Source organism: Vombatus ursinus, unplaced genomic scaffold, assembly GCF_900497805.2.
Source record: "Vombatus ursinus unplaced genomic scaffold, bare-nosed wombat genome assembly UNPS02014786.1, whole genome shotgun sequence".
Lineage (NCBI taxonomy): Eukaryota > Metazoa > Chordata > Mammalia > Diprotodontia > Vombatidae > Vombatus > Vombatus ursinus.
Window position 1 is genome coordinate 26,985,596 of NW_020954564.1, and position 72,089 is coordinate 27,057,684.

Consider the following 72,089-nt stretch of genomic DNA (forward strand, 5'->3'; position numbering starts at 1 on the left):
GGGATGGGGGGAGGGGAGGGAGAGAGGGAGAAAAATTTGGAACTCAAAATCTTATAAAAAATGAATGTTGAAAACTATCTTTACATGAAATTGGAAAAAATAAAATACTATTTACAAAAAAAAAACAAAACACCATTACCTGGTTCAGTCAAACTACGTTCAAGTGTACTGAATAACTATTGGATGTGATTGTGAGCCACAGTGATCATTAAAAGACTGTGGATATCAAGAGAGATATCACAGTAGAGGAGAAGGGTAAATGTTATCCTGATTCTCAAAAAAAAGAGAAGAGAATGGATTCTGCAAACTATAGGTTAGTGAGGTTACTTTGATTCCTGGCAACATTCTTGATCATATCATTAAAGCAATAGTTCACAACAATTTAGAAAAGACATCAATGATCACGAAGAGCCAGCATGACTTTAGTCATGCCAACACATTTTCTTTTATGAAGGGGTTAATAAAACATGTCAACTAAGGGAAATGTAGACATAGGAGAGGGAATAAGTCTTTATATAGTGCCTACTTTGTGCTAGGCTAAGCACTTTTTACAAATATTATCTCATTTGACACATAGGGCGTCTCAAAAATCTTAGCGTAGTTTTAAACTTTAAAACCTAAATAGCTATTAGCTGCTATAGCTTAAGGCTGCACCAAAACTTTAGGGACATTTTCCCATGCTATTCTTGTGGAAAAGACAGAGAGATAAGGGTTATACAATATTATAATTATATAAATGTAGAACTAGATGGATGATCTGACCCCAAGAGTAGTCATTAGTTGTTTAATGTCAACATGGAAGGAGGTCTCTAGTGGAGTACCTTCAGTGATATGTCCTGTCTCATATTTTCATCAATGAATTAGACCAAGGCATAAGTGACATCTTTATCAAATTTGCAAATGACACAAAGCTGAGGGTGGGGGAGACCTTAGATAGTTAACACTTGACGACAGTCAAGCTCAATATGAGTGAATAAAGTGGCTCATGTTATGAAAACCAAAACATCTAATGCTATCTAAGTTTTCAGTAAGATAAAGATGGTTTGCTGGTCTGAATTTAGAGCAATTTTCTTATCAACATCTCTCAATCTATTTTTCAGTTAAGAAAATGAGTTGTTGTTTTCATTTTTGTCTGACTCTTCGTGACTCCATTTGGGGTTTTCTTGGCAAAGACACTGGAGTGGTTTGCCATTTCCTTCCCCAGCTCATTTTATAGATGAGGAAACTGAGGCAAACAGGGTTAAGTGACTTGCCCAGGGTAACACAGCTAGTAAGTGTCTGAGGCCAGATTTGAACTCCCTAAGATGAGTCTTCCTAATTCCAAGCCCTGTGCTCTATCCACTGACTTAAATAAATCCTTTTGCAGAAGGTTTATCTCATAAAGAGGGTTTGCTGAATCCTAAAATGGGCTTCTCACCCTAAGGTGACAGGTGAGTAACTTAGATATTCAAGAGAGGAAAGGACTCTTCATTACAGAGATGAAAAGAGGTAAGAAGAGCTAAAGGGAGTTCAAATGAAGAGAAGCAAGTAACAGAAAAATGATAAAAAAGAGTCTGAATGGAAGACCTGCTCTCAATACATGCTTCTGTACTAAGGGCCTCTGTTAAGAAGATTAGAAAGATTCCTAGCTATTGGCTGTGAAGGCTGATTGTGGAGAACATGCTTTGAGATGTTGACTAGGGGCAGCATCTTCAGAAGATGCTAGTCCAAGCTGCAGGTGGCATTAAAGATAGCATTGAGAATTGTAGCTGAGGCATAGAAGAAGGTTGGAGCCCACTGAGAGACAAGACAGAAAGAGGTTTATTAACCACAGCACCACCCAGTGGAAGATGGAGGTAAATAAAAAAGCTGCTAAAAGCTGTAACCAAAAGCATTCCTGGTGGTTATTGTACAGGATTATTAGGTTGCTCTGAAAACAGTCAGGGGTCAACAGCAGGAATAAAGAGCAAGACCTTGTGGAGAATAGTGAAGAGCAAGGCTTGGAAAGGAACATGTTGAGCAGAAAGCGTTATGAGGACATCAGAAGATAGATTCTTGTCCCCTTGTCCTTGCATATATACTGCTTCCTGTGTCCCCCATTTGTGGATACCCTTCATTTATTTTCTATAAAAGTCCACTCTCCCTACTTCATGTATACAGTCATGATTTAGTGAGCTAAAGGTTTATTGAGGAAATGTTACATTATTATTTTATTATGTAGTTGAATAAATGAATTATTCCCAAATTATCTTTTATACCATTTCTTTAGCTCACAATTTTATCTTTGTTCACAGGCCATTAGTGGTGACTAATAAATTTTAAATGACATTTGGAATTTTACAAGTATGTTTGAAGAGGTAGCTACAGTGAAAAGAAAGCCAGGAATCAGGAGACTGGAATTTAATTCTTTTTTTTTTTATTTTTATTTTTTGGAGGCAAGCAGGCTTGAGTGATTTGCCCAAGGTAGCACAGGTAGTGTCTGAGGTCAGATTTGAACTCAGGTCCTCCTGACTCCAAAGCTGGTGCTCTACACACTATGCCATCTAGCCCCCCCCCTTTTTTCAGAGTTTAATTCTTGACACTGCCAGTAATTATCTGTGGGACAATTCTGCTCCTGAATGTCAGTTTCCTTATCTGTGAAATGGGAAGATTAGACTAGGTGATAACTATGGTTCCTTCCAATTCCCACAAAATATGAATCAATAAATTTCATACTAAGGAGGTAATAATTATAGTTCCTACTTCTATAGGTCAGTTTACAAAATAATCATAAAAACTCTGAGGCAGACAGTACAAACCTATTGCTGCCTTTTATAAATAAGTTAATAAATGATGATTAATCACTATAAAGAAAAAGAAAAAAAGTTAATTGAGGCTTAGAGAGTTTAAACATCTTGCTTAATCACACAGCTGATGTGTCAAATACAATCCTCTGACTACAAATATGATGTTCTTTCCACTACGGCAGTCTTCTTCTACTAAGTACTTAATAAATGTTTGTTGAATTGCAATGAATTGAATTTCCATTTGTATTAATGAAACCACTGAGGCCCAGAGGTAAAGTGATTTGCCTAAGGTAACACTGATAATAGGTATAACAACCAGCCCAGGTCTTCTAACAAGACCAATAGTTTTTCCACTATAATACTAGATGCTTAGGTTTATAATAAATTATTATAGAATGAATTCCCATTTTATAGGTGAGAAAATTTCTCTGGGCCTCCTCTAACTTTTTTAGGGTAAAATGACTATTGTCAGAATCAGACTTCTTAATTGAAGTCTAGTCTTCTTTTTACTGAACCAGAGTTTCTTCATGTGGGGTCCATGAACTTGTGGATGTGTGTTTAAAAAAATTATAACTATACGCAAGGAGACAGCGAGCCCCACATATACTAAGGGGCCAACTAATGGTGAGGGGCTACCATTTTGTGGCTCAAAGGCAGGCAGAATAGACATCTCTAGCCTCTTCTCTCCCCACCTTTCTCCAAGGGAGACTTTAATCCCTGCCAGGAGGGGAAGCAGGAGTTTAGAGACAGAAGCTGCTCTGCTATCCTCAGAGAGATGGGATATTGGACTAGAAGTCTATCTACCTGTTCTTTTAAATATTGCTAATCTAGGAAGCATGATCAAGTTCATTCTAATTTCTAATCATTTTGTTATTTCAGTGGTGGCTAGGGAGAGGAGAGGGGCTCTATGATCTATATCCAAGGCTTCACCCCTTTCCCACCAAATACCAGTTTTATAATGAACACCCATACCAAATAGCAAAGAAACTCATTTACTCAAATCATAGCAGAACAGAAATTGGAGAAGGTATATATAGGAGAATGTCTACCAGACACTGCAGAGTGAAGGAGCTGTCCCATTGGGAGTGAGATAACTCAGTTAGACAAGAGATAGTGTCCTAGATCTCATCCAAAGGGAAACTCCCTGAAGCCTCTAGTCCTCAGAAAGCTAGGAGTAAGGACATAACAGAGATAGCCAGCTCCTCTTAGGTTTTCCCCAAATCTTTTCCTTCAGGAACCTGAAGTGGGATTGGCCTTTTCCTTCTTTCTCTCTCAAATGCTGGAATACTAATACTAATACTAATAATAACTAACATTAACTAATACTAATTAACTAATACTAATACTAATAATAACTAACATAACTAGCACTTATTACATGCTGGTTACTGCATTATACCTAATAAGTTCATAATAAGTTACTGTAGAATTTTTTTTTACAATTATTATCTCATCTGATTTTCACAACAACCTGGGGAGGTATATTATCCCCATTTTACAGATGAGGAAACTGAGTCAAACAGAAATTAAGTGACTTGCCCAAGGATACACAGCTAGTAAGTATCTGAGGTCACATCTGAACTCAGGTCTTCCTGACTCCAGGCCTAGAACTTTATCTACTGTGCTTACCGTAGCTGCCTCAAAGCTCGAAAGCCAGAAGCAATTGAAACAACTTGAAGAGTTGAATCAAGAAGGGGATTGCTTAAGGCTGGGGCTCTCTCACCTCTCACTAACTCTGCCCTGCCTCTCATGAGAGTCCCATACCAATGGGCTCTGGTACAGAGGTTACATGTATTTCACTATAACTGGTAGTTTTATGTATTTTATGCAATTAAAATATTATATAGAAATGGAGTCCATAGGCTTCACCAGATTGCCACAGAAAGAGGTCCATACCATACAAAAGGTTAAGAACTCCTACGCAAGACAAGGTTCAGTTAATACATCATAAAACTCAATATGTATTTGTTGATTAATCAATCATCTAGAAAAAAAATTGTCCACTATCTTTGCCTCCATTTCTCCTCCTCTCACTTAGATGCTCACCCCTTTTCAGTCTGACTTTCAACTTTATCCCTCAACTCAAACTAGCCTCTTAAAATTACCAGTGATTTTTTAATTGCTCAATCCAATGTGCTTTTCTCACTTTTCATCCCCTATTTATAGCATTTGACATAAAGGACCTCCTGGATATTCTAGGGTTTTACATTACACTGTCTGGGTTCTTGCCCAGTCAGTCTGGCCACTTCTTCTCAATCTCCTTTGCTGTGATCATCATCAATATCCATCCCCCAACTGCTTTTGTACTACCCTGGGTTGGGGGGGGTACTTTTCCTCTCCCCTTACTCCTTAGTGATCTCATCAGGGTCCATGTGCTCAATCACCATTTCTATGCAAGTGAGTTTTAGATCTAGAGATCCAGATGTTGTTTGGCCTTCTTTCTGTTCCATGTACACAATATTACATCCTCAAACTCTGGCCCTAAAATGCCTTATCCCTACCTCTTAGAATCCCTTACTTCCATCAAGACTTATCTTGAGCACTACCATCACAAAACCTTTCCTCATCTCCCCTGCTATTAAATCTCTCTCCTTAAACTACTTTGCCTTTATTTTGCATTTATTCTGTATATACATATACACAGTGCACATATGCATGTATACATATACATATACATATACATACACGTCTCTTCTGATAGTGGAGCCTACATTGCCTTACATTGACATGCTATGTGGGTAAAGGCTGGGTCATCTGTGCCTCCTCTTGTCTCAGCCATGCCTACAGGGTCATAGGTTCATATAATTTTCTCCCTTCCTTTACTGAGGTCTTACCTGAACAGTATCACTAGATTGAAGTCTGAGGGTGTATTAACTTCTACCCCCTAAAGGGAATGGCCTTGGGTAGGAGAAGAGTTAGAGACAGAGGACTTAACTTCACATCCAATTCATGCCAAGTGCTGCCCATGTGACCTTGGTGAAGTGAAAGGGTTGAACTAGATGACTATTTTGCATTCTTTTGCTCCTAAATATCCAGGACTCCAAAAAGAGAAGGAGTAGAGAAGGAAGTTATCACATGCAACATTATTCTATGAGATTGCTATTATAGCAGATTCTTGCTGCCATCAACAATTATATAAACTAATTATATAAATATAAATATATGTAATTCTGTGAATGTAATTATATAATTATATAAACTAATAAAAAGCAGGAACCACTTTCTTCCATATTTATTTTGATGCTTGGCACCTAGCTCTATCTAAACGCATTTCTTCCCCCAGAAAGCCCTGGAAAAACCTTTATGCCGATGTTCTCTGATTTCCTCCAAGACACCCCCTTCCATTAAAAGTTGTTACTGCCATTCTGGCTGTTTTAATAAATATGTGTGCTAGCAAGCAGCAAAAGGGTGGAGTAGTGGGAAAAGAGGGGGAGGTGCTTTGGCTTCCAAAGGATAGTGATTTAAAATTATTGACCTGATTCCCACGTTGAAGGGAGCTGCTGTCTGCTAAATTTGAAGTCCAATTTGAAAGACTGAAGTGCTCTTAAAAATGTGAAGCACTCCTAATAATTTCCAGTCATGTTCAACTCCACTCCTCAGGCCCACATCCTTTTTCCCAACAGGCCAGCACATTTATATATATACAGTGGCATGATGAAGGCAGTCTAATGACTTCTGGGTGCTGAGGGTAAAGAGTACAGGGTGAAGACAGGGGTCATTCAATGTCATGGTAAAGCAGAAACGAATTACCGTTGGTCTCCAAGCCTAAGAAAAATCATCCCCACAGCCTGCCTTCCAAAGTCTTCAGTCTGCAGGGAGAAAACATCAGGATCCCTAAAATGCAGAATGCTGTGAAAAGCAACTGCTCCTGACTCATCAAACTGTGGATTGCTCTGAAGCAGATTTTAGTTTATGGGTCCCAGATGTTTACCTTTTGTGTTGAGTCTTACAGGACTTGGAACTGGAACTCTTTAATGCCTAACATACATGGATGGCATAAGTGGTGAGGATAAACTCACACCTGGGTCATCCCAGTTTGGTCCCCCAGCAGCTCTGCATGCAGAAATTGTACCAGCCCATTTACGGACGTGATTGGGATTTCCTTCAACCACTTTCTTTCCAGCAATGACTACTGATGATGAATTGAAAGGTTATCCCATTTAAATCTATTCTTTCTCTACCTTCGCATACTGTAATTTCACTGTAAGAAAATCAGAACTTATTTTCAATTCAGATTAAATTTATACAAAAACATGAAAAACTGGAATTTAGGAAAAGGGCAATCAACCCATCAAGGCTCATCCATTTTTAATGCTGAGTTCTACTTGACCCCATTTTGAGTTTTCTTCAACAATCCCTCTGTCTTTATCATAACAGCTACCTCTCTCCCCCTTCAAGCAAGTTGAAACATTTACTATTCTTTTCCTAAAATAAAAATTCTGACCATCTGTCCTAAGCACATATTCCCTTTCTTCCCCTTGAAGGATTCTTCCTTCCTTCCTTTCTTTTCCTTGCTTCCTTTCTTTCCTTCCTTCTTTTCTTTCCTTCCTTCCTTCCTTCCTTCTTTCTTTCTTTCTTTCTTTCTTTCTTTCTTTCTTTCTTTCCTTCTTTCTTTCTTTCTTTCTTTCTTTCTTTCTTTCTTTCTTTCCTTCTTTCTTTCTTTCTTCCTTCCTTCCTCTCTTCCTTTCTTTCTCACTCATTGATGCAAGAAACTATTTGTTTCCTGATATAAAAATAAGGTCTTTCTTCCTCCTTTACTGAAGAGGAAGCAATGTAGTTCAGATCTCAGGATAGGGAAGCTTACTATCATGAATATACTGTTCCCCTTCATGAAGTGGTAAGCAATGTCCAAACAACTAAAGAAAAACAATGTGGGAGTATTTGCTACCTATGCCACCAGGTGGCACATTGAATAGAGCACTAGAACTGATTCAAACCTGATCTAAGACATCTAGTAGCTGTGTGACCCTGGGCAAGTCATTTAACATCTGTCTGCCTCTGGTTCCTCAAATATAAAAGAGCCAGAATAAGAATACCTACTTCCCAGGGTTGTTGTGAGAATAATATGAGATAATATTTGTACAATGATTTGCAAACCTTAAAGCACTATAAAAATTATAATTTTTATTATTATCTTATCTTGTCATTCAAGACTCTTTAGAATGAGAGGTTGGACTAGATGACCTCGAGGATCTCTTTTTTTTCCTTCTAGTGTTAACATTTTTCCATTTGAAAACCCTCTTTTTCTAGGATCCATCCCAAGTCCCATTTCCTCCAAGAGGACTTCCTAGCTCACTCTGGTCCATGCTGGTCTTTCCATTTTCTCAATTTCATATTAGTATCTATTCAGTCATTTTGATGCTAAATCATATACTATCTTACATCATTTTCCAAAAGATTTGTTGTATGTTAGCTTGATCTCCCAAAGCTGACCATAAAACCTACAAAGAAGGTGATTGTATCTTTTCTCTAGATGCAATTTTCTTCCTCTCTAAAATAAAAGGGTTATAGGAGATAATTGTTAAGATCCCATCCAGCTCTGACATTCTGGGCTCCCATATGAAATATAGGGACAATATATGAGGGGTTAGCTCTTCCCAGAGCAGGGGTTCTTGATCTCTTTTGTGCCACGCACCCCTCTGGTAGTCTAGTGAAGCTTAGGGAGCCCTTTTCACAACTGTTTTTTAAATGCATAAAATAAAACATATAGAATTATAAAGGAAGCCAATTATAAGAAATAATTCTCAAAAACAAGTTCTTGGACGCCTGAGAACTTTAGCCCTAGAATGAATATCTAAAATCATTACTAGAGCATTTGTAAAAACATGACTGTTGTTAGCCATTCCTGCTTGGTACTCTTAGGCACATTCCTAACTCAATGACTTTGTAACCCAATAACCAGAAAATGATTTCCATTAAAACATATTTTGTGATATAGTCAGAGTGGGTTATCTGTTATCTTAATTATGGTATAGGAAACTTAAACTAACCCAATGCAAAATCTGTCTTTTGTTTAAAAAATAAAGTGTTGGTGTTTTTTTTTTTTGAGGCAATTGAAGTTAAGTGACTTGCCTAGGATCACACACCTAGTAAATATCTGATGCTGAATTTGAGCTCAGATCCTTCTGATTTCATAGCCAGTGATCTATCCACTGCTCCACATAGCTGCCCCTGAACAATAAAGTTTTAAAAATTAATGACTAGGCTATCAATTAGAGAATGGCTAAAGAAATTGTGGCATCTGAAGATAATAGGATATTTCTGTTCCATAAGAAATCACAAGTAGAGTTAAATAAACATGGGAAGACTTCTATGAACTGATGCAGAACAAAATAAATAGAACCAGGAATGGTATAAGCGCCTTTAGGGCAGTGACTGTCTTTTGCCTCGTTTTGTGTCCCTAGTGCTTAGCACAATATCTAGCACATGGTAGGTGCTTAATAAATGCTTATTGATTGATTGTAACTGCAATGCAACAATATAAATATAAAAAATCAAAAAACATAACCTGAACACTTTGAAATAATTATGATCAAGCCTAGTCTCAGACAAAAGTTTAGAAAACAGATGTTCTTCCCTTCATTGCAGAAGTAAAGTAACTGGGACTAGATAGTTCGAATATTGCACCCAGACACCGTTTTTTCGTACTGTTTTTATTTTCTCTCTTTTTTGGTCTTTATTACAAAGGATAACTCACTGGGTATGGAAATGAGAAGAAATATATTCAGAAATGAATATGATGTTAAAAACAAAAGGTATCAATTAAAAATGTTAACATATTTAAAAAGCATTAAGGGGCAGAATTCTTGTTGGCAAACGTGTTCTATATGTGGGCAGAGGAGACATAGCATGATTTTAAGGAAATTTCCACAAATCTACTATGGTGTCTGAAATTCTAGCATTAGAAAATCTATTTTTATGAGAATCATAGAGTAATAGGATGTCAGAAATGGAAGGGAGGTTAGAGATGACCTCCCTTATTTTAAATATGGGTAAATTGAGAACTTAAAAGAAAAAAAGACTTTGCCCAAAATCATATAGAATGGTATAAATATCTCTATCCTCTAAAATGGGATACAAAGGAAAATTACTAGGAATAGCCAATAAACTCAGATGACTATAAGCAGATCTCAAATATAAATTTCTTTTAGAAATATGACCGAAGATATATCTAAATTTCTATTCCTGAAACTTTGAGTACTACACATTTAAATATGGCAGTGAGTATCTGTAATAACATGAATGTTCAATGGTTTCATGGCCTCTTGAACTATCTCTTTAAAGTTCTTTTCAACTTTCCCTTATGGTACTGTTGACTATCAGTCTTGTGCTGGTATTTACTTAGATGGAGTTTACCACCTGCTTTGGGTTGTATTCCCAAGCAATCCCACTCTGAAAAGACCTAGTCAGTGTAGGATGTTCAGGAAAAATTAATACCTCTGCTGTAAGGGCTGCTGAGGCCTTTTCAGGACTGCTTTCCACCTCTGGTGTCCACCTGATTCACCTAACTCTCACCTGTAGCTCCAAGTAGCTGTAGTATACACAATGGCCAGGCCCCAGGAAACCATTTCAGTAGATGGGTTAAACCAGGTTGAGGATAACCAAGGGGTCTCAAACTGATAGGTGAGTTAGAGAGGTGTCTACCACTAGCATGTGAAGACTTTCCTGGGCAGAATGGGCAGATTAGAACACTTTGTTCTAATGGTCATGAAGGCAACTGAAGCAGGTGCTGTGGAGCACTTAGAGTTTGGCTAGACATCAAAGATGCCAAGGTCATCCACTGCACCCTGAGCCACTCATTTTGACTTGACTTGTCATCATGCCAGTCATTTTGACTTGTCTTGCCATTGGACTCTAATGACTGTGGAAGAGGAAATGAGGTTGACAACTTCATGCAATTCTGCCTCACTTAAATCCAACTTACTGTGAGTCAAAAGATATCACCCATAACATTTTACCATTTTTACTTACCTCAAAGTTCTGTGGCAACAGGCAAATGATGAAACAGCAGGTAAGGTACACTGGAAACTGTAGTCACAACCCTACACACCTAAGCCCCAGGCCATAGGGTCATCTTCTCTCTGGACTGAAGCAACAGTGTAATTCAGCAGCCCCCTAGGTATCTAAGCAGCCTTTTTAAAGGACTACACTGCTCACCTGGCTCAAGGAAGGGGCTACAAAGGTTCCTTAAAATTGTCTGCTTAACCTAACCGTGTTCTGCATGCTTTGACAGGCAGGGATCCTACCCTATGGTCAAAACATAAGAAAATGTACAAAACCTTTTGCAAAGATGATTCCACTCACCATTGGTACATGAAATGTGTACACTCACAGACAACATGAAATCCAGTAGATTTGAAAGATGAACAGCTCTTGTTGCAAGACAATTCAGCAGGTATCACATCCAAATAGCCACCCTGAGTGAAATGAGGCTGGCAAATGAAGGCCAGCTTACTGAAGTCAGAGATGAATACATATTTTTCTGGAATGGCTGCAGTGAAAGGGGGTGCTGTGAAGCTGATGTAGGTTTTGCAATCAAAACTAATCTAGTCAACAAATGTACGCCTACCAAAAGTAATGAACAATGAATTCATGACAATGTGATGGCCATTTGCAGGAAAACTCCATGCCATCATCATCAATACATATGCTCCCACTATGACAAACTCCGATGAGGTCAAAGAAAAATTTTATGAAGACTTGGAGACCCAATGTGCTCAAAAGAGGACAAGCTTATAATTCTGGATGGCTTTAATTATAGAGAAGACTTAGACTAGCAGACATGGTAGGAAGTCCTTGGGAGGAGTGGAGGTGGAAACAGCAACAGCAATGGTCCCTTACTACTGAAGACTTGTGTATCTCATGACCTGCTCATCACCAACCCTGTCTTCCATTTACCTAAACACAATAAAACTTTGTGGATGCACCCTCATAGCAAACATTACTGTTTAATACACCTTGTCATTGTAAGGAGAAGAGACAGACAGAATGTGAGAGTGATAAAGGCAACATGTGGTGCAGAGGGCTGGATAGATCATAGACTTATCCTCTCCAAGATAAACATTCACATTTAACAAAAGTGGTGGTCCCAAGGCAAGATGACTACCAGAAGACTTAATGTCAACAGGTTAGAGTGTTTTTCCCATTGTGAACAGTTCATTGCTAACTTGGAGGGAAAGCTGAGACAGCACATGGTTGGCAAGAGTGAAGCAGAAAAGGAGTGGGCAGCTTTCAGAGATTTGGTATACAGTGCTGCATTTACTTATCTGGGCCAGAATACTTGCAAACATCAAGACTGGTTTGACAAAAATGTTGGGGAAATTCGGAAGCTGCTAACTGAAAAATGAGATCTCAACAGGGCTTACTAGCAAGATAGTTCACCTGTCTGTAAGAAGGGAGCATTTAACTCCATCAAAAGTAAAATGCAAGGGGCAGCTAGGTGGTGCAGTGGATAGAGCACTGGCCTTGAAGTCAGGAGGACCTGAGTTCAAATCCAGCCTCAGACCAAACACTTGACACTTACTAGCTGTTTGTCCCTGGGCAAGTAACTTAACCCCAATTGCCTAAAAAAAGAAAAGAAAAGAAAAAAGTAAGATACAAGCAAAACTTTGAGAGATGCAGGGTTATTGGCTCAGGAAGAAGGCAGATGAAATTCAGTTTTACATTGATAGCAACAATACAGACCATTTTTATGATACACTGAAGGCCATTTATGGAACAAAGTCCTTTGGTGCATCTCAACTATTCAGTGCTGATGGAGCCACATTGATTAGTGATAAGGATATGATCCTAGAGAGATGGGCTGAACACTTCCATAGTGTTCTCAACAGACCATCATCAATTGCTGCTGAAGCCACTGACTGTATACCTCAAGTTGAAGTAAATCCTTCTCTAGTCAAACTTGCAACTGAAGAAGAGATTTTGAATGCCATTAGGCTCCTCCCATGTGGCAAAGCACCTGGTCCTGATTCTATTCCAGCTGAGATTTACAAAGAAGGGGGTCCATTGCTCACACAAAAGCTGACAGAAATTTTCCAGCTTATATAGCAGGAGGAGGTTATCCCCCAGGAATTCAAGGATGTTTTTGTTGTCCATCTTTATAAAGGAAAGGAAAATAGATTGTCCTGTGACAATCACAGAACAGGGCAAGGATGTGTCTCTTTCTCAATCATTGCTGGCAAGATTCTTGCCAGAATCCTCCTTAATAGGCTGATCCTTCTCTTGGAAGATGGTCATCTACCTGAGAGCCAGCATGGCTTCAGAAAAGGCAGAGGAATGATAAATATGGTGTTTGCTCCTTGACAACTCCAAGAGAAATGCCAAGCAGAACAGAGGTCTGCATGCAATGTTTATAGATCTGACCAAGACCTTTGACACTGTCATTCATGAGGGCTTGTGGAAAATTATGGCAAAATTTGGTTGTTTGGATAAGTTCATTAGTATTGTATATCAGTTTCATGATGGCATGTTTTCCTGGGTTCTGGATAATGTAATCTTGTGCTTTCCTGGATCAATTCCCTGCTGTTTGTGCTAATTTTGGCCTAACAACTCCAAGAAAACAGATGATTTTCACCAGTCAGCACCACACCATCCATATGTGGAACCATGGGTTACAGCAAATTGAGAAGTGTTGAATGCTGTGCATAAGTTCACTTACCTTGACAGTGTACATTCCAGGAATATACACATTGATAATAAGGTTGACCACATACTGCCAGAGCTAGCTCAGTGTTTGGGAGGCTCCAAAGGAAAGTATGGGAGAGAAGAGGTATTAGGATGCCTACCAAACAGAAGGTCTACAGAGGCATTGTGCTGACCTCTTTGTTGCATGCCTGTAAAACCTAGTCAGTCCACTGGTGCCATGCCAGGAAACTGAATCGCTTCCATTTGAATTTTCTTAAGAAGGTTCTGAAGATCATCTGGCAAGATAAGGTACCAAACATGGAGGTCCTTTCTCAAGCCAAACTGCCAAGCATTCAAATTCAACTGCAGAGAACATCATTCTGATTTTGTAAAAATGAGCTACTGACCTAAACACCACTCCCTCCTCCAGCCAGTTATTATTTCCTTTGGCCTTCTTCAAGAATTAAAACTCTATACGAAATAATAATAACAAATTACATTTTATTGCCCTTTCAGGTTTAGTAGACACTCTCTCCACAACAACCCTGTGAAAAAGCTGGTGGAAGCACAATCATCTCCATCTTACAAATGAAGAAACTGAGACTCACAGAAGTGAGGTGGCCTACCTATAATCACAAAGAAGAAGAAGGGGATTTGAGTCTAGGTTTTCTGGCTCCATATTCAGTTATCCCTTCCATGATGCAACAGTTATAAACAGTAGAATAAGTGCTAGACTTGTAGTCTGAGGGTCTGGGTTCAAATCCTGGCTCTGCTCTCTGCTATTAATATGAACTTGCAAGTCACTTCTCTCCTGTGTCTCAATTTCTTCCCCTATAAAATGAGTGAATTGGACTAAATGATCTCTAAATTTCCTTGCAGTTGTAAAGGTATGATTCTAAGTTACCTGAAGAGCCTGCCCACCTCCATTTCAGTGAGACCATGAACACCACTAGCCACGTCATGACAACCATGAGTAGGTTGTATTCTCCATCCTGGTCTCTCCCCTAGAGCTGCTTATCTTCACATCATCAATAAGGTCATGGTATTCCGATCAAGCCAATCCATATGATTAAAGTAAAGACTCACAAAATATTGATCACTCTGGACGCTTACTGTACATTTCAATAATAGATCATAGACTTGAGCCACAGAGTAGAGGGCAGTCCTGCCCTATGCTTTATCATCTCTACAGCTATGGATTTTGTCATTATTGTATTTGCCTTGTGTTACAGTCGGCTCAGATTGTATTTTTGATTTATAGCAGCAGATGGGCAATTTATTCTGCTGTTTACTTTTTATGGCTGTTTATGTGGGAGTAAAACGTGGCATGGAACACTTGGCTAAGCATTTGCTAATATCCTCTATTGAGTGCTACACACAGGGAGTTTAGCTGAGGTCCATGGACACTTGTGTTGTCATGAAAAATGAGAGGTGGTGAAAACAGTGAGCCAGGCTGTCCCACTAAGCCCATAGTCCAAGCAATTGGAGAGAAGGGAGACACTGGACTCCTGGAGGAAGCATGGGCAATTAATAAGGGAGCCAAGAGTTAGGAAGCCCGAGGAGCTTGCTGACTCAGGAGCTCAGCTCATTCCCCCAAGTACTTATTTGGCTTTTAAGCACATCAGGAGGATCCCTCCAGCCCAGGATTTTTCTCTCTGATTGGAGCATTGAAGAGGAGCTGGTAGAAGTGTGTGATTGTCTTCATTGACATCAACCTCACAGGTTAGAGATGGGTTCATTCTTGGTTGTTGAATTGTTTCAATCAGTCCAACTGTTTGTGACCCTATTTGGGGTTTTCTTGGCAAAGATACTGGAGTGGTTTGCCTAATCTTTCTTCAGTTCATTTTTTTCTTTTTAAAAAATAATTTATTTTTAGTTTTCAACATTCACTTTCATAAAATTTTGAGTTTTAAATTTTCTCCCCCCCCTTCCTCTCCTTCCCCCTCCCCAAGATGGCATGAAATCTGATACAGGTTCTACATATACATTCATATTAAACATATTTTTACATTAGTCATGATATAAAGAAGAATTAGAACCAATTGGAGGAACCACAAGAAAGAAGAAACAAAACAAAACAACAACAAAAAAGAGCAAATTGTATGCTTCCATCTGCATTCAGATTCCTAAGTTCTTTCTCTGGATGTGGATGGTATTTTCCATTGTGAGTCTTTTGGAGTTGTCTTAGATTCTTTCATTGCTGAGAAGAGTTAATTCTATCAAAGTTAGTCATTGCATAATGTAGCTGTTACTGTGTATAATGTTCTCCTCGTTCTGCTCATTTCACCCAGCAACAGTTCACATCAGTCTTTCCAGGTTTTTCTAAAGTCCACATGCTCATCATTTCTTATAGAACAATAGTATTCCATTATATTCATATACCACAGCTTGTTCAGTCATTCCCCAACTGATGGGCATCCCCTCAATTTCCAATTCTTTGCCACCACAAAAAGAACTAAAAATACTTTTGTACATGTGGGTCTTTTTCCCGGTTTTATGATCTCTTTGGATTACAGAACTATAAGTGCTATTGCTGGGTCAAAGGGTATGCATAGTGTTGTAGCCCTTTGGGCATAGTTCTGAAATGCTCTCCAGAATGGTTGGATCAGTTCACAACTCCACCAACAATGCATTAGTTATCTAATTTCCCCACATCTTCTCCAACATTTATCATCCTCCTATTTTGTTATGTTTAGCCAATCTGATAGGTGTGATATGGCACCTCAGAGTAGTTTTGATTTGCATTTCTCTAGTCAATAGTGATTTAGAGCATTTATATATGACTATAGCTAGCTTTAATTTCTTCATCTGAAGACTGCCTGTTCATGTCCTTTGCCCATTTATCAATTGGGGCATGACTAGTAGTCTTATAAATTTGACTCAATTCTCTATATATTTTAGAAATGAGGCCTTTATCAGAGACACTGGCTGTAAAAATTGTTTCCTAGCTTTCTGCTTCCCTTTTGATCTTGTCTTTGTGCGATAACTTTTCAATTTAATGTAATCAAAATCATCCATTTTGCATTTTGTGCAGCTCCCTTTCTCTTGTTTGGTCATAAATTCTTCCATTCTCCATAAATCTGATAGGTAAACAATTCTTTCCTCTCCTAGTTTGCTTATAGTATCAGCCTTTATATCTAAATTCTGTACCCATTTTGACTTTATCTTGGTATATGGTGTAAGATGTTGGCCTATGCCTAGTTTCTGCCATACTGTTTTCCAGTTTTCCCAGCAGTTTTTGTTAAATAGTGAGTTCTTATCCCAGAAGCTGGGGTCTTTGGGTTTATCAAACAGGATATTATTATAATCATTGACTATTGTGTCTTGTGTAGCTAATCTATCCCACTGATCCACCATTCTATTTCTTAGCCAGTACAAAGTAGTTTTGATTGCTGTTTTATAATACAATTTGTTTCTTCAGTTCATTTTGCAGATGAGAAACTGACACAAGCAGGTTTAAGTGACTTGTCTAGGGTCACCCAGATAGTAAGTAAGTGTCTGAGGCTGGATTTGTACTCAAGAAGATGAGTCTTCCTGACTCCAGGCCCAGCACTCTAGCCACTGTTCCACCTAGCTGCCCTTGGGTTCGTTCTATAGAAGTTAATATAATGTAAATATGTGCAGAACATTCTGACAAGTGCTAGGGCAGATATAAGGTTGGGTTAAGACTTGGAGCTTACAGTTCAGAAAGGGGATAAATTACAAACATTGATGACTATAATATACAAAATCACGTTGAGTATATTAGAGAAGTACAAAACAAAATGTGCTAAGAAGCCCAAAGAGGAAAGTCAATGGGGATAAAGGAAGACTTCACAGAAGAGTTAGCATTTGAGTTGATATTTAATGAATGTATGTATAGAAATTCAAGCATTGAAAAAGAGTGCATGCTAGGTATAGGGGAGATTATGAGCAAACCCATGAAGGTAAGAGAGTAAATGGTATTTAGGGCTTAGTACAGTGCTTGATGCATAGTAGTCACTTAATAAATGTTTATTGATTATTATTGAAAGAAGTAGAACAGTTTGACTCCAAGATAGAATATATAAAGGAAGGGGAATGATAAGGGAAAAGGCTGGGCAGATAGAATGCCAGGCAAATGAATTTCAACTTTACTCAGGAGGCAAGAGCAAGTAATTAATAATCTTGAACATCCCTGATTTCTCTTATGCTTCCACTACCTACACATTCATCTAACCCTTCTTGAACACTATTGCTTTGAGGTACCAGATAAAAGCTCTTTGAAGACAGAGATTATTTTGGTTTTGTCTTTATATCCCCATCATGGAGCTTAGTCTTTTGCATGTAGCAGATATTTAACAAATGTTTATGGATTGACTGATAAATTGATTTACCCCATCATGGGGAATAATTCCCACAAATTTATTATCACATAAAATATGACTGCTGTTAATTTGATGGAAAACTCTTAAACTTCAAAGAGCAGGGGTTGGAGAGGGGCATGTATTTTAACATTTAATTTATTTTTTAAATATTTAATTAAATAATAAATTTCATATTTGAATCTAGAACTTCAAAGGCTATGAAATCCAACCCTCTCATTTTATAGGTGAAAAGAATCCCAGCAAGCTGGAGTGACTTGCCAGAAATCATACATGTAGTAAATAGAATCTGAACCCAGGTTTTCAGAGTCCAAATCCAGTGCTTTTTACACTACAGTACACTACCTCTTCCTGAAGAGGAAGCTGTGGTGTTGCACAGAACCCTGGGTACCCAAGAAAATCTGCTTTTAAGATAAGCTGTTGGTCCCTACCGATGTGACCATCAATAGAAAAAAAATGCCACAAGTAATATTATCTACCATCCATCTCACCGTATCTTAGCAGAGGGTCATAACTTCAGATATGAAAACAATGAAAAAATCACCAAGGAGCAAAATCCCAGGAAAGGGAAGGCAATAGAATGTAAGCTCCTGAAGAGCAAGGGTTATTTCATATTTGTCTCTGAAATTCCATTGGCTAACACAATGCCTTACACACAATAGTTGCCTAATCGGTGAATTATTTAATTGTTTAATTGGGGAGGTAGGTGTCACAGTGGATAGAGTGCCACGCCTGGAATCAAGAAGACCTGAGCTGCAATCCAGCCTTAGATACTTACTAGCTATGTGATCCTGGGCAAGGCACTTCACCCTGTTTGCCTCAGTTTCCTCATCTATAATATGAGCTAGAGAAGGAAATGGCAAACCACTCCAGTATCTTTGCCAAGAAAATCTTAATTGGTGTCATGAAGAGTCAGACATGATAAAACTACTACAACAAATTCTTTTCTGGATCTCACTGTCTATACCTGTATAACAAAGTATTGAACAGAAGCCTTGAAGGTACCATTCAGCTCTACATTCTATAGGAATGAGGAAGCAGGTGGTAGAGGTGGGGAAATGGGGTTTGTATGATGATAAACAGGAGTTCAGAGTCACCAGATATGGGAATGTTCATCATTGAGTGGAGGGCACCACTCCTCTACCCACAAAGAATGGGTGCAGAGGGAGATAGGAGGCCTGGAGTCAAAGGGAGGGTTGCTTTTCTTCACACTGGTGGTTCTCCACATTTCAATTGGCAGACTGGACTGGGAGCAGGAGGTGGAAGTTGCCTTGTGGTAAAACAGATGGAAGTGGTTGCTTTGGTGCATATGGAAGACACCCAGCTTGGCCCCTAGCGAGAAAGAGAAGGTACAAGGCATTACCTTGTGTGGTCTGAGGTCTATAGGTACAGGAATATCACCTTCTTATTCCTGGACACTATGTCCTCCTTAATGTAATACAAGATTGAGTTAACTTTTCTTTTGATTGTCATCATTTAACTAACAAACATACTGAGGTTACTGTTCATTCAAAGCCATGCAAGTCCACATAACACAAATTGTTCACCTATTACTCAGTTGTCTACACTGGCTGTTTCAAGGTTGTTTTTCTATTATGAATTATTCTGAAACTATTAGTAGCAATAGACCTTTGTTTACCCCTCTGTCAATAAAATCATAAGGATATAGTCCTAAGAGTGAGAACGTGGGTCAAAAGATAAGCAGTTCTTGCTTTATGTAAGTTCTGCAGACCTCTACATAAGGTGATTTTTACATAATGTGAATTTGCTATCAGATGTGGGGAGGGGAGGGAGAAGTCAGGAAGGGAGCCAGCCAGTGGATGGAGGAGGCCAGCATGGGAACAAAGAAGTAAGAGCAGGAAGAGGAACACATGGGGGCCAGGGAGAGACATGCGGTGCCCAAGTATGGGTGGACAGAAGAGACACACATGGGTCAGACATGTGCGAGGTTGGTGGAGCAGGGCAAAGTTCTCCTCTCTTGGTACTGGAGGTCTTAAAGCAAGTTCCCCATCTGGTGGCAGGGTGGTGGTCATCTGCATGTCCATTCTTCTGCTTTCATCTGAACATCTTTTTAGAGTTTTTCTTTTTGGTGGGGGTGGGGTGGGAGGGCACAGAGTGCTGGGGGCAGGAATAGAGAGAGAGAGAGCATAATACTCTACAACGAAATTAGCACAAGTGATTTTTGGAATGTGGATTTCTTTCAGAATTCTTTAAGTAAAGTTAAATTTGCTTAATGTGAATTTACATAAAGCAAGAACTGTCTGTAAACAATTTGGTAGCTCTTGTCACATAATGCTTTATTGCATTCCAAAGCATTGCATTTATTCATCATGCCAAAAACAGAATAACAGTATGCCTGTTTAGGTTCAGTCCTATTAGTATTGACTTCATGGCTTCAAGGCACGGAAAACTACAGTCTCTGATGAACTCTTTGAGAGCAGGGAATCTCTTTTGCTTTTCTTTGTATACCTGGTGCTTAGCACAGTGCCTGGCACACAGCAGGTCCTTAATGAATGCTTGTTAATTAAATGATCAAAGAAATATATGAACCAAAAAGAAGATGGGCTATTACCATGGTGAGTACAAGGGATAACTGATGGATAGCTTGTTTATCCCACTTACATCCACACAATGTCAAGAGGAAGTGAAGTGAGAATGGATCTCAGTATAATGAGTGGCAAATTTATGGGAGGATTTGGACAAGAGTCATACAGGATGGGTCAATACTGATAGGTTGTGATCTGCACCATTGGAGGGAATGCCATAATTAATGAGATCTTCGGTAGTATTTGGGCATCCCTCACTGAACAAATTCACTATGTCTCCTATGCTGCTTTCATACTAGCCATTGGTAAAAAAACAAAAAACAAAAAACAAAAAAACAAAATAGGTTTAAAAGATATTGTGGATGGCAAAGAATGTGAATTTTGGAGGGACTATGAGAAGACAGACACATCAATCACTCCATATTGATTAAGTGCCTACTAGGTACTGGCCACTGTGCTCAGTGCTGGGGATACAGAAAAAAAAAAGCTCTTTAAGAACTTACAATCTAATGGGGGAGATGACATGCAAACAAACATATACAAAGCAAACTACATAAAAGATAAATAGAAAATAATTAAAAGAGGGACAGCACTAGAATTAGGAGTTATGAAAGGCTTCCTGTAGAAGGTGAAATTTTAGTTGGGTTTTAAAGGAAGCCAGGGAGGTCAGCAGGTAGAGCAGAGGAGGAAGAGTAACTTCCAGGCATGAGTGAGAGCCAGAGAAAATGCTCAGAGCTGAGAGGTGGAGTGTCCTGTTCTTGAAACAACCAAGAGGCCAGTGTCACTGGATCAGAGTTGTACATTGCAGAGTAAGGTGTAAGAAAGCTGAAAAGGTAGAAGGGGCTAGGTTATGAAGCATTTTGAATGCCAGAGTATTTTGTATTTGCTCCTAGAGGGAATAGGAAACCACTGGACTTCATTGGTGTTAGTCTGGATTGGTCTAAGCATTCTGGAAAGGAATTCATAATTATGCCAAGAAAGTGACCAAAATGTCCTTTTTTTTTCCAAAAAGATTTCTGCTCTAGATATATGCCCAAGGAAGTCAAAAGCTAGAAGAAAAATCCAATATACATCAAAATATTTGTAGCAACACTTTTATAGTATCAAAGAATTGGAAATTATGTACATGGCCACTGACTAGGGAATGGCTAAACACTGTGGTACTTTAATGTAATGGAATATTACATTGATTATAAGAAATGATGAATACAAAAAATATACAGAGACTATGAGTCATTGCAAATAGAACCAGGAAAACAATATAAACTATGACTAAAACAATGTAAATAAAAATAACATCAAGACAAATCTAAATTGGATGCTATGTAATTACAATGACTAAGCCTTGCCCTGAAATAGAGAGAATGTATCACCCTTCCTTCTTAGCAGAAGTGGGGGACTATGGATATGGAACATTATGTATGCTATTGGGCTTGAATGATGTATGGGTTAGTTTTGAGGACCTGCTTTATTGTTATTTCTTTTAAACTTCTTGTTTAAGAAGATCACTTTCTAGGTGGAGGACGGGAGGGAAATATTGGGAGGTAAAAGTGATTATAAAACACATTAATAAAAATTAATTTTTAAAAAGAAAGATTAAGTCAAGTCAAGAAATAATTAAACACCTATAATGTGCCAGGCACATCGTGCTTAGCACTGGGGAAAGCAAAGAAAGCAAAGAAACAGCTTTTTTTTTTCCCGAGGCAATTAGGGTTAAGTGACTTGCCCAGGGTCACACAGCTAGTAAGTGTCAAGTGTCTGGTCTGAGACCACATTTGAACTCTGATCCTTCTGACTCTGAGGCTAGTGCTCTATCTACTGCACCACTTAGCTGCCCCAAGAAACAGCTCTTAAGGAGCTTACATCTAATGGAGGGAACAGGCGAATGACGATGTACTAATAAAATGAACTGAAGATAACCTCAAAGGGAAGACATTGAGATTACAGAGAGCCAGGAAAGGCTTCTTGTAAAAGGTAAGAGTGTAGCTGAGGCTTAAAGGAAGCCAGAAAAATGAGGAGGCAAAAATGAGAGCGAGAGCATTGAAGGCATAGGGAACAATCCAGGAAATCTCCAGAATTAGGAGATGGAGTAGCACATGTAAGGAACAGCAAAACGGTCGATGTCAAACATCATAGAACACATAGCAGAGAGTAAAGTGTAGGAAGACTGGAAAATTAATAATGGGCCAGGTTATGAAGGGCTTTAAAAACCAAAGTATTTGTGTTTGATTCTGGACATAATAGAGAGCCACTGGAGTTTACTGAATAGGGTAGTAACATAGTTAGACCAATGCTTTAGGAAGATCAATTTGACAACTGAGTAGAAGGTGGACTGGAGTGGGGAAGGAGAATGACCACCACGCAGGAAGCGATGAGGACCGGGACTAAGTTGGTGGTGGTGTCAGAGGAGAGAAAATGTTCAAGAGATGTTAGGAAGGTAGAAGCATCAGACCTTAGCAAGTGATTGAATATGGGAATTAAAAAAGAGTGAAGAGTCAAGGATGACATCTAGGTTGTAATTTTTTAAATCGTTGAACAGAACAAGGCCAAGGATAGTAACTTGAGGCCTTTTGCAAGATATTATATGAAGTAGTCTCGAGGCACCTTTTATTCATCATAATTTCTAATTCACAGACAGCATTTTGGCAAACACGTCTACATGTGCTCTCCTCACACTAGGGTATAGTTTGTCCAGTGACCTGAATTTATTGAAGGAACATCTCCTTACTTATCTTAGGTTTTAATTCCTCTTAACCATTTTTTGTTCTATCTCTTCAAGTCTGAAGACTTTTCTCCTTAGTAGAGGAAACATTCTCCAAGTTATTCTTTATCTCCTCCTTGGATATGTTAAAAAGGAGGCTTGTTCTTCCCTTGACCTTCCACTTTTCCCAACATGTCTTAAAGGAAATACTTGTTGGTTAAAACCAGAGTACCTACCATAAGGAGTTTGTAGTTTCATTGGGCAGATAAGACATATGTCCAATTTATCAACAGATCAATACAAGACAAGAATGTTGTGCCTAATGTGGTATGGTCAGTGTCATAGCTCAGATAAGGTAGCAATCAGGGTGACCTAGACTAGTAAGCATTTCAGGAAAGATGTAGGATCTGAGTTGATTCTCAAAGGCTGGATAGGGTCAATTGGGGGAGAGAATGAAGAGGATATTTCATAAGGAGAAAACAACAGGAGTAAAACATAGTGGTGAAATGAACTTGGGAGACATGTGGGAATAATGAGAAGGACCTAACTGGTATAGAATATGTTAGAGAACAGAGGATCAGAGAAGTTGGAATACTCTCTACCTCCATGCTATTTCTATCCTTTCCTTTTATACAGGAGGTAATGTGGGAGAATGGAAGGAGCATTAACTCTAGAGTCAGAGGAATTGGGTTCAAATCCCATCTCTGACACTTTCTGCCTTTGTGACCTTGGGTAAGTCATTGAAGCCCGCTCCCTGGCCTTCAGTTTTCCTCATCTATAAAATGAAGGAGTTGGACCAGATAACTTCTGAGGTCCTTTCTAGCCCTATATTAATGATCCTATAATTGTCCAGAACCCAGGGAGGCAGAAAATACTAGAGTTTCAAATGTACCCATAGAATCCAAAAAATAGGGATTGGAAGGCACATTAAAGAAGATCAAGTCTGAGTTAGTTTCTTTCCTCACTCCCAATTTTTATAACAAGGTAACTCAAGGTCACAATCGAGATGTAAATTCCCCAGGGTCACAGAGTTTATAGTATTCTAACTACAAATACAGTTCTTTTACCATGATAGCATTTGCCTCTCTAAAGAGTCACTGCAGGGCTAAGCACATATTTAAGGATGGGGGGGCAGACAGATAGAGATAGACAAAGAGACAAAGTGAGAGACAGAAAGACAGAGGCAGAGACACAGAGACAGAAATAGATGGGGGAGGGTGGAGGAGGGGGAGAGAGAGAGAGAGAGAGAGAGAGAGAGAGAGAGAGAGAGAGAGAGAGAGATCCCTCAGCAGTTCAGCCCAGTAAGACATGGCAGCAAATAGAAAATGTTCCCAAGAGAATTAGCCTTTCTGTGGCTGCATGTTTAGCAAGGAGAGAAGGTACCCAGGCATGAAGTGGAAAAAGTTGCTTAGCAACTCCCACTGAAAGCCAGGTGGCCTGCCTAGATGATGCACTGATGGGTAGCCAAGTGGTTATTTCTGAGCCACTGAAAAAATCTTCTAGTCCAGGGGTTCTTAACCTTTTATGTGTCATGGACTCCTTTGGCAGTCTGGTGAAACCTATGGACCTCTTCTCTAAATAATGATTTTCAAAGCACAAAATAAAATGCATAGGATTACAAAAGAAACTTGCAGTGGATAGAGCACTGGGCCTGGAGTCAGGAAGACCTGAGATCAAATTGCACCTCAGGCACTTACTAGCTGTGTGACCCTGTGTGACTAGCTGTGTAACCTCTGTTTCCCTCAGTTCCCTCATCTATAAAATGAACAGGAGAAAGAAATTGCAAACCACTCCAGTATCTCTGCCAAGAAAGCCCCAAAAGGGGTAATGAAAAGTTGGACATAACTAAAAAAATGACTAAACAACAACAAAATTCCAAATCTTAAAGTGATATGTAAATATAATTTGTTATTTAAATGCTAGTTATTACTATTATTATTACTGAAATATAGTCATCAAAATATTTTAAAACCACACAAGCTCACAGACCCCAGGGTAAGAACCCCTATCCTGTAGTCAACTAATAAGACAGTGCTATATGGTTTTCATCAGACATCCTGTGAACAAGACTAAAATCTCATGGATGACACATGAACTTTGTTGGAGGCATCTTCAGTTTATCTTCAAGGAGGCTTCTGTTCTCCCCACCAAGATTCTCAGCCTTAGGGCTTTATCTTCTCTGGCCCTGTGATTTAAGAGCTCTCTCTTGTCCAGTGTATGCCAAGTGCTAGAGCAATGGATAAAATCCTCTCAGACCTTGCATGTGCCAAGACCTCCTAGGGACCCGTGGTATCTGTGAGCTGACAAGGGCACTAGAGGATGAAATCTCTCCGCCAGAACTTTGTACTGATTCATATGATGTAGATAAGTCCATCTATCTAGAGAGACTAGGGAAAACAGATGATTAAGATCAAGCAGCCAGAATTCATGTCCACCTCTATGTTCCAGAATTTTTAAAAATTAAATTTTAATTTAAAAAAACACACACACACACAAAGAAAACAAAAGAAAAGAGAGAACTTAACCTCAAAAGTAAATTGGAGAAATGATAGCTCAGACTTCCTCAGGAAGTCCCATCTGTCTCTCTCAGAACAAAATCCAACGTCTAATCCTCCAACTCTTGGATTGGGGAACAGATTGTCAATGCTTTTGCTTCTTCATTTTATAGTGCTTTTGTTTGCCATCCAAGTATAAGGGGGAGGCAGGAAGCCAGGTACATCTTTCTCCTTCTCTATGTCTTTTTGACTGGCAAGATCCATCTCACTGCAGCAGACCTTCCCTGCCATGGCTAAATGTGGTCTGCCTAGAGAATGGCAAGAGAAAGATGGCATCTTTCCTTCAGGTATTGCTGAAATAAGGTATTCTGCAGATCTACTTAAATCCACCTTAGTCATTGACTCCTGCTACATTCAGAAATGCTCCTATACCTTGGTTGGGAGGAGGAGAAGGGGATAAGAAAAGCGATGGAGGACTGATAGAAAGGAGGGTGGATTGGGGGAGGTGGTGGTCAGAAACAAAACACTTCTGAGGAGGGACAAGGTGAAAGGAGAGAGAGAAAGAAAAGATAAGCAGGAGAAACATAGAATGGAGGGAAATTCACAATTAATAATCACAATTGCAATAAAATTTTTACAGCAAGTTCTGATAAAGGCCCTGTTTCTCAAATAAACAGAGAACTGAGTTAAATTCATAAGAATACAAGTCATTCCCCAATTGATGAATGGTCAAAGGATACAAACAGGCAGTTTTAAGACAAAGAAATTAAAGCTATATATGGTCATATAAAAAAATGCTGTAAATCACTATTGATTAGAAAAATGTAAATTAAAACAACTGTGAGGTACCACTCCACACCTATCAGATTGGTTAATATGATAGAAAAGGAAAATATCAAATGCTGGTGGGGATGTGGGAAAATTGGGATACTAAAGCACTGTTGGTAGAGTTGTGAACTGATCCAACCATTCTGGAGAACAATTTGGAACTGTGACCAAAGGGCTATAAAATTGTGCATACCCTTTGAGACCTAGCAATACCACTACAAAGTCTGTATCCCAAAGAGATAAAATAAAAAAAGGAAAAGGAAAAGAAGATTATATATACATATATATATACACACACACACATATGTGTGTATATGTACACATATGTATGTGTTTTACACATAAATGTATATATGCATATATATACACACATGAAAATATTTATATTTATAGCAGCTCTTTTTGTGGTGGCAAACAATTGGAAATTGAGGGGATGTTCATCAATTGGGGAATGACTGAACAAGTTGTGGTGTATGTTTATGATGGAATGCTATTATGCTATAAGAAATGATGAGCAGGATACTTTCAGAAAAACCTGGAAAGACTTACATGAACCAATGCAAAGTGAAATGAGTAGAACCAAGAGAACACTGTACATAGTAACAGCAACATTATACCATGATCAATTGCGAATAACTTTTCTCAGAAATACAATGATCCAAGACAATTCCAAAGGATTTATGATGAAAAAATGCTGTCTACCTTCAGGGAAATAACTGATGGAATCTGAATTTAGAGTGAAAAATACTTTTTTAAACTTTCTTTATTTTTTTTGTCTACGTTTTCTTTCACAAATGACTAAAAAGGAAATATATTTTACATGACTGCACATGTATTACCTATATCAAATTGCTTGTCTTTTCAATGGGGAGGGAGGGAAAGATTTTGGAACTCAAAGAAAAGAATATTAGAAATTGTTTTTACATGTAATTAGGAAAAAAAATAAAATAGTAAATAAAATAGGAAGAAATTTTTTACTAGCTAGCTAGTAGTAGTAATACTAATTAATCTTAGGTTAAATGATGAACAGACATGTCAGCTCCCTAATTAGCAAGCTTCCTTAATGTAAGGGCCTAGATCTTTTGTTTCTTTGCTTCTACCTGTAGGTCCTAGCCAGGAGAAAAATAAAATATTTAAAATTTAAGAAAGAAATGCAGTTGTGCCAATAAGGATGGCATTTGTTTTGTTTTCTTCAGGGGAAGGGAATGGGTACCCTCCAGATGTGTATAAGATAGCAACTTGAACTGAATGCAGTACATGACAGACAGGGAACCAGGTACCCAAGTGCAAAAAACTTGGGGAAAGGCAATACATGTCTCAAACCATGTTTTCCAAACTCCCCACATTTGGACAATGCCAAAGACAAGGGGTTACTATTTGACTCTTCTCTACAATCACTATATGATATCCCCCGCTGGAAGATTTCTTCTCATTTCAGTTTACACAAAAGACCAGTGGGGATTTATAGTACAGTTCTGAAATGAAAAACATATTTGTTTTCTGTGACATACTTTTATACAATGAAATATTATCTAGAGAGGAAGTACATCCTTATAATTCTTTATTGTCATGCAAATGCAAGGGTAGACAACCTCCTCACCTTGGGGCCTCTTATTTTTACCACCCAGGAATATTCTGTCACAATTCACATGACATGCCTGGAATGATTATTATCAACCAACAATGGGTCAGAAATCACTTGTCACTATATGCCATTCTCTTCCTGCTGCTCCCCACCTAGGAAACTCTAAAATGTTTCAAAGACTTGGGTTGAAGATGCAGCCTGGAACTCAATGCCATAACGAGCCCATAGCAAAGAGGACTTTGACCCAGGGCACTGATGTGGAAGAGGAAGTTGGACTTTCTTTCTGCTACTCCCACCATTCCCACGTCAGCTTCCCCTACATTTCCCATTCCAGGCCTTAATAGTACCTTTCCTGGCCTACCTGGACTCCCCACTGCAGTAAGACTGGCCTTGGTCTCTCCTCACCCCTAAATGAATTTGCCCTAAACTCTTATGGCTAGTTCAGGTTCTGCCCAAACTTTTCAAAGCTCAGTAACATTCTGAGTTTAGTCAAAATTTTTAGAGACTTCAGTGAGGGCATTGAGGGGAGAATGGGACCAGGAAAGCTTGAAGTCAGAGTGCTAGGCAGCTGAGCAGAGCATTCCAGCTTTATTTCTGCCCAGAGAAACTTTAGGAATCACTGGAAGAAATAAGCTATCCAGATAATGGAGCTGGGCAACATAGGAAAGGATATAGATGTTTGGGAAGGCCCCCCAAAAAATAAAGAGAAAAAATGTCACATGAGCACAGCCAGTTAAGGAACACCAAAGGTCATGAGATCAGATATAACAACAACAACAATACAATAATAATAGCTACCGAGATTTGCAGAACACTATACAAATATGACCTCATTTTATCCTTACAATAACACTAGAAGAAAGGTGCTGTTATTATCTTCATATTAAAGATGAGGAAACTGAGGCAGACAGGGTGAACTGCTGAGGGTCGCACAGCTAAAAGGCATTAGAGGCAAGATTAGAACTCGAGTCTTCTTGACTTCAGGTCTAGAGCTCTTACCTATATAGATAGCATCATAGAGCTGAAAGGGACCTTGGAGGCCACCTAAGTCCAAATTCCAGGAGAAAGAGATAAGGAAACTGAGGCCCAGAGGATATAAGTCCCTTGTCCACATACAGAAAGATAGAAAGCAGCACAGCCAGGTTGTAAACCCAGATCCTCTACCAGTCAATGTCGTTTCTATTGTCAATGAGACCTGCGTACTTGCTAATGATCACTAGATAATGACATTTACACAGTACTTTAAATTCAGAAAAGTGTTCTACACGTATATTATCTCATTTGAGCCTCATAACAACCCTCTGATAGGTACTATAGCTATTATTACCTCCATTTTGCAGATGAAAAAATGGAGACTCCAAGCAGTTAAACGACTCGCCCAGTCATACAGTTAGTAAAAGTGAAAAGCAGGCAACAAGTATTTATCAAGAGTTTATTTTGTACCAGGCACTGTGCTAAGCCCCAGGGATACAAATATAAGCAAAGAGAAAGAGTCCCAGTTCTCAAGAAGCTTACATTCTAATGCAAGAAGACTACACATAAAAGGGAATTGACTGGGTGGGGCCATAATAGGAAGACTAGAAAGTCAGAGTTACTGCCAGCGCAGGAAGGAAGCATGGCTGGCCTGAGTCTGTCCCCAAAATGGATGTCCAAGAAGGCCTTCAGCAATGGGAGAATGGGGCTGGCAAAGTCCCATGGTGGGAAGGCCATTGATCCATGGTGGTCAGAATGAGAAACACACAAAGACTGCACTTGAGCCCAGGCCTTTCTCCCTTCCTGGCCAGCCCACAGTGTCCTCTGCCTTGTTGCCTCTCTGGGCATATAATCAGTTTGCTGGTAGACAGCACAGAGGAAACACAGAAATCCACCTTCCCCCCTTCCTTTAGCGTAGATCAAACTCTTGGCCTGCAACAGCTGCAGATATTGCCGATAATGGCTTTCATGTGGCAACTCCAGAACTCATTACTCTAGGAAAATTGCTTTATATACTCTAATATGCTATGTCAGAGTCCAGAGGGACCTAGACCCCAAACAGTGTTGACCATACTATACTGACCATAAAATATTCAGAGCTGGCGATATTACTTTTAAAATGCTTAGGAATGTAGAACTTTATCCAAAAAAAAAAATCAAGCTTTATTCATTAGGGGAGTGATTTAATAAAGTTTTCATTACAGAGTATTTACTCTGTGATAATCAATTATAGCCACTAAATTAAAATATAAATTAGGCTGTCTACAGAAAAGAAGTTCTAAATCAATTGGTTCAAGGTCCACATAAATAGAGATTTTAGAGTTGCATTTTCCTGATGTCAAAGCTAATGCCTTCCAGTCAGACTATTCAGGGAGCGTAGAGGGATATAGTAGAATTCTGAGTCTGGCATCAGAAGACTTTGGTTCAGATTGTTCTGCTTCTTAATATTTGTGTGACTTTAGACAAGTCCTTTCCTTCCATACCCAATTTCCTCATTTACAAAACAAAGGGGTTAACCTATATCAATGGTGACCAATTCAAAGAGGAAAGGGGGTCACCAAACCATCCATAAGGATCCCTGTGGGCCACATATTGACTTAGAAAACCTCATATTAATGTTATCTTTGTTTTATTCATTTATTAGTGAGGCAATTGGGGTTAAGTGACTTGCGCAAAGTCACACAGCTAGGAAGTATTATGTGTTTGAGGCTGGATTTGAACTCAGGTCCTCCTGACTCCAGGGCCGGTGCTCTATCCACTGTGCCACCTAGCTGCTCCTTTAGTTTTTATATTGTTATATATTTCCAAATTATATTTTAATCTGATTTGGGACTATTCTGCAGCGTTGTAGGCCCCATATTTGAAACTTCTGTTATACACCCCCATGTATCTGTGGCCCGCAATGGATGAGTCGGTTTAAGAATCGTGAAACACGATGGCCCCCGGAACCTCTGTCAAAAATTAAGTGTGGAATTCTGAAAGGTGGTCATAGTAGGAAGCAGCTGGCCAACACTAAAGACTGTTCTCCTGACTCTATCCCAAGAGTGAGAATAAAAGAAAACAAAAGGTTCTAGACTGTTCTAACTAGATAATTAAACTTTTAAAAATTTGAATAAATACAAAAACCTGCATGACTAACAAGTACAAAAAAATCATTGGCCTGAGTTTCATTTTTAGCTCTGCCGCTAACAAGTTACACCCATGGATAATTCCTTTTTCATTCCTCTGTGCCTCGGTTTCTACATTTGTAAAATAAAGACATAGGGCTACATGACCTCTAAGCTCCCTTCTAGCCCTAACATTTCATGGATCTGTGACTTTCCTGGCTCATCTTCCTCATATTTGCCAAAGTGAAGTCCAGAGCAGAGATCCTATCCAGATAGGCCTGGATGTTAACCCCCTCTTCCCATATTTCCCAATTGTACATGCCGATCACATTTTCTTGGGTAATTTTTATGTTACGGGCCATTTCATTTCTTCTCTATGCAAAACTGTCTCTCTGCCCTCACTGCCTGAACTCTAGCTAAGATATACTCCAGTTTTAAAAGGTTTGGATTTTATTGAGCATGAAAATTTTTAGAATCCAGACCTATTACTTTTCCACTGGCTGCTCCACTCCTTTGTACGATAATTAATGAGAGTCATAGGAAATGATGGCTTTTTCTTCACATTAAAAAGAAGAGGGATGGCCCCTCCCTTTGTCTCATTGTGCTTCAACTCTCCCAGAGCCCTTCTGTGAAGCAATGGCACTAGGAGCAGTCAAAGACTTTTTGCCTCTTTTCTGAGGTGCCTTGAAGACTTCCCTGTCCCCTAAATATTCCCCTATGGGCTCCTCTAAGAGATGGAAATTCCATCATTTGAGTTAAAGCCTCGTCCTCTGTTAAATTAAACAAGAAGAATTTATTAAGCACACCCAATGTGCACAGGGCTGTGATCGGGACTGAGGATGCTCTGGGAGTGGTAACACATTAAGCCATTATCAGTCACTGGTGCCTCAACATGAATTGGCTTATCAGATCTTTTCCACAACCGCTCTCTGGGAGCAGCTCCCTGCAGAACAAGACTAAGTATTAATAGGTGAAGGGAGTGGAAGAAAGCTGGAGCATTGACTGTGCAAAGCAAGACCGGGTGAGACACTGCAATGAGGACAGCAGGCACCTCAGGGAAGAGAGGGCTCGCTGGAGAGAGGAGAGCACTGGAGAAGTCCCCAGACCTAATTTTACTGGTATTCTCTCCATCATGCAGCACACACACACACACACCCCTATGGGTAACTGGGCTTAAAGATAGCTCAGAGGTCAGAATCCTTCCCATTAGCGCAAGCCTACAGCAACCAATCTCTTGGCATGTCTTTTGCACACACATACACATGCATGCATGCATGCACACACAGACACACACACAGATACTGACATCACCCCATTTGGTTCTCTCTCCTTCTCTATCGCTCCTAGGAAAGGAGATTCTATAGGGACTAAAATAGTCCTTTCATATGACTCACAGCATGCCTAGCCCCAACAATAGATGGGACAGGCAGTCACCCATAGAATGTGATGGCAAATACCAAGAGACCTTTCTTTTTTGAAATCTTTCTTTGTTTGTCCTGCCTGGGACCTCCAAACACTGTTTTTTATCTAGCCTGAACTCCTCACCAGTAGGCCATAATTCTTAGAAATTCTCCCAATGCTTAGCACAGTGCATTGAACAAGATAGGTGTTGAATTAACGCATGTATACATGCATGAATGAATGAGTGAGTGAATGAATGAATGAATGAATGCTTTGAGTGATGAAAATATACCACAGTACTAACCGCTTTTAAAAGCCTTTAATGTTTAGGAAAATTTATATGTAGTAATGCAAAGTAAAGTAAGCAGAAGCAGGAAAACAATATATCAATCAATCAACAAGCACATATTAAGCCCTTTCTATGCTAGGTGGCACAGGGGATAGACAGGCCTGGAGTCAGGAAGACTCATCTTCCTGAATTCAAATCTGGCCTCAGACACTTCCCAGCTATGTGACCCTGGGCAAGTCACTTAACCCTGTTTGCCTCAACTCTCTCATCTGTAAAATGATCTGGAGAAGGAAATGGCAAACCACTCCAACATCTTTGCCAAGAAAACCCCAAATTGGGTCACTAAGAGTCATATACAAGTGAAAACAAATGAACAACAAATGTTCTAGAGACTGTGCTAAGTAATAGGGATAAAATGAAAAAAAAAGAAAATGATTCTTGCTTTTGAGGAGTTTACATCCTAATGGGGGAGACTGTACAAAAAGACACAAGACATATTTAGAGTAGATACAAGATAACCTTAGATGGTGAGGCACTAACATCTGGGAGGGTCAGGAAAGGCCTACTGTAGAAGGTAGTGTTTTTGATAGCAACAATATAAATGAAAAGAAAATAATACAAAAATTAAAAAGAATGTTATGAATTTATTAAGATGAATCTTGATCTCCAAGAAGAGACGGAAGAATGTCTCTCTTTGCATTCTTTGCAGAGGTAACAATAATAATAATAATAAGCATTTATATATTATCTGCTCTATGCTAGGCACTGTGCAAAGCACTTTACAAATATCATCTCATTTGATCCTCACAACAACCCTGGGAGATAGGTGCTATTACTATCCCCATTTTATCATTAGGGAAACTGAAGCAGAGGTTAAGTGACTTGCCCAAGGTCACACAGCTAGGAAGTATCTGAGGTTGGATTTGAATTCTGGTCTTCCTGACTCCAGACGTAGCCCTCTATCCACCGAATCACCTAGCTGTGGGGCTATGCATGTTGAAACTTACATAAAACATCAGACTTAGCTGGTATGTTTGGTTAGTTTTGCAGAACTATTTTTTCTTTTCTTTTTTCTTTTTGTTATAAAAGATGGCTCTCTGGAAGAGAAAATAGAAGAGATATATTGGGAAATAAAAGTATGAAAAACAAAAGCTATTAATAATATTTAAATAAACATTTTTGAAAAGGTTTTAGTGATATTATCTAAAATTTCAGCAGGTGCAGTTAGAAAAGGAAGAGAATTCTTTAGCAAGTGTTAATCAAACAAGATCATAGGGTTCAGAGATGGAAAGGGACCTTACAGATCATTTATTCCAACCCCTCCATTTTATAGGTGGAAAAGACAAGGTCCACAGATGTGAAATAACAGAGTTATTTAGGTCGCACAGGTCATGAGAAATAGAGCCAAGAGAACACCTCAGGTCTTCTCATTGCAATTCAAATGCTCTTTCCATCATGGCATTTTTTATCATGTCCAAGAACAGAACTGGAGAATTTCAATTCTTTGAAAAGTGAAATAGCCAGACAGCCTCTCCAAAAGATCTGGTCTCCAAAGAAAGAGGTAAAAGTGAGAACCCTTCTTGAAGCTAATAGTGGCAGTGTTTATTCAATATACTAATTAAGAAAACTAGAGCTTTCCAAAGAAAGGCAGAGCTCATAGGTGAGCTGGATCTTTGCTCTCAAGATGTTGGAGAAAAAAAAAGACTGAAAAAAGCAAAATAAATTTTTCATAACTATTAACATATCTGGTTATGTCTTCATGGCCCAAAGAAGTTCTTGTGTATAATGATAAGTGGTACTTTTAAAGCATATTTTTGTTTGTTTTTCGATATCCCTTAAGAAGAAATTTCAACAAAGGGCAGAGGAAAAAAGCTGTTTTCTAATTTTTCTTCATTTAAAATTTACTTGGATGTCAAACTAACTAGGTACAGATTCCAAATTGGTAGCCATGCATAGCTATGATCAGTGTTTCCAGAAGGTATCAAAGTGCCTATAGACGGTGTTATGGCTCAATACATTATGAGGATTATGAAAATGTAATGGAAGCAGGTCTTCTTTTGACTATAAATGTGAAAATGCTACTATAGGCAAAAAGATCTGTTTTTCCACATTTGTTTTTCTAGACTTAGTTTTGATATTGTAAGTATAAAAACACACAAGGGCAGAGAATTCATTCAGGGATAGGTTCTTGAGCAATATGTGGGCCAATAGATGAATGGATGGATAGGTGAACTTACTATGTGCTAGGCACTGAGGCAAGCATGGGGGATATGAATTACAAACAAGCAAGATAGTCTCTGCTCACAAGAAGCTTATATTCTGATAGGGGAAGACAACACACATATGGGGAGTGGTGGCCACAAAGGATAGTACTTGGAGTCATGGGGCAATCGATAGCCATGTCATTCCATGCATTGTTGGTATTGGTTTTATTATTGTTCTCTGAGCAAGATTTTGAAATGGGAGGTAGGAGAGGAGGCAAAAGACCTGTAGGATGGTATGGCATCAAAATAGCTAGAAAATATCATGATAATTTTGAGTCATATCAACAAGTATTTATTAAACACTATGTACCCAGCATAGTGCTAAGCACTGGGATACAAACATAGGCAAAAAGAAAGATGTAGCCACACCAGGCCATAGTGATTCAATCTAGAGAATCAGAATCAGATCTGGGAGAGGAATAAAGGGTGGTTAACCTGGGCCCTTCCTCAAAATGGAGGCTCTGGGAGAAATTCAGTAAATGGAGGAAGGGCATTGTTGAGGGTAGAAGGATGTCCCAGGGAGAAAAGGCCACAGAGATAGAATTATCTTCCAGGATGAGGAGACCATAGAGACTAAGGAACTTCCAGGGTAAAAAAGTAGCAGCTGAAGTATAATGGTGAAATTCAGAGAGTAAGAAACAGATCTATGAGATGTCTAGGTGAAATAAGGTGACTGCTCGCTAATGAGAAGCTTAAAGTACTAGAGTGGGAGCCTGAGTTCTGGGTCAGAGGTGAGTGACTGGAAAATAAAAGCATGGAAGCTTGAAAATGCTCAGGAAGTGACAAAAATTGGAAGACAACTATGAAATTATATGTTTGCCAAGAGTTACTTTTTAAAACTCTTCAGCTTGTTCAGACTAGTACATCAGAAGAGATGCTTCATCTCTGGAGATGACCAGACCATCTCTGGAGACAGTTCTCTGAGGAATAATTACATAGATCCACATTTGTCATCAGGTGAAAGCTCATCTAAAAATGGTTGGCAGTGACTAGTAATGCTCTGCTAAGGGGCATGGAAGCAACTTCTTATTGACCTGAGTTTTACGAAAACACTAGAGGAAAGTTCCACCCTTTTCTTGAAGTATAAATCTTAGATGTGATGGCAAGACTCCCAAGAACCATAAAAGCTCCTGAACACCCATTTTGTGTGAGCTGTGTGGGGCATTGCCAAGAACTATGAAGTCATGGGCAAACATCTAAAGACCTTGTGGCACAGGTAGCATTCTCATCATGACTTCTATTTGAAGTTAGGGGATTCAGAAGAGGGGGAAAAGAGATTTGTGGAGCAACAACTGGATGAAAAGGTAGTATCTGAGAATAGGATTATGATTTCTGGACATGGCTTAAGATTAAGGAATGACAAATTCATCCCCAGGAATTATGCATTCCTCCCAATACTGGGAATATAGGCACTGGATATTCAAATACAAACAAATTGCCTTCAAATACAAGTCCCTGACCTCAAGAAGCTTGTATTCTAAGAGAGGAAAACCAGGCATATAAGGGAGTGGTGGACTGGGAGGAATGTTTTAGACTAGAATGTCATAAGGTTGATAATGAGGATAAAGCTCAGCCATTTTAAGCTTCCATGTTTCAGCTTCTCCTTCTATGCCAGAAATCAAGCTCTATAATAACAGCAAGTAAGTTTGAAGAAATCTCTTCCCTGGCCCTTGCCTTTTTATGGATAGAAACCTTCACTTCATTAGTGTAAGAATTTAGTGTGTGGACCTATCTGCCCATTATAAATATTATTTGTTTAGTCCCCAATAGAAAAACTTAGTCATCAAAAAAAAAAAAAAGAAAAAGAAAAACTTAGTCTCTTTTTACCTTTAAACCCTCTTAAAATCTACCATAACTGTAAGTAAATCTTTCTTAATAAAAGTAGAAAAAGGAATAAAAACCAAATGCATCCAGTTCAGTACAATTCTATCTAGTCAAAATCCAATTCAATAAACATTTATGAAGCACCTACTATGTGCTAGGTGCTGTACTAAGTGCTAAGGATACAATTAATAAAAAGAAAGACTGTTCCTGTCTTCAAGAAACTTAAAAACTAATGTGGAAAAACAACACACAGAAAGAGAAAGCAAAGTAGTGGAGGGGTGGGGAGAGAGACGGAGCTACATGGCATGGGGGTATCCTGCTCCATGGAGTTGAAAACAGGTAGAGCAGTAGAAAAGTAGAATAAACCCAAAAGTCCAGTTTCTACCTTCTATAAAGAAAGGTATTAGGAGGAGTTTGACATTCTACTCCCCTAGCCTTTCAAACAGAGGGGAGAGGAGGCTGAGGAAGGTGGTGCAGTCAAGGCTTGAGTTAACAATGGTGATGAAATTAGAGGTGACAAGCATAACCCAGGAGGGGGGCATCTTGTTCCATGGAGTTAAAACCAAGCACTTCAGCACATACAGAGTGAAGTGTATCTTTTTTAATGTCTTTTAATTTTTATTTCTCCCTTTCATTTAAAAATTAACAAGTGTTGTCTGTGTAAAATATCATCTTCCCTCTAGTTATATTTAGCTACATGGCATTTCTTTAAGACATAGATCTCATTTTTGGTGGAATTGATAATAAACTTGTGAATTCAGACTAGTTACATTGAAATTATGGGAAATTAAGAGAGAAAAATAATCATTTAAAAGTCGATAGACATTATTAACAGGTGTATAAATACTCACTGCCATTGAATATGATAGGAAGAGGCCCAAGATGAAGGTCTAGAGACCTAGCTCAGGAATTCCAGTCATTTGAATGAGGATGGATATTTTCTAGAACAGAATTTGCTTGGGTATTTCTTCTTCTTATCAATCATCTTTCATATTTCTTCTTCCTTGCCCATGGAGTCCTAAACCAGAACCTAATTTGAATTAGGGTCAAGCCTGTTTCAGCAGACAAGACCTAGGCTTGGTCATAACAGATATACTCATTTCTATTAAAATTTCCTCCAAGGGTTTTCAGTTGGTGTTCTGAGAATTCATTTTTTCTTTTCTTTCTTTTTAAATGTCTAGATGCCATCATGTTGCCTTGCTTTCTCTTCTTTTCCTCATTTGGTGGTCTCTCCAAAGTAGCAGGTTGAGAGGGGGACCTTTTTCAATCATTTTGAATGTGCTGTGCTCCTCTCTGAGTGAACTATACTCCTCCTGGATTCCAGTATGTTCATCACTTTTCAGCTAGGCTAAGTTTCGACAAGAAGTCAGTAAGGAAAATTTTCCTGAATTTTGGTTTCTTCTTAATGGCTGGAAGACGAGGGTTGTTTTTATTAGCTTGGATTAACAGAGATTTGCATAATAAATACATAAAAATGCATAAAAGCCCTCATCACGGCTAGGTACCTGTGATTACTTTTTAAAAGAAGAAGCTAGTCTCTTTTGTTCAGCTCAAAACCCAGCAGCTCAAAGAAACAGTTTCTGTGTTCAGATTCAAACCTTCCCCTCTCACTGCTGTAGGGAGAAAAAAGCATTAGTCATTCATGACATGTCAGGGACATGGAGAACTGAAGGTCCCGGGAGGGTCTCATTGCCCTTACTTTTCCACTGTTTCAGCTCTAGGTCCAGAGATACTGGGTGCTCTAGGTGTCAATGGCATCTCTCATTTTGCTTTATGCACCAGATTTAGTCTCCATATTGTTCTGGCCATGGCCCTTCCTCCCTGAAATCTTCCCCCATTTATCCCTGAACCTGCTTATGTTTAACACACACAGATACAGAGGTCTTATTTCAGGAAAATGACTAAAAGTAACTGTAGATCACCACCTTCTCTCTGCCTATTCTTATTAAAGAGCTAGAATAATATCTGTGTTCTCATGCCCTCCTCTAGCATCAAAAACGGCATTACTCATCCTAGGCTAATCCAAATCAGTCTTATGTCCTACCTTGTCTCCCATAACTGTAAGTAGGTCTTTGACAATAAAAGTAGAAAAAGAAATAGAAACTAAATTTAATGTATAGAAATGCAGTGGGAATTCTTTTTAAAAGAAACCAAATTTATCCAATCTAATCCTATCCTATACTATCCAACCCAATAAATACTTATTAAATGACTTGTATGTGATATGCCATTTCCCTAGGCTAACCTAACTGCACTGATTGTGGGGTTCTATTTTCTGCTAATCATTTCTGTTCCGTGCTTCACAAGCTAACATGTGTCTATCCTAGGCCTAGTCCCTCCTAGTTGCCTTCTGCTGGCCTCTTCCTTCTTCATGCTCAGGCACTGACTCATACATAGCTGCAGACCACTATGAAGGAATGGGGTAGCAGGGTGTGACCAAAATGTTCTTTATTGAAGAATGGAAGTGACAAGTAACTGAGGATGGATACAAAAGAGTAACATGGCTTCTATAAGAATTTGGTCAAGAGCATTAAATGCCAGAATAAGCTGAAGCTAACACTGAATGTGAAAACACAACCAAAAATAATTATTTTAACCAAACTAGGGCAAGAGAAGGGGAAGTGGAAGTAATGATGATCATTGATGATGACACGAAGGCTAACCACTCAACTGAGGTTTTGTTTCTATTTATTCTCCCAAGGACAATGATTTAGGGACTAGGAAGCACAGAACAAAAATGGTTAGCATGGAATAGAAATCCACAATCAATGCAGAGACAGATAGGAAGCACCTAGCTACCTTTAATGAGTTCAAGTCACTAGGACCAGATGAACTAAATCCTAGAGTATTAAAAAAAAATTAGCAGATGGAATTGTTGAACTGTTATCCATAATCTTTGAAAGAGTTTGGAGAACAGGAGATATGTAGAAGGAGTGGGAAACTGTAAACACCTTAATTAAAAAAAAAAAAAGAGTAGAGGGTAGAGTCAGCAAGCTCCCTGGGCTTGATATCTGTTTTTATCTTAATGGAGACTCAATTTCAAAGGGTGGTTTGTAAGCATTAATAAAGGACAGAAGTATTCACTAAAATTTGGCATGACATTGTTAAGAACACATCATACCAGGACAACCTTTTTTGACATGTAACTAGATGAGGGGGGATACTGAGGACTTCATTTGAAGGAACTGGTGAAAGGAAAACTTAGAAGAAAATACTTCCTCCTAATAAGAGCTATCCAGAAGAATAATGGGTTGCCAAAAAGAGCCTCCTTTTAATGGAACTCACTATCTTCTAAGCTGATGTTGGATAATCACTCACTGGATTTGTTTTAGAAGGTAGACAGCAAGTTCAATGTGAATTAACAGTGTGATAATGGCAGTCAAAAAAGCTAGTAGAATCTTAAATTGTATTAAGAATGGGATAGTGTCCAGGCCCATGGAAATGATACTATTGCTGTACTATGCCCCTGTCATTTCATATATGGTATACTGTGTTCTGTTCTGCATGCCACATTTTAGGATTGATATTGATAAGTTGGAGAGCATTGGAGGAGATCAACCAGGAAAGGTAAATGCCTGGGATTCATGCCATTTGAGGATCATGTGAAGTGGGGTTATTTTGCCGGTAAAAGAGACTTAGGGAGAAGTGGATAGAAATTGTCAAATACTTGAAAGTCTGTCATGTGAAAGAGGGAATAGATTTTATTTTCTGCTTGGCCCCAGAGGGCAGAATTAGGAGCAATAGGTAGAAGTTGCCAAGAAGCCACTTCAGAATTAATGTCAGGGAAAAAAAAAAACAGAAACAAAATCAAAAATCCTAATACTTAGAACTATTCAAAAGTGGAATGGGCTGTCTTGGAAAGCACCACGTTTCCCTATTACTGCAGCTTTTCAGGAAGTGGTATCTGAACAAGAGTAACCTCCTATTTCTGGATATGTTGGAGAGGCAAGGACGTACTAGAATGACCTCCCAGTAACTCTTGGGAGAGTCAATTGTTAAATTTTCATTGTGAGCATTTGCACCTTGGGAATTGACAAATGCTACAAATCAGAGCTTGATTTATTGTTTTATTGACTGTCTAGACTTAAAATGATGGAGAAAATGTTAATAATATAGTTTAAATTTAAAGTGTGTTTTGTCTCTCCGCCCAGAGAGGTGGTTGTTAAATATTTACCAGCACATTCTTGTGTAAAGGAGATTTTTTTTTTTACATCAGGTATGTGTTAGATTAAATAGCCTCTGAAGTTACTTCCACTTCTGAGATTCTGTAGTACCTTATGCCCTGAGGAAATGAGAATGTTTCAGTCAAGAGAAAGGAGTGATACAAAAATGTCAAATGGTAGATAGGGGTCTGAAGGGGAAATTATAAGGTTGCTGAGCCAGGAGGCACAGGTAAGAGAATGCCCTATTCGGCAACTGCTTTAAAATTCTCTGCCAGGCTGGTTTAGCCTCATCGTCAAAATATTCCTCCTCCACAGTTCTGCTTCTTGTCACTCTAACCTCTCTGGAGATGGTGAACAGAATACATAGTTCTATGTGAAGTTGGAATAACTCTTTTTTTTTTAGTAGTTGTGTGTGTGCATATGGGAGAGACAGAGAGATGGAGAGAGAGAGAGAGAGAGAGAGAGAGACAGAGAGACAGAGAGAGAGAGAAAATAAATTAATAAATATCAGTGAGAATATCCTGGCTACTTACCAAAACTGAAATGGTCAAAGGGAAAACATCTGTAAAGGGAATGTTTCCACAATCTTTTTTGTTTAGTGATTTATGTTTGTATTTCCCAACAGTTATAAAGGTGGAATGGTACATCAAAGGAAAGACATCTATGGGGCTGTGTTTGTAGCAATTACAGATACTCTGTGATATCATTTAGTTGAGAACTTATCAACCTGCCTGTTAGCTCCTTTTTTCCCATTGGTAGAAATGCCCCCATTTTCTAAGCTCCACTCTTTTTTTTTTTTTTTTTTTGGCTAGGCAGTGGGGTTAAGTGACTTGCCCAGGGTCACACAGCTTGTAAATGTTATGTGTCTGTGTCTGAGGCCAAATTTGAACTCAGGTCCTCCTGAATCCAGGACCAGTGCTCTATCCACTGTGCTAAGCTCCACTCTTGCAGTGCATTCATCACAACAGTTTCCCAGTCTGGGCCAGTTTAGAGCTCCATTGTTTTAAATTGTTGGTCTTAATAATGGACCTTGTATCCCTCTAGATAATTGTTCTTAATCTGGGGTACACAGATTCCGCAAGGATAGATTTCAGGGGATTCACTAATTTAGATGGGTAAAAATACAGTGTTATTCCTATATTATTGTTTCCTTTGTAATCTTATGTATTTTATTTCATGCACTTGAAATATTATTCTGAAAAAGGGTCCCTAGGTTCCACCAGGCTATCAAAAGGGTTCATGATTCATTAAAAAATTGTTAAGAATCTTTATCATAAGAAGAAGACCTATGCTGAATGGGACAAGAGGACCCACCTCTCTCCTCCCAAGCCCCTCTGCCATATGGAGAAAGAGAGCACTTGGGAAAAGGAAAAGAAAAACGCAAAAGCAAAATTAAAAAAAAAAAGAAAAGAAACAGAAATTACTTGAGAGAAGCATTGGGTGAAGAGACACAACTCCACAAGAGCCACAGACAAATGCAAATCCAGGAGGGCAAGATGAATTTTGATTCCCTGTGTGTAAGTATTCATAACTAATCATAAATGAAAAACTCTACCTTTGGGCTCTAGAAGAGTTGAAATGCTGGAGAAAGCACAAGGAGTGATTATCTCATGTGAAACTTATTTGAACTTCAAACTCTGAGACCTACCACCCAGTAAATAGAATGTGACATGAACTTGTCCTATAACATTACTGTAATTGCTACAAACACAGCTCCATAGATGTCTTTCCTTTGATATACCATCCCACCTTTATAACAGTTGGGAAATATAAACATAAATCACTAGACAAAAAAGATTGTGGAAACATTCCCTTTACGGATGTTTTCCCTTTGACCATTTCAGTTTTGGTAAGTAGCCAGGACATTCTCACTGATATTTATTAATTTATTCTCTCTCTCTCTCTCTCTCCCTCTCTCTCTCTCTTTCTCTCTCTCTCTCTCACATATGCACACACACAACTATTAAAAAAGAAGAGTTATTCCAACTTCACATAGAACTATGCAATAGGAGGCGCCTCTCAAGAAAGACTCCATTTAAAAGGATCTTTCTGCAACCTTCCTAATTTCATTACTGTAATTATAGATAGGTGATCCAGAGAAGTACTGGTCTGTATAAAACAAAACCATAAAATATTAGAGTTGGAAGAGGCTTCTATAATCTGCTCAATTCAAACAAATTCAACAGATATTTATTAAACACCTATCATGTATAAAGCATCAAACACTGTACTAAAGACACAAGATTTAGACAGGACACAATCCAGGCCCACATGGAGCTTATAGTCCAGTTGGCAGAGATAACTTCAGTGCACAACAGTAATGGTAATAACAAATGACATGAAAAATAAGCCAGACCCAGATGACTAAGTAGAAGTAGCTAAGATCCTACATCCCTGGTTTTAGTGAAAAAACAACATCCTTTAGAGAATGGGAATATTATTATTTTCCTGTTATCTATTATGACTCCTATGGCTAACAATCCACCAGAACCAATTTATTTCCCTATGCCTATGTTATTCATTCACTGGCAACATGAGCAAATTATCCTCATCTCCAGTCTCCCCTCCCTTATTCCTTTATCCTCATCCATTTGAACTCCACCCTACCACATCCTATTCCAACCCTAATTGTCCCTTCTACTGGGCCCTCTGGGATTCCAGTTCCATAGTGAACAAACTTCCTTTAATTCTAGATCTCTTTCCTTCACACTTTTTCCACGTAGTAGCCTTCAGTGAGACCTGGCCTTCCACAAATGAGACTGAATCCCATAAGAAGTAATCTCAGAGAGAATACTTTAGCCACATGTGTGGGGTGGGGTGTGTGCATCAGGAATCAGAAAAGACTTCTTGCAGAAGATGGGATTTGAGGTAAGTAATGAAAGTTGCCATTGAGGCCTAGCAGGGAAGGGTGAGGAGAGAGAGAACCTTCCAGGCTTCAGGGACAGCCAATGAAAAGACACGGAGTTGGGAGCTAGACTGCCATGGGTGCATAACAATATGAAGGACAATTTATGAAGGATCATAGTATATGTGGAAAAGAGTTAAGGATAAAAAGAGTGGGAAAATGAGGACAGACCAGGTTTTAAAGGCAAAAAATGAACTTTCATATTTGATTCCAGAAATATACAATTGTTACTAGAGTTTATTGAATAGGATTTGGGGGTGAGGATAACATGGTCAAACCTGTATTTGAGGAAGATCACTTTGACAGCTAAGGGGAGGATGATTTTGAGTAGGAGTGACTTGAGGCAGGAAGACCAAACAGCAAGTTATTATTGCAATAATCCAGGGTGGCATTCCTCTATTTGACCATAACCTCCAATCATCCCATCTCTCTCTATGCCTCACCCTTCCTAAGCCTATCTTTCACCCTCGCTGTGACCTTCAATCCATCCATCCCTTTCATACATAGTACTTTATTTTCTCTGGCTTTTACCCATATTCTCACTTTACTTTCCTGCCTTTCCAAACTCCTTCTTTATTTAAAAATTTTTAATTTCTTTTGTTTTTAATTTGTTTTAATTTTTGGTTCCAAATTCTCTCCTTTCTTCCACCCCCTCCTCCATCCATTGAGAATACAAGAAATATTGTACCCATTATACATATGAAGATGCACAAAACACATTTCCACATTAGCCATCTTCTGGCGGGTGGGGAAAAGCAAGAAAAATAAAGAAAAAAATTATGTTCCAATCTATACCAAGTCCATCTAGTTCATTATGTGGAGGTGGAAAGCATTTTTCATCATAAGTCCTTTCTGCCTTTCCAATATCAACATTTCTTCCCTTTTGAATCCAACTAAAACACCTTTTAAGAGTTGTAACCATTGCTATTCATATGTTCATTATGAGCATGAGCCTGCGTTCCAAGCTTTTAAAAATTTTTGGTATTTTACCAAAATTCAATTGATCAAGTGAACTCTACAATTCTTGATTCTTTGAATATCTGTTGTATTGTAGACCATCCCTTGACACATCTAAGCTATGGAATCATCTGTTCCTTGATCATGTGCTGCTGAATGTACTAGTTGGAAGGAACCATATAAGAATACTAAGTGAGTACATTATCAATTCATGTTATCTAGCTTCAACTGGGTTCTTACTGCAGCACGACAACTTTTTGTTCCTTCCTAAGTGATTCACTCTCTCACTCCCCACAGAAGCTATTATGAATCTTCTTTCCTCTTCTCAAGCCTCACACACCTACTCATCTTCCGTCTTTCTCAAATGATGACCTCTCTTCTTAATTTAATGAAAAAACTGATGCCATTCAATGTGAATTCTCTCTTCAACACTTCTCATCTCAAAACCCCTTCAACACTTCTCATCTCAAAACCTCTTGAAATCATACCCCACTTTCCTCCTTTCTTCCAGTCTCTGACAATGAGGTGGCCTTTTTTCCTTGCCAAAATTGACTCTATATTTGCCTTTGATCTCATCCCCTCCCATCTTTCCCAGCAAATTGCAACCCCAATCACATTCTCCTTCTCTCTAATCCCCAGCTTCTTTCTATCTACTGATCCCTTCCTGACTGCCTTCAAATTTCATGCAAAAAAAAAAAATAAAACAAAAAAACCTCTTCACGAAACCTTATCTTTTCTTCCTTTCCTAAAAAGTTGTCTAGGGGCAGCTAGGTGGCACAATGGATAGAACACCGACCCTGGAGTCAAAAAGACTTGTGTTCAAATCCAGCCTTAGACACTTGACACTAGCTGTGCAACTCTCGGCAAGTCATTGCCTAACCAAAAAAAAAAAAAAAAAAAGAAAAGAAAAGAAAAGAAAAAGCTGTCTATACTTGTTGCTTCCACTTCCTCTCTTCTCACTCCTCAACCTTTTTGCAATCTGGCATCCAGTCTCATCATTCAACTGAAACTAGTTTTTCTAAAGTTAACATCTATCTCTAATTGCTAAATCTGTTGGTCTTTTCTCAGTTCTAAACTTCTGGATCTGACTTCTATTTGATATTGTTGACTACCCTTTACTACTGACTTTGATCTCCTTTCTGGGCTTTTATGATCATATTCTCTCCTGATTGTAACCTACTTGTCTAATTACCCTTTCTCAGTCTCCTTTGCTGGATCATCATCCATACAATGTTCTGTAGGTAAAAGTATTCCTTAAGAAAAGAACTGGACTTCCTTCTCTTCTCTTTCTACACACTCCCTGTGTACAATCTCTTTAGCTCTTATGGGTTTAACAATCATTTAATTATTTTTAGTTGTTAACTAACAATTGATAATTCAATAATAAAATATTAATAAATATCAATGAGAGATAATTATGAATAATGATAATAGCAACTAGCAATTATATTATACTTTAGGGTTAGTGAAAACATTTGCAAATATTATCTCATTTTATCCTCCCAACCCTGGGAGGTTAGTGTTATTTACGATCTATTAGAGGAAATTGAGGTAGACAGAGGTTAAGTGATTTGCCCTTGGTCACACAGCTAGTATATCTAGGGCTGGATTTGAACTCATGTTTTTCCTGACTCCAGGCCAAGCACTCTATCCGCTGTTCCCCATAGCTAACTACATAGATGACCATTTGTTGTTCAGTTGTTCAGTTGTCTGACTCTTTGTGACCCTGTATGGAGTTCTCTTGGCAAAGATACTGGAGTGGTTTGCCATTTTCTTCTCCAGTGGATTAAGGAAACTAGGGTTAAGTGACTTGTCCAGGGTCACACAGCTAGTGAGTGTCTGGCCAGATTTGGACTTATATCTTCCTGACTCCAGGCTCTGTGCTCTACCCATTGAGTCACCAAGCTGCCTCAGATGATCCTTAGATCTATCTAATCAGCCCTAGTATCTCTTTGAACTTTTTGAACTTCAGTCCCACATCACCAATTGTCTGTTGGACATTTCAACTAGGTGTGCTGGACATCTCAAATTCAAGATGTCTAAAATAGACCTCATTATTATTGTTCCCTCCCCCATTCTGACACATCTTCCAAACTTGCCTATTTCTATCGAAGGTACCACCATTCTTCTAGTCTCCTAGTTTCATGTCGGTGTTATTCTTGACTCATCACTTTCTCTCTCTCCACATTTCCAATCAGTTGCCAAGTTTTGCCATTTCTGCTTCCACATCATCCCTTGATTCTGATCCCTTCTCTCTGTTACTCGCAGAGTTACCATCTTAGTTCAAGCCCTCATCACCTCTTGCTTAGATCATTACAACAGTTTCCAAATTGTTCTCCCTGCCTCAAGTCTCTCATCACTCCAGCTCATCCTTCACATTACTGCCACATCGATTTTCTTTAAATACAGATCTGACCATGTCACTTTTATTCCATAAACTCTAGTGGGTCCCTGTTGCCTCTAGGATAAAATGTAAATTATTGTTCAGTTTTTAAAGGCTTTCATAACCTGGCCCCAACCTATCTTTGCAATCCCATTGGACACGATTGCCTTTCCTGTATTCAATGATCCAGACAATTAGCTACTCTATTCCTCTCACAGGCTGCTAGATGGAATAGTGGATAGAGTGCAGAGCCTGGAGTCAGGAAGACTCATCTTCTTGAGTTTAAATCTGACCTCAGACACTTACTAGATATGTGACCCTGGGCAAGTTACTTCACCCTGTTTGCTTCCTTTTCCTTATCTATTAAAAGAGCTGGAGAAGGAAATAGCAAATCACTCCAGTATCTTTGCCAAGAAAACCCCAAATAGGGTCACAAAGAATCAGACATGATTGAAAACCAACTAAACAACAATTGCTCACACAGAACACTACATCTGCCATTTCCATGTCTTTGCAATGGCCATGCCCCATGTGTGGAATGGGCTGTCTCCTTCGCTTCACCTCATGGAAGCCCTCTCTCCCTTCCATCCGTAGCTCAGGTCCCTCCCCCACAGCTAGTTACCTCCTTCCTAAACTACCTCATATTTAAATACTTGGTATATATTTGTATTCACTTTTTTTATACTTTGTCTCTATATACTTATATACATACTTGTGCCTCCCAGTAAAATACAGACTTCTTAAAAGTAGAGAACATTTCATTTGTTACATTTTTATCACTAGGGCTTAGAACAGTACCTGGCACATATCAAGCACTTAACAAGTGTTTGTTTATTTGATTGATATGGGCCTTTAAGATTTACAAAGCACTTTACGTACAATTCTCATTTGATCTTCACAACAACCTCGTGAAGTACAGTAAAAATAATTATCCCCATTTTACAGATGAGCAAACTGCAGCTGAAAAAAGGTTGAATAATTTGTCTAAGGTTGCATGGCTAGCAAGTGTTTAATGACAGTTTTGAACCCAGATTTTCCTGATTCCAAGTTCAGTACTTTTAGTGAATTTCATAGCACTATATAAGGTGCTAGTAGAAGGTTAGTACTGATGGGGGTGGCAATCATAGCATCATTTAATTACATTTAACTGTAATGCATTAATCTGATTAACAAGGATTTGTAAAATACCTGTAGATAGGGAAACTGAGGCTTAGAGATGAGACTTACCCATAGCCACATAGCTGTTACTTTCTGACTCCCAGTTCACAGATTATCCCTGTTTCATAGCACCACAGTAAACAACACTATATAAGTATGAGGCATTTCTATTTTTATTGTCATAGATATTCTGAGAGAAAAACCAAGAGGCAATTCCACACTATAACAACAACATGACCACTCATTACATACCAAAACTTCAGCACAGCCTCTCTCAAAGAAGGAAATAGAGATTTTCCAAAAGCAATCAGGCCATTAAAAGTGAAAATCCCTCCCTGCTAGTATCTCCCATCCAGGGACAAATAGCCACAGCTTAGTTAAGTGTTGAGGAGCTGGCAGCCTTGCTGTTAACAGACAATCCACAGCCTAAGTCCTGGTCCCAGAAAACCAAGGAATCTAAATCCACCTCATGGGGCCAAATAGAAACAGAGCTCTAGAGAGCTGCTGGGGCTGGGGAAGCCAGCTTTTCAGGCAGAACCATCTTTGGGGAGGCTTTTTCTGCCTTGCCTTCTAATGTTGTTAGTAAATCTCTCATCTTGTGATTTATTAAGATCTTGTTTTGATTTCATAATATGATTTTACAGCACATTTACCAAATAAATATAGCAGAACACAGACACAAGTTGCTCAGCGAGTTATGGATCTGCTATCAATATTTGTGAGTAATAGTGCTGGGGGAGGGGATCCATGCCAAGAACAGGTCCCTCTGGGGCCTGGCAGTTTCTGAGTTTCCAAAGGCATGGAAAGGTGGGGGTAGGGGGTGGGGGAGTCCAGCTGGCTCCCACTCAGCCCTGTCTGGCATGCTGTCATGCTGGTGATTGGAGGAGACTCTGTCCTGCATCCTTAACTAGGTGTGTCAGATGGCTGATGATTTTCCCATCTTTACTGAATGCAGTTATTATGGAATTAGCAGCTCCATTTTCATGATATCTCAGGTACAAAATACCATTGTAGCCTATGAATGGGGGGCTTTGTGACTGTCATTCAAAAGCTGATTATAAATTAAGGCATCCTATCCCACCATCACGTCATTCCCAAATCATCATGACTAGGAGGCATCTGATATATCTGCATAGGAAGAAATTGGACCCTGGGCAGCTAAGACAGCATACAAAGACACCCAAATATGGGGCCAGAACTTGCAAGTGACTGGACTGCTCCAAAGATGTTCTAGTCTCTGTCCACACAAACAGAAGGGAAACTGATTAGGTAAAAGAGATGCCTCTACGTTACTAAGCTAGGACATTCAGATTATGGGCTACATTAGGAGGAACATAGTGTGCATGAATGAGGAGATAATAGTCCTTCCTCTGCCCTGATCAGACCACATATGGTATATTGTGCTTTGTACTGAGTGCTGCCATTTTGGAAGGACAATGATAGGCTGGAGTGAAGCCAAAGGAGCATGACCAGGATGGCAAAGAGCTTTGAGTCCATGTCATGAGTACTGGGTGAAAGAAGTAAGGATATTTAGTTTGGACAAGGAAAGACTGAGATGAGGGTGGACCATCAGATGGAATGGAATAAAAGAGCCTTGGTTAATCACTTACTATGTTCCAAGTACTTTGTTAAGCATTGGAACACAAACGGAAAAGCAAGAAACCCTCTGCTCTCATATGGCTAATAGTATATCTACAGGATATAACACAAATGGGAATATAGGAAGGTTCTGCTTTATGACAGATTTAAAGGTCCAGGAGTCCACAGGGCAAAGCATCAGGGCATATGGTAAGGTCTAGAGGATTTTGGTGAGCCATAGCAGGGCAAGTGGTTCCTGACCAAGGTCTGCTGGGAATAGGGATGGTGGGTCTATGGGTTGGCATGAAGTGAGGTCCTGGGTCACCTGAGGGTGTCATCAAGGAGTTAGTGGGGGCATCATCCAGTGCTTTATGGGAACTGAGTAACAGGGGCTGGGGCAAAGGATGGGAAGGATTTCATGAGGCCTTGTCTTTTTGGGGCCCTTGGGTACCTGTTGATATGTATGCACTGGCTTGAGTTAGAACACATCCACAGAATTATATTTGTATTCAAATATTTGAAGGTCCACAATTAGAAAGGGCTGTTCCAAATGGTGGCTTCTCCATTTTAGAGATTTTCAAGCTGGAGCCAGATGGCCACATCTAGGGTAAGTAGTGGTGGGGTTTTCTTTTTCATTTCTGGGTCAGACTTCATGGACTTTAGTTCCTTCCAATTCTGAAATTCTGTGGTTTCTGTGAAGGAGTCAAATCTGTCCTAGCTTCAAAGCAAGGCTAGATCACCCGTGGGAGATGTCATAGAGGAATTTCCTATTGAACTAGATAGCCTCTGAGATCGCAGACAATTTTGAGATTATGAGACTCTTTTATGTCTCCCTGGCCATGGGTAGACTCAGAGAAGAGTTTGTGTCTCCTTACACCCCCAGCCCCTAATGAAAAGATGTAGAGGGGAGGCCTGAGGATCATGGGACCATAGTTCTAGAGCTATCAGGGGTCTCATCTAGTCCACTACCACCCCTTTATTTTACAGATGAGAAGACTGAGGCCCAGAAAGCTTAAACAATTTGCCCAAGGTCACACAAGTAGTTAACATCAGAGTCAGGATTGAACCTCAGTCTTCTAACTCCAGAGCCAGTGCTTTTTCTACAATACCATGCTAGTCCCAGAGCCTGAGACATTCTGTGGGATGCACCTCACATCTGGTATAAATAAGTTCCCAGTCAAGATAGTCAAGAGCCCATCTCCATCTCCTCCCTCTCTCATTCGCTACTCTATTGTTTATTCTAGAACCCCTTAATGAGCTCCTCAGGGTTAGAGAAGGTCATCAATGGACCTCAAAGAGGAGACTATGCCCAGTTTTAGACTCTGAATTAGGTATCAGAGAAGGCTGAATGGTTTTTATTTCAAACAAACCCTCCCCACCCCCAACACCCACAGGCACACATATATGCACACTCTTTCCAGAATGATGATACAATTCCCCAAGCTCTCTAGGAACATTCACTTTTCATCAGATCCCCAGAGGACTTTTTCTGAGAGCCTTCAGTCAGTGACAGGAATATGAAAAAGGAAGTTATCGCCACTACAGTATTTGCTGCCTTGGATCTCATAATTGAACCAGAAAGCCACTTGGTCCCCAATGGCCGGCACTCTGCAAGTGACTCCATGTCCTTTTCTGAAGTTCCCCCAAGCTGAGCCACCCAGAAATCTCTATACAGTTAACACCCAAGAGGGGACAGGTTATTTAGTCTCAGAAATCATCTCTTCAACCAGGGAGTCAATTGCTGTGAATAGCTGTGATCTCTTTGGACACCATTTGAGCTTTTTTTCCCTTAAAGGTCTGAACTAAGGGACTGGCCTAATGAAATCCAAAAGGGAGTAGTTTGAACAAGAAAATGAATGAAAAAAAGGGAGGAAAAAAATAGATAGCAAAGGCTAGATGAATCCAGCTAGAGGATTCCAAGTGGCCCTACTCATGTCTCCATTTGTAAAAAACACTTGACACTTCATTTGTCTGGAAAGGTGTGTTGATTAAAAAGGTCTCTGCATGGCAGGATCAGGGAAACAGCTTTGGAGAGCTAACTACACGATATAAATGATATGATGCAGAGAGAAAATTAGTTAGTTTTTTTTTTTTCCTGAAGTGAAGGAAGCCTGTCCGACAAAGGCCCTTCCTACTGTGTGAATTGGTATGGGTTTTTTGTTTGATTTTTAAAGCCTTAGAATAAAATTGCAGTGGGAAAGAACATGGCAAGGGGCAGAAGGATGAGGACATTAGGAAAAAATGCACACGTACTTATACATACATGCACACACACAGAGAGTGTGAAAAAAGTGAATAAGTTTCTTAATGTTTGCCCCCATCTTTATGACTTTATCTCTGAATGTTTCATCTCTGACTCTCAGACTCCCCTAGTAGCTTCAATGTTTTGAAAATGAGAATGGATATCGTCAGTACTTAGCTGAGGATCAGCAGTCTGATAAGCAGATCAGCAATCTGAGAAGAAGATAAGTGAGATTTTCTGGTGTTCCAGATGCTAATTTAGGCTCAATGTCAGGAAAACACTTCCTAATAATGATAGTGATCCAAAAGTCTAATGGATAACTTCAAGAAGCAATGGGTTCTACTAACTTAGGGGTCTTTGGACAGAGGCTAGCTGTCCACTTTTCTGGTGTGTTATAGTAAACATTCCTTTTATGTATGGGTTGGACTGGATCGGGGGATCTGAACTTTTTTTTTGGTGTCATGGATCTCTTTGACAGACTAGTGAAATCTATAGACCTCTTTTCAGAATAATGTTTTTATAAATGCACAAGATAAAATATATAGTATTACAAAAGGAGACCAATTATATTGAAAAACTACATTAATTAAAATATTTTGTTAAAAAATGCACAGGCCCCAGGTTAAAAACCACTGAATTAGAGGACCTCTGAGGATCCTACCAATTCTCCAAATCCAAGATTCTCTGATTCGTCCTGCATTCACACCCTGATCTCACAATGAAATGCACAGCTTCTATAACCACTGACTCTGAGACCATATTCCAAATATTCTATACCTAGGCTAGTTCTATTTCTACCACCATGCAATATACGTTAACAATATACCTACTTGTAGATGCCCTCAAATAACCTTGAAAGAAGTAAGATCAATTGCTCCCTCTTTAACTCTACCAGAGGTGCAAAGAGTTACAAAAACAACCTCCAATGAGAATGACAACACCTGTACCTCTTTATACTCCAATCCTCCCTGCAACATCCTAATCTCCTGATACTGTACCTCTAAGAGGTTCCAAATGAACTCTCTCCATCCAAGTTCCAATCTGTGTCAACAATGCTCATGGCTCTTCATTCTGACATGTGCACACTTGTGGATTGATTAACTTAGTTGATTATAGCATGGCACTAATGAGTCCAAGGGCATGGATTCAATTTTCACATGGACCACTCAGCAGCCTTTTCTGTAAACAGTGCCAGGTATAGAGTATTTTGCCACTGAGTACCTTATTAGTTAAATTTCACAGTGAGGGAACATACCTCAAGCTCTGATTGTCTTTCAAATCCATTCTGTTCAAAATTTGGTGCCTGTTGAGCTCTAGGTACTGGGGATATAGATGAAATCAGACAATGTCTGTCTCCAAAGTCTACAAGATGGATTGGTTCTAGAGGACTCCAGAAACCTTCCAGAGGAGGTCCACTAAGAATATCCATCATAAAGATGGAAAGGGAAGAGAAAAAAATAAGCCAACTGGAGGATCATCATATGAAGGCCAGAGGCAGACCGGTGCTGACATATAAGGAAGTCTTTTCTTCTTAATTTTCCCCCTATTTCATATTTGCATGACTTCAGATATATAAATGATTTCTATCATATTGCTTGTCTTCTCAATGGGTAGGCAAGGGGAGGGATGGAGGGAGAGAATTTGGAACCCAATAATGTTTTTCAAATGATTGTTAAATATTCTCTTCTCATTTCTCTATTTGTTCCTCCTAGCATTCCACTACCACCACTTCCATAGTCCTACTGGACTTTGTTGGTAATATATAGAAATGCTGATGATTAATGGGGGGGGGGGTATTTTATATCCTGAAACTTTGCTGTAATTGTTAACTGTTTCAACTTTTTTTTTATTTTCTTGTATTCTCTAAATATACCATCATATCATTTGCAAAGAGAGTTTTATTTCCTCGTTATCTAATTATTTCAATTTCTTTTTCTTCTCTTATTGTCTTAGCTAACATTTCTAGCATGATACTGAATAATAGTGGTGAAAATGGGCATCTTTGTTTCACCCCTGATCTTACTGGGAAGGTTTCTACCTTGTCACCATTACAGATAATGCTTACTGATGGTTTTAGATACATACTACTTATTATTTTAAGGAAAGTTCCATTTATTCCCATGCTTTCTAGTGTTTTTTTTTAAAATATGAATGAGTGTTGAGTTTTGTTAAAAGCTTTTTCTGAATCTGTTGAGACAATCATATGATTTTTGTTGATTTTGTTATGTTCCATGTACAGCCAAGTAAAAGGTATGCTCCTCTCCATTTCCATTTAATTTTCTCCAGAGGTTTATCATATCTCAATTTTCTAAAATTCTATTCATTTCCTTAGCTTCTTTCTTATAATTTGATTTATCTGAGAAGGGAAATTTGAGTAGTATAGTTTTATTGTCTATTTCCTCCTATATCTCATTTACCATTTTCTTTAAGAATTTGGATGCTGTGTCATTTGGTGCATATATGTTTAGTATTGATATTACCTCTTTATTTATGGTACCCTTTTAGCAAAATATAGCTTCCTGATTATCTTTTTTAATTAGTCTTTATTTGCTTTTATTTTGTCTGAAATCATGATTACTATCTCTGACTTTTTTTTACCTCAACTGAAGCATAATAGATTCTGCTCCATTCTCTTATTTTAATTTTGTGTGTGTATCTTTCTGTTTCAAGTATGTCTCTTATAAACAATATATTGTTGGATTCTGGTTTCTAATCCATTCTGTTATCTGCTTCTGTTTTATGGGTGAGTTCATCTCATTCACTTTCACAGTTATGATTACTATGTATTCCCTCCATCCTATTTTCTCTGTTTATCTTTGTTTCATAAAAAATACTTTAAAATCAAATTTTAAGATAAATTCAATGGAAGATGGGTGGGGGAGACTGTAGATTACTCCAAAGTAGAGAGACAAAGACCCTAAGACATGTCTATGTGTGGATATCAAGGATTCTATGAGATTGCTGCTAGAGTGACCATTACAGAGGGAAGGAGCAAGGCAGACGATGGTAGGGAGCAGCTTACCTGAGGTGCAACCACAGCAGAGGATAGAAAGTCTACAATCTGGGGTTGCCTTGATCTAAGGTAAGACTCTAATTATCCCATCATAACGATGGTGCTAAGGAAGTCAGACCTCTCTAAAAGTGCCTATATCCTAGAAGAAGAGATTGTTAGTCCAGAGCCCAAATTGGTAGACTACATTAAAGAGAGACTTTTGAGCCAGTACCATTTTAGCTAACATGATAGCCCTAGACTGGCCATAAGTAGATCTCAGCTGTGGTTTGGACCTTTCAACTAATTCAAGTGGAAAGGGCATTGGACATAGAATCAGGAAAGGCATTAGTTCAAATATTGGCTCTGACAGGCATTAATAGTGTGACCCAGGAAAAATCATTTAATCTCTCTGAGTCAGTTTCAGTCTATAAAATGGAGATAATTATATTTGTACTACCTACCTCTTCAGGCTGTTGTGAGGAAAGTGCCTTATAAACTTAAAAATGCTATATGAATGTGAGCTGTCAATGCTGTTGCTGCTGTTGCTGCTGCTACTACTACTACTACTACTACTACTACTACTACTACTACTACTATTCCTTCTCTTCTCTGACCCTCCATTTACCCAGCTACAGAATGAGGAGATCCAAACTATTGATCTTTAAACTCTTTTGGCTTAGTCATTTCTCCATCTCTCTGATTCAAAAACTGGACCTAAATCGTTGCTGATATTTCCGAAAATTAATATTTTCTTGGAAGGGGGACAGAGCATTTAACCTCACCTTCAAAATTCCTTCACTGGGGCCCTGTTCTTCAGATTGGTGAATACCTCTAGGCTGATAAATACACATTCTCACAGGCCACCTTGCTGCTGAGTACAGCCTACCTTCTCTTCTGTTTCCCATCCCCTCCACCCTTTTTTTCAGTTCTGTAACCATAAACACATCAATGTCATTATTGCGACTATAAAAGATGTGTCAGTCTATTTCCATATGGTCCTGCTCACCATCTCTATAACTTTCCAAACCAAAATATCCCTCCCTGGCCACCTCTATATGTTTCGTCTCCTATTAGGATGTAAGCTCTTTGAAGGCAGAAACCCTTTGATTTTTGTCTGTGTATCTCTAACCTTGTATACAGAGCCTGACACTACTTATTATCCATGTGACATGATGCAAGTTATTTCTCCCTTATGAGCCTCAGTTTCCTTATCTAGAAAATGAAAAGATCATACTAGATGACCTCTAAGGGCTTTTCTAGATCTACGTAAGAACATCCTAAGAGTTTACAATCTAGTAGGGAGAATAAAGTTCAGGAGAAGGAGGAATAGCAATAGTAGTAGTAGTAGTAGTAGTGGTAACTAGCAAATATACAGTTTTTTGTTTGCAAAGTACTCTACAAATATCATCTCAATTTATCCTCCAACAACTGTGGGAGGTAGGTGCTATTATTATCCCCATTTTACAGATAAGGAAACTGAGGCAGAGAGGAGCAGTGACTTACCCAAAGTCATATAGCTAGTAAGTGAGTGAGGCCAGATTTGAACTTGGGTCTTCCTGACTCCAGGTCCCTCAACTATCTACTGTGCTACTTAGCTGCCATATGTACAAAAATAAATATAATACAAAGCAAAATGCCATTAGGACAAAGAGAAGATCCAGAAAAATTGTTCTCAGAAAGTTTAAGATGACTAGGATTACTTTTAGCTAGAGAGATCAGGGGAGGGAAGGATGGGGTCCCTGAGCTGGGCCTTGAATGAATAGAAGGATTTCAATTGTCAAAGACCAGCATGCTGAGTCTGGACAGGGCAAGACCAGATTTGAGGAGAGGCTTCTAAATCTGGAACAGACCATTCATTAAGGTGACTATGATAAAATAAGGCAGGAATATTCAATTGGATACAGTTTGTGGAGAACCTACCTTAACTCCCAAGTTGATGTATATGCATTTTTTCCTATAGGCAATGGGGAGCAGCAGAAGTTTTCTAAACTAGAAACTGACATCCCACCATGACATTAATAAGTGCTATAGCTTTCAGGGAGACTAATGAGAGAATATGGATAATAATAATAGGAGTAGTTCACATTTCTATAATGCTTCACAATTTTAAAATGTGCCTTTTGCACATTTGTCTAGAATGGTAGAAAGATAGAATAGATATTGTTAATCCCATTTTACAGATTAGGAAACTGAGGCCCCAAGGGTTAGATGATTTGCCTAATGTAACATAGCTAAGCAAGCAGCACAGCTGTGACTCATACCCAAAACTTTGGACTCTAAGATGAGTGTTCTTTCCATTTTACTGTGTTGCCTCTCAGGGCAGCCCATCCCCATTAGTAGAGCTACCACAACCCCAGCACACCTCCTTCTCATGGAGGAGGACCACCCACTAGTACCATCTTCATAGATGAAAGATAAAGGTTTATATAGTGCTAGGACAGTATCTCTGTGTGTATATCTGGCCCGAATGTAGGGCTTCATCTGTCATATCTCGCTGCTCCTACAGTCCCTTTCTCTTTTAGATTCTCTTCCCCTATTAGCATGTAAGCTTCTTAAGAACAGGAACTCTTTCTTTTTGCTTATATTTATATCACTGGTAATCAATTCAGTAGTTGGCACATAATAAGCACTAAATAAATGTCTATTGAGTTAATATGTGGAACTTCTATCTGGGATCATTTCTGAAGGAACTGGACAGAATAACAGGGAAACATAAAACTAAAGAAGGGAAAACTCACCCTGTTGCCCTCCAAATATGAATTATACACATGGCAGACAGTTCATTTGCCTCTAGGACCATAAATACAAATGGAAAATCTCTACAGTAACTGACTCATGGTAGGTGCTTAATAAACGTATGTTGCTTTTGAATTACTAGTGTAGGGTACTTTGTTTGTAACCAGAGAGTAAAATTAGGATAAATGAGCAGAAATTACAGGGAGACATTTTAATTCAATATAAGGAACTGTTTCCTAAAAATTAGAGCCATATGACAATGGAGCCAGCTGCCTGGGAAGGTCTAGTCTCCCTGGTATCGGTGGGGGTGGAGGCAGATTGTCTTGAAGCAAAGGCTGAATGACTACCCATGTTAGAGATTTTACTGTGAAGATTCTTATGTGGGTGGGAGGTCAGACTAGATGACCTCTAAGATTCAATGAGTCTATGAATATAGGACACATGCACATATCATTAAACAGTGTATACTTACAAAATTATAAAAGTGCATTGAGATGAAAAGATAGGTCAGAAAGTGTCAGGAGTATTATCTTTAAAATATCCTCTGGCACTATGCTGGGATGAGCAGGAAAAAGAACAGGGAGAGACAAACCCAGATCGATCTAATGCTAGAGCCCTGAAGGCCATCACACTCAGGACTGCTGTTTGTAAATCTTTTGATGATGATCCAGAGAGAAACCTTGTCCCTGGGGCAACTGCTGCTTCACTAGAGGGAGGACAACAAAATATAGCTACTGGAACTCACCTGCCTCCCAACCTCATGCTCTCTAGAAGGGCATCTTTTTTCTTTTTTTCCCACTTAATAGAATTTTCTTCCAATTACACATAAAGACAGTTTTCAACATTAACCTTTATAAGATTTTGAGTTTCAATTTTTTCCTCCCTCTCCTCTTCAAGGCAGCAAACAATCTGATATAGGTTATACGTGTACAATCATATTAAACATATTTTCACATTAGTGGTGTTGTGAAAGAAGGGAAAAACAAAAGGGGAAAGCCATGAGAAAGAAAAAAGCAATAGAAAATAGTATGTTTCAATCTGCATTCAAACTCCATAGTTCTTTCTCTGAATATGGATAGCACTTTCCATCATGAGTCCCCTGGAATCATCTTAGATCATTATATTGCTGAGAAGAGCTAAGTTATCAAAACTGATCATAACACAATGTTGCTGTTACTGTGTACAATGTTATCCCAGTTCTGCTTCCCTCACTCGCATCAGTTCACGAAAGTCTTTCCAGGTTTCTCCAAAATCCACCCACTCATCATCTCCTATAGCACAACAGCACTCTATTACATTCACATACTGCAACCTGTTCTAGAAGGGCATCTTAACCAGGGAGCCATGGATAGATTTCAGTGAGTTTGTGACCATGGATAGAAAAAAGAGTCACATCTTTATTTCAATATAATTGACTTCCTTTGTAATCGTATGCATTTAATAACATTATTCTGACAGATCTCTAACAAAAAAGGATTAAGAACCTCTACTCTTTAGTTAAGATACTGCTTGTAGGTCATTGTGTATTTTTTGATGCTCCTGTCAGATTATATTTAAATTTACTTTTTGCATGCAGAATTCTATTGGAATCTATGTCAACATTTAGGTCCTCTTTCCTCCCTTCCTCAGCTCTCATCCCCAGCAATGGGTATTCTACAAATACCCTTGTTCAGATGTTTTGGGGTAGGCAAGATAAAAAAAAAAAGATGTTGTTCCTAAAACTTTTGGCCTATTTCCCACCAAAGTTTCCATGTCATCCAGGACGTCACTGAGTTCCATAGTCAGTCAATCAGTCAATAAACATTTATTAAGTGTCTACTATGTGCCAGTACTGTGCTAAGCATTAGGGTTACAAAAAGAGACAAAAGATAGTCCTTGCCCTCAAGAAGCTCACAATCTAATCTGAGAGACAAGAAAATAATTCTGTACAAATAAACTATATATAGGATAAATAAGAAATAATTAACAGGGGACAGCACTAGGATAAAGAGAGATTGGGAAAGTCTTCCTGGAGAAGGTGGAATTTTAGTTGGGCTTTAAAGGAAGCAAGGGAAGCCAGTAGGCAGAGATGAGGAGGGAGAACATTCCAGGCACAGGAGACAGCTAGAGAAAACCTGAGAGATGAAATGTCTTTTTTTTTTGTGGAACAGCAGGGAGGCCAGTATCTTTGGATCAAAGAGTATGTGAAGGGGTGGGAGTGGTGGTGGTAGTACGAAGTTTAAAAAGACAGAAAAGGTGGGGGTGAGGGCTAGGTTAGGAAGGTCCTTGAATGTGGAACAGAGGATTTTGTATTTGATCCTAGGGGTGAAAGTGAGCCACTGGGGTTTATTGAGTAAGGATGGGGGTGACATGATCGACCTGTGCTTTCAGATAATCACTTTGGTGGCTGAATGGAGGATGGATTGGAGTGGGAAGAGATTTGAGGCAGGCAGACCCACCAGAAGGTTATTGAAATAGTATAGGTATTAGGTGATGCATACCTGTCCAAAAATGCAGGTGGTGTCAGAAGAGAGAAGAGGGAGATGGTGTATTGGAGAGGGATTGCAATGGTGGAATTGACAGACCTTGGCAACAGATTGGATATGGAGAGTGGGAGATAGTGAGGAGTCCAGAATGACTCCTGGGTTGGAACCTGAAGGACTGGGAGGATGGTGTCGTTGCCTTCCACAGTAATAGGGAAGTTGGGAGCAGGGTCAGTGTGGGGTTTAAAGGGGAAAGATAATGGGTTCTATTTTGGATATGTTGAGTTTAAGATGCCTACTGGTCATGCAGTTCAAGATTTCTGAATGGTATTTGGAGATATGAGAGGAGGTGGGAGTGGGGGCCTAATTAGTGGAAAGAAAGCCGTGTATTATATTTAGATTTCTGTGAATTTTTTTTAATCCAGCAGAAAAGAGACAGCTGTGTGCAGATAGGGAAGGTAGCCAGGTGAGAACTTGGGAAAAGATAGGCAGGCTCAGCAGGGGTCCTTGGATCCAATCTGAATCAGAGTCCATTTTGAGAGAGTTAGTTACAGGCCAAGCCAGGAATAAGGGGAGGCTGGTATCTCTCAGTGATGAATGATCAGGTTGTGATGATTTACTCTCCACATCAGTTGAGAAGGCTATAGATGTAGCAGAATTAATGCCATCAATTCACTAGGAAATTGAGATAGTATCTGTGAGCATATCTGGCTGGAAGTTAGGGCTCCATCATTCTGGCTCATCTCAGCACCGTCTGACTCACCTTTCAAAATCTGTGAAGCCAGCAATGGGAGATAGAGATCACCAGGGTGACTCCTGGAGCCAATGTGCAATCTTTCATTGGCATGGAGGGAGACTGGCTACAGCTAGTGCAAGCTGCAATTGGAGATATCAGACTGGAATTGCAAGGCTTTGAATGCTGGGCCAAGAAGAAATCACCTTTGTGTAAAGCTATCCCAGCCCCAGAGAAGATGATGATCTAGGAAAGTTTATCACTGTATTCAGTAAAGAATGCATCTTCTACAGATATCAGAACTGTCCCCCTAAGCCAGACCCACCACTCCTCTAGTCCAAGATTCTGACTCCAATGGAGGCACCAATGATACTTTGCAGGAGGGACAATAGTCATGTACATGGTGGCCAATAATAAAAAGCTGACAATGGACCCTAAATTTCCTAGCTCCTCTTAGTGTCCCAGTATGGCTCTGACACCCCAAAATTTATCTAAGTCTTTCTTGAGTGTATTTATATTTTCACTTGGTTCCAGTTTTGGAGTTGAGGAAGACCATTGGTGAAAGGCAGCAGAATGTATTGTTAATAGGGCTGACTTGGGAGTCAGAGGACCTGGGCTCTGCTCCAGCTCAACTGCTTAATTCCACTGCACTCTGCATCTGTTGCTCAGCCTGGTTTTAAATCTACAGAGCAAGATGCCCCTCCCAGGATAAGCTCATCACCCCTAATCTCATCACCATGCTGCTGCTAACTCAAACCCTGACTGACACCACCTCCCTCAGCCTCTGCTTCCCTCTGGAGAGCTGGAGAGTGGGATACTAAACTCCGTCCAATGCCTTCCTTTATAGAGGGCAGAAAGTGGACTTTTTGGCTCACTCAGTTCTGAATCTGCTGCTCTGATCAGTTTCAACGTCACAGAACGAGAAGCGCCCACCACCCGTTTTCCCCCTCACTTTTCTGCCTCCTTTTGTATGTTGCCACCCCCATTAGACTGTAAGCTCCTTGAGGGCAGAGACTGTCTTTGTTTTTATTAATTTTATCCCCCTCAGTGCTTAGCACAGTGCCTGGTACATAGTAGGCACTTCACATATGTTTATTGGAAGAATGAGTTGGGTGAGCTTGAGCAAGTTGTATAAAGTCTTTCTGAGTCTCAACTTGCTCATTTGTAAAATGAATGGGTTAGATTAGATCATCTTTATGACTTCTTTTAGCTCGAAAGACTTGTTTTCTTTCTGAAAAGTAAGACTTCCTTTATTCTAAAACTATATTTCCCTCTCAATCCCAAGCTCCTAATTATTGTATTTTATATATATTATATATATATATATATTTATAAGTATTGCATCAAAATCCTCTTTCTATAATTCCAGGGTTTGGTCAATAATCTAATCTCTACTTCATCCATCTCCTTCATAGTTTATACAGTGTGATCATATCCCCTTTTCAGGCTTCACCCTTTCAGACTGAAGATGCCTGGTCTTTTTACCACATTTGCCTAAAGTGGTTCTTTACTGCTCATTTCCTAGATCATTTTAGTACCTCTTCTCCAGACTTTAGCAAACTCCATTCTATCTTACTTGAAGCACAGCAATTAATCAATAAGTATTTATTAAGTCCCTACTAAGTGCCAGGCATTGTGCTAAACCCTGGAGGTACAAAGAAATTCAAATAAATAGTCCTTGCCTTCAAGGAACTCATAAACTAATGGGAGACACAACATGAAAATAAATCCATTCAAACAAGCTGTATACTGGATAAATTTTTTTAAAAATCAACAGAGGGAAGGCACTAAAATTAAGTAAGACGAGGAAAGGCTTCTCATAAAAACAGAGGCATTAGACACAAGCAATACCCTTCCATGTGTAGCCAGAATCAGATTAAAATGTAATTGAGAAATATTTAGTAAAATAAATAAAAATGCATTAGAACATAGATAATGCTAATATGTGGTGTTCTAAGTTAATATGGAGCCTGCAGGGATCCTTACATAGGGTTTAGTGGTCCCATTTCTAAGGTTGACATCTATAGAAGGTGAGATGTTAGTAGGGACTTGAAGGAAGCCAGGGAAACTGAAAGGTGGAGGAGGGAGAGCCTTATAAGGTTGCCTGAGGCACTGAGAACTGAGTTGCCCAAAGTCACACAGCAGGGATGTGCTGGCCTCCTACCTACAATTCCTCTTTGGCTCTTCAGTCCTATCCGTATATGTTTAATGTTATGTTCCCTCACTTTCCTTTCCCCAACACACACAACTACACAATTCATCTCTACCCCAGTGCTAGGTATGGTAGACAGATTGATGGATTTGGAGGCAAAGAACTGGGATTTCAAAATTAGTCAGCCTCTGTGGTTGACTTTTCTATAAAGTTTCCTTATCCATAAAAGTGGGGTGGGATGGGGGTGAAGGGGGTTTGTACTGGTTCCAAATCGAGGATCATGTGACTGAATAATCTGATAAGTGATAATGATAGCTCACATTTATGTAGTAGCTTAAGGTTTGCAAAATGTTTTATACACATTATTTCATTTCATCCTCACAAGTCGGTGAGATAGGTGCTATTATACCCATTTTACAGAAGAGGAAACTGATGCTTAGGGAAGTTAGGTCACTGGCCCAGAACCATGCAGCTAGTAAGTGACTGAGGCAGGATTTGAACTCAGGTGTTCCTGGCTCTATGCCAGGCTGCTTTCCAGAAGAACAAAGGCATTCGTAGGCAGGAAAATACATCCACATACATATACATTTGTATGCATATGCATTGTATGCATTGTATGCACATTGTATGTGTTTGTATGTATATAGATGCATTCACTTGTGCACGCACATACATACATGTGTATATGAATGTATTATATTCATATGCATATATATGCATACATATGTATATATATACACACACACATACATATATACATACATATGTGTATATACAAGGGTAGGGAACCTGCAACCTCGAGGCCACGTGTGGCCCTTTAAGTCCTTCAGTGTGGCCCCTTGACTGAATCCAATTCCGTCAGGGGGCCACATTTGAGGACCTAGAGGGCCACCCATGGGCCTTGAGGCTGCAGGTTCCCCACCTCTGTATCTGGTACATCTCCTCAACCTCCTCTCAGCTATAGAGACATCTGTCCCTGGAAATCCAGCAGAGTGAAAATGGAAGACAATAGAGAAGTATGAAGCATACCCCATAACTCTCAGACCATGTGCCTAATTTCCTTTAGGCCCAACCTGATTTCTTTCAGACCCTCGCATAAGAAATATACACTTTTTCCCTTGCTGTTCAAAACCTTCAGAGCTGGGTTGTGAAGAAATCCTGGCTCCCTCTGCATCTTGGTTCATAGGCATGAGTGTCAGCTGTGATTTCCAGGGGGAATTTATGCCTCCCTCTACAACATGTTCTGCTCTGCTCTGCTCTCCCCTCCCCTCCCCCAACTTCCATCAGTATCTTCCTCAAAGAGCACAGATAAATGAAAAATGCTCCACATTCTCAGCACTGTAATTAATGAGAAACTGCCGGATAGATGCGTGGCAATTACAGCCATCTCAGGGACATGGTATTTAATAAAACAATCCAAAGTCCATCCAAGATGTTTAATCCCTTGGAAGCCATATTATATCTGCTTCATTAGAGGAAGGAGAGGGGAAGGTTTGAGCTTTGGTCTTGCTTTCATTGTTCAGGAAATAGAGCTTATAATTATATCCCATAAAATAAAGGAAGGATTTTTAATATTTTTTCCTTAGTTACTCTGCTCTTGCTATAGTGGAACTCCAAATATAAATAATATTCACAGTGGGGAGGTATGGGGAGTTTATGAGGGAAAACCTCTGCATTTGGCAACTGCCCCTAGGTACTGAATATGTGTTTTAAAAGAAGACCAAAAAAAATGTGCTTTTCCTGTAAGAATGCACAACCCCCAATGCCTCCTGTCCCACAGTTTCAGGAAGACCCAAAGTCCTTGCCAAGAGAATAAATCAGATAGGAAGAGACTGAGAAAGTCTCCTACCTAGGAATGACATTTAGCTTTTTTTTTTTTTTTCAGTCTGGACCTATGATTTCATCACTGTAGAGAGCTCTGATGAGGAAACCTTTTCTAACAATCAAAGCATATGGACAACTGTTCTTCAATTTTTATCTTAGAGAGTTGCTAGGGCTACTGAGAAGTGAAATGACTTCCCTAGCACAGCCAGTGTGTTTCAGGGGCAGGACTAAAGCCAATGGCATCTTGACTCAGAGACCCCTGACACCTGTCATTGATTCACTGCCATGCTGCCTCATCACAGATGAATGGGCAGGGAGTCCAAACACTTTGTTCACCTTTCTTGTCCTCCATTATAACAAATATCACCTAAATGATTCAAGGTTAAAGTGCTTATGTTAAAATACTTGACCTGAATCAGAGCAATGGAGTCCAATCAGTGAACAACCTTGCTTTTTGGGGAGAAGGCATTTTAGGAGGTGGGAGAGGGAAGAGAAAGAGGGCTCACTCTTTTGAACTTTTCTAGGGATACAAGGAGGATAGCTAGGTGGCACAAGTAGATAAAGTGCTAACCTGGAGTCAGGAGGACCTGAGTTCAAATTCAGACTCAGACACTTGCCAGTTGTACGATGCTGGGCAAGTCACTTAACCCTCTGTACCTCAGTTTCCTCATCTGCAAAATAAGCTGAAGAAGGAAAGACAAACTACTCCAATTTTTCCAAGAAAACCCTAAATGGGGTCATGGAGAGTCAGACATGACTAATCAACAAAACAACAGCAACAAAGGATACAAGGAGGTACCACCATCTCTCTATTTTGAAACCTGGAAGTATGGTAGAATGGGGAAAACCACAGAATTTGAAGTCAAAGGACCTGAATTTGATCCCTGGTTCTGCCACTTCCTACCTATATGACCTTGGGCAAGTCATTGAGCCTCTTTTGGCCTCAGTTTCCTCAACTATAAAATGAGGGGATTGGAATAGATGAACTCTAAGATTTCCTTTTTTTTCCCTTCCCTATTTCAGGTCCTTATGATTATATAAACTATAGCAAGAGCATCCTCAAAGGTGTCTCTATCCCTTTCCTTCAAACTCCTATGCATCCTGCACACTTTTACAGCTCTGACTATGTCATTTTCCTGCCTTCAAACCCTCAAGTTTCTTTCAACTCTAAATCCTGGGACCTAAGTCCTTCAAGGCCCAATTCCAACATAGCCTGCTCTGTGATTCTTTCCCCAATTCCCCCAAGTCAAAAACGGTCTTTTTGTCCTCAGATCTCTAGTAGCAAGGTCTCACTGGTCACTCAGGACCCAGTGGATCTCAGAGGTTCAGAATGCCAGCACAGGTCAGAAGCCTTGGCCCTGAGTTTTGTTCTTTGAACATTACCCACAACCCCTTGGCAGACTACCAGAAATCCTTTTCTCCCAGAGAAGGGTATTTTTTTTTCATCAGAAATAAATTAATTCTAAACCGTCACAGTGAGAAACAATTGTTGTATTTGCTGTGACATCTGCCACATGTAACATTCATCTTAGAAACCCATTTTAACACACCCACAATGAGAAAATGTTAGAGGAGAAAAAAAGCATTTGGTGTGGTTTCTCATTGAAGACTCACAGGGTAGCCAAAGACATTGGTGTCCAGAGATATGCAGCTTGATAGCAGGGGCCAGCAAGCAAAATGTTGTAGCGTCCTGGATCCAGGGCAGAAATCATCTATCCTTTTATTTTACAGAATAAAGGAAATTGAAGGCCATAGAAGCAGCTAGGTAGTACAGCAGATAAAGTCTTGGACCTGGAATCAGGAAGACTTGAGTTCAAATTTTGCTTCAGACACTTATTAGCTATGTGACTCTGGGCAAATCACATAACCTCTGTTTGCCTCAGTTCTGTCATCTGTAAAATGGAAATAGTAATAGCACCTACCTCCCAAGCTCAAATTTGAACCCAGTACTATTCCAAATCTCATGCTCTTTCCATTGTACCTTCCTGGCTTCATATAAATGCTTTTGGAAGAACGTGGAGCCTTAATCAATACCCTCTGGCTTCAGTTTTCTCATCTGTAAAACTAGGTGGTTGTATTTGATAGCCTTTAATATCCCTTCCAGTTCTAAATCCACAATTTCATGATCCAGAGTTATAATAATGCAGCACTGGATGAAAATCAGGAAATTTAAGCAAGGCAAACACAGCATGATCACTAAGTTATCAGAGTTAGCATTTATATAGCACCTACTATGCACTAGGCATTTTACAATTATCTCATTTTATCTTCACAACAACCCTGTAAAGTAGGTCCTATATTTATCCCCATTTTACAGTTGAGGAAACTATAAGACAGAGGTTAAATATTTTGTTCCAGGGTCACACAGCTGGTTAAATGTTTGAGACTGAATTTGAACTTAAATCTTTCTGGTTCTAGGCCCAGAGCTCTGCCCACTGAGCCACCTAGTCACTACACAATCATTATTTTTCTCACTGTATCTAGGGGGCCCCAGAGCTAGCTTCATATTTCCCTCAGTCCCCAAGCTACTATAAAGGCAGGAGCTGACGGGGCATCTCGCCATCTGCTGCTGCCTTCCCTTCCCACCTAGAGCAACCAGTGACTTTCCCTACCAGACTTTCAGACACTCCTTCTCTACATTCCCCTCCAAGGGAGAGTTAGTCTGCTCAGCTCCAGGCCACTCTTCCTTGGTGGTTGCTTAAAAACATCAAGATCCTCTTCCAAAATACCTTTAGATTACTGAGAGCCCAGAGAAAGTTGGAAGATATTGGAATTATTATGTACTGGTCAAGCATAGACCAAATCTGGGACTTGCACCAATAAGAAGTATTAGTGAAGACATTATGCTGTCTTCTATCCCCTTTCTTCCAGAAAGCTACATGTGTTAATTAGATCTCTCATTAATCCTCTCCATATGCTTGGGCAGAAGAAAGGTGGGCAGCAAATAGTATTATCGGAGTTTTCCAGATGGGAAAATCTGAGGCACAGAGAAGTTAAGGACTTTGCTCAAGGTCACACAGCAAGGCAGTGGCAGAGCTCAGAGAAAAAACCTTAGGCCTCCCTGTGAGTCTGTCCTCCATATGCCATCCCCTTGATGTGATAGATGGTCTTATGCTCAAATGAAAACCAAACATATTTCAAATAAATGAGGCTTCCTGGGGGAAATGCAGTTTTCTAAGCACTGTGTGCTAGGTCTCTGTCACACTCAACCTTCTCCTTGAGATGGTCCCACTGCCCATCCAGACAAAGGCAAGGGAAGAGTAGTGTAAAAGGCATACAACAAAGAAGGAAAAACTCAAGTCATAACAAACATGGTGGCACCAATCCCATTTGTTCCCCAAGCACCGGCCACCATTAGCTCTTACCTTACAGACACCTGGGAGACAGTGACAACTTCAGGGACTCAGATTTGTGACATCTGCATGGAGGCAATCTCTCCCTCTTCTAGCCTTGTGGGTCCCTCTGCTTGATCTATTCTGTACACTGAGTCATATCCAACTTCAATGCTCCTACACACTCCCAGTGGACTCCAAATTCTTCAAGGACAAGTACTTTCTTGTTTCCGAAGTTCCAGGCACATTACCTGGCACCATCCTAAGTGTCTAATAAATATCTATCACATCTGATTAAATCAAGGACTGTATACTTCTGGTATCCAAACCCATGCTTGGACATCTCCAAAGAGCTAAATAATATCATTCGATTATAGCACTTCTGCAGAAGTAACAGAGGTATTAAAGAGCTGACCTTGGAGTCAAGAAGATGAATTCATATTCCCTCTCTGACACCTACTAACTGTGCCAGATTGGGCAAGTCACTTAGCTCTCGGGCATCTTGAGCAACTCCCTGCAACTTGCTTATGTCATAACTGGATTACAATTGGTATTGCCACAAGAAGCTCCTCTTAATTGAAGCTCCACGTGCTGATCAAAATCACAGATCCTTTGTATATTTAAAAAAAAAATTAGGAAAATTAGGGGCAGCTAGGTGGTGCAGTGGATGGAACACTGGGCTTGGAGTCAGGAAGACTCATCTTCATGAGTACAAATCCAACTTCAGACACCTACTAGCTATGTGTCTCTGGGCAAGTCATTTAACCTTGTCTGCCTCAGTTTCCTCATCTGTAAAGTGAACTAGAGAAGGAAATGATAAACCACTTCAGTGTCTTTGCCAAGAAAACCCCAGATGGGGTCACAAAGGGTTAGACACGACTGAAATGACTAAGTAACAACTAAAGGACTTTTTTTGGGGGGGTGAGTGTCAAAATAGGGGCCTGAAAAAATATTTGCTTTCAATGCTCTGACTGGTTTTGTTGATTTTTAGTTTTTTTTTTTCCTTTAAAAAAATCTTTGTAATAATAGATCCCTAGGGAGAGGTAGAAGGTGGAATACTGGGGGAAATACAGATAATATAAAAATAAAGGATATCAATAAAAAGAAATTTGCTAATGATGAAAGCCCTATTTGTCTTGACTTCTGAGCTGTTACCTAAGCTGAGCTACTACTCCCTATATGAGATACTTGTGATAAATAACTGTAGAAGCAGGACTCCTTTATAATAATAACGATGAAAATAATAGCTAAATTTACATAGCACTTACTAATAGGTCAGTCGCTGTGCTAAGTGCTTTACAAATATTATCTCATTTGATCCTCACAACAACCCTGAGAGACAAGTGCCATTATTATCCTCATTTTAAAGATGAGGAAACTGAGGCAAACAGTTTAAATGACTTGCCCAGGGTCATATAACTAGTGTCTAAGCCTAGATTTGAACTCAGGTCTTCCTGACTTCAGGCCAGGTCCTCTATCCACTGTACCAGCTAGCTTCCCCTAATATATAGTGATATGGTGACTGAATCATGGAAAACTCACTTCTATCTTCTTCAATACTTTCTCAGTGAGGTCAGAGGGAAGTCCCATCTTCATTTCTTGAATTCCTCTACTAAGAAAACAGCTCATCTCTACCTAAAAAAAGTTATTGCATCTCCAGTTGAAAATAAAACCCACATGCCTGACTTTATTCCAAGATGATATGCCTGAAAACTTCATATAAATCACAAATTTCAATGTTATAAATATGTGTAGAGAAGGCAAGATCGAGGCACTACTCTCAAGGGCCCTTGTATAAAGTTGAGGTCCTTTTTCATTATTATTGTTGAATTCTCTGGGTCCCCAGATAGTACCAAACATTGGTGGGGGGTTTTGTTTGCTAGTTTTGTTCTGTTTTAGAAAGGTTAATGTCAGCATCCTTAGGGCTGTGGAGATCTTGGATAGCAACCACACTACTGGGGAGACTGGGAACTGAAGAACGCCACATGACACCCTACAATCTGAATTACAAAACTCATCATGCCCTTTGAACTAACGACTCTATCACTAGGACTTGACCATAAGGATATTATCAAGAGAGCAGAAACAGACCTGTTAATTTTTTTTAAAAACCACAGAAGCTTTTATCCTAATAACAACAGCAAAAACTGGAAAAAGCTCATATGTCCAACAATCAGGGAATGGCACTCTACATTGTACTATATAAACACAGTGGAATAGTAGTGCACCATAAGAAGTGGCAAATACGATAAAATACAAAGAAATATGGGAAGACATATGAAGGGACAAAAAGTAAAGAAAGAAGATTCTTGGGGCAGCTAGGTGGCGTAGTGGATAGAGCATCGGCCCTGGATTCAGGAGGACCTGAGTTCAAATCCGGCCTCAGACACATAGCACTAGCTGTGTTACCCTGTGCAAGTCACTTAACCCCATTCCCTAACCAAAAAAAAAAAAAAGAAGATTCTGAACAGAGATATATGTACAAATTATGACTTTTTAAAAAATATTCTTAAAAAAAGGAATAGAGGATTGCAACAACAAAAAAATGAGCTCAAAAAAAGAGACCAGAAGGAGATGTGAAAGCAAATCGAACATTTTGTTATTATTTTGTTACAGTTAATACACATATTTAAATAACAAGTTATAAATAATTTGAGTTAAGGGTTTGGGATAGACACTTTTTACATTTTTTCTATTCGGATATTTATTTTTCTGTTTGGTTACTAAGTTTAAAATTAAAAGAAAATATTAAATCTTAGAAATTCTATGACTTCCTTCTCAAGAAAAGCACCCCTTGTAAAAACACCTAGTGAGCCACTCCCTTGGATGCTCACCCCCTAGAATTCCAAGTGGCCATGAGGAGGATAGAAGAACCCAAAGAAAGAACCTGTTTCCCTCTTTGCTTGTCTTTTTTTTCCTCTCTTATTCCTTGTTGTCATTGAGTCATTTCAGTTGTATCTGAGTCTTTCATGACCCCATTTGTTTTGTTTTTTCTTTTTGGTGAAGCAATTGGGCTTAAGTGACTCGCCCAAAGTCACACAACTAGTGAGTGTCTGAGACTGGATTTGAACTCAGATGCTCTTGATTCCAGGGCCAGTGCCCTATCCACTGCACTACCTACCTGCTCCCATTTGGGATTTTCTTGACAAAGACACTGGAGTGGTTTGCCATTTCCTTTTCCAGCTCATTTTACAGATGAGGAAACTGAGACAAACAGGGTTAAGTGATTTGCCCAGGGTCACACAGTTAGCGTGAGGCCAGATTTAAACTTAGGTATTCCTGACTCCAAGCCAAATACTCTATCCGCTGGTACCACCTCACTGCCCAATACGCCTGCTCCTACCATCATCTAAATGTAGAACTCCTAACTGTGTCAGGAATCCTTGCCTCAGACCCTTCCTGGCTGTCAGGACTGCGCAGAACCTTTGCTGCAGCCATGCTTACTTCTAAAGGGTCATCATAAAGTAGAGAACAGGGGCTGGGGAGGCGGCACCCTGCCTTTCCACTTGACAGCAGAGCTAAGACCAGGGGGCTTTTTCCCTATGCCCCCAGCATAAACAATAAAGGGAACAATACTTCAAAACCTCTTCTTAAAATCTGGAGTGTAAATTCTGATTTTTGGAGGGTTCCCTTGCTCAAATCAGGGTTCCTTTGCCTTTTAGTTTGCAAGCGATCAGTCACTAATAGCTTTAGGCTTTGGATTCTATTTCAACAGAGAGAGTTTCATA